This window comes from Erinaceus europaeus (genome assembly GCF_950295315.1).
Source record: "Erinaceus europaeus chromosome 6 unlocalized genomic scaffold, mEriEur2.1 SUPER_6_unloc_58, whole genome shotgun sequence".
Lineage (NCBI taxonomy): Eukaryota > Metazoa > Chordata > Mammalia > Eulipotyphla > Erinaceidae > Erinaceus > Erinaceus europaeus.
The window spans coordinates 226411-298499 of NW_026647167.1; the positions used below are offsets into that span (position 1 = coordinate 226411).

Sequence of the window (72089 nt, forward strand, 5' to 3'; positions counted from 1 at the left end):
TTTGATAGAGATGACTGGTAACAATGGAGAGAGGGAATTATTTGATGTCTAGGCCCATCATGTCTGTTTGAGAATCTCAGGACTCCCCGAATAGGGCCCCAGCTGATGGGGTGGCCTGATAGTGACTAAAGAGTCATCATTAACGTAAGTCAGTCTCTTGCCCTTTTTCAGGTTTGCAGTCCTTGCTTTGTTAAGGTTAGCTTTGGAGTGAGTAAGAGAACTGTAATAGGAAGGAGGTGAGGAGGGTATCTAAGTCTAATTAGATACTATTTCATTAGGAACTTTATACTGACTCACTGCAGACTGTTGTGTACTTATGCTTTCAGGTATACATTTTGCCCTAGTTTATGGATGGTGTGAACATATGCTCTATCTCATGGGACTTGGTCTATATCTAGGTTTTGGGACTTTGTTGGGAGTGAACCTCCTGGGATGGAATTAGAGAATACTATGGAAGGAAAGGTCTCACCCAAGTAATGAAGCTGAAAGTTGTCATTCCACACCTGAAGTCTCTTGACACAGTCTGAAGTGAAGCATGCTGAGGTGGTACTCATAACATTGATTAGGTTGGGACTGGCAAATGCAATATTATCATTATTGTTGTTAGTAGTATTGTTGTTGGATAGGACAGCCAGAAATGGAGAGAGGAGGGGAAGATAGAGGGGGAGAACAAGATAGACACTTGCAGACCTGTTTTACCATCTGTGAAGTGACCCCCTGTAGGGGCGCAAACCCAGATCCTTATGCTGGTCCTTGCACTTCAGGTCATGTGCACTTAACTGGCTGTGCTGCTGCTCAGCACCCAGCATCCTTTCTTTATCCTTACTTCTTTTCATTGTAACTACGATGTGTCATGGTGTCTTCAGGTTTGGGTTTATCCTGTTTGGGACTCTCCTGGCCTCTGAAATCTTAATGTCCTTTCTGTTGTTGAGAGCTGGGAAGTTTTTCTCTCTTAATTCCTCTAGGATATTTTCTTCCCCTTCCTCTCTTTTTTCCTCTGGTAGGCCAATTATGAAGTGTTACTCTTTTTGAGATCATCCCATATGTCTCTGTTATTGTTTTCAGTGTCTCTCAATCTCTTTTTTAGCTCTTTTACATCCTTCTTTTATTTCTCTAGCTCATCCTCTCTGTCTAGTAATTCTTCTGCTTCTGTTAATCTTCGTTCCCTTCCTTTACCTTCCTTCTTCAGCTCAGTAACTTGTTCTGCTAGTTGGCCTTTTAGCTCAGCTATGTCAGCTTTCAGTTCTCTAATTACCTTGAGGTAGCTGGTATTTTCCTTGAGGGTCTCCTCTGTTGTTTCCCTATTTCTGATTGTCCTTTCCTCCATAGTTGTCTTCATTTCTGTGATCATCAGGTCTATTAGTGTTTGCATACCTTTCTAATCTAGAATTACTTATGATTTATCTGGACTCTGTTCTGGGGTCTTGTCCTGATTCATTGTGCTAGCAGTTTTATTTGCTCTCAATTTTACCTTCTTTATTTTTTCATTGACGTGGTTTGTAGTTTTCTGTCCTGTCATTCTTAAGTTGTTGTTGTGTGTATGTGAGTATAAGGGCACACTAGAGTCTTTTCTCAGATGAAGTCACAAACCCCAGAGTGTATAATAGCAGCTGAAGCAGAGATTGATGCAGTTCAATCAAAACCAGTTAGCCAGACAACACCACCACTGTAAAAACAACAACAGACATTATGAAAAGAAGAGAAATGAAAAATGGAAAGGCAAGAATAGACAATTACAAAAATAAGCCATCAACTATAAATTCTGAGATAGTGGGAAGGGAGAGTGAAGGAAGGGGAAAGAGGCACAGGGAGAGAGATAGAATCATAGAGAGAGTCCACTCCGCTACTGCTATAAGCTCACCCATCTCTGACTCGTTTCAGGAGTCAGATCCTGGCATCTGCTTTGAAGGATTCTGAGCAATGAGTCAATCCTATTTCTGAATTATGCCATTTCCCAGAATAACCATAATAATTCTTTGTTGTGATAGAGATAGATGATACATAGGTAGATTGATAGATAGATAGATAGATAGATAGATAGATAGATAGATAGATAGATAGATTACAGCACTAAAGCTTGCTTCAGTGAAGTGGGGGCAGGGTTCAAACCTGCATTAGACACATGGAAAAGCCAATGCACTATTCAAGTGAGCTATTTCACCTGCCTAGCAAAATCTTTGTTTCTTAGTCTTTTTAAAAGTTTTTTTTTAATATTTATTTATGGGAGTTGGCAGTACTGCAGTGGGTTAATTGCATGTGGGACAAAGCACTAGGACCAGCATAAAGATATCGGTTTGAGCCCCTGGCTCCTCACCTGTAGGGGAGTCACTTCACAGGTGGTAAAGCAGGTCTGCAGGTGTCTTTCTCTCCCCATCTGTCTTCCCATCCTCTTTCCATTTCTCTCTGCCCTATCTAACAATGCTGGTGTCAATAACAACAATAATAAGTACACAAACAATAAAAAACAACAAGGGCAACAGAAGGGGAAATAAATAAAAATCTAAAAAAAAATATTTATTTACTTTCTTCTTTGTAGAGACAGAGAGAAATTGAAAATGAAAGGGGATATAGGGAGAAATATACCTGCTACACTGCTTCTCCTCTCATGAAACCTCCCCCCAGAGGTGGGGACCTGGGCCTTGAACCCAGGTCACTGTACATGGTAACCTGTGTGCTCAACTGGCTGCACCACCCACCATGCTCTGCTCCATATAATATTTAAATATCTTTGCTAGGGGCTGAGAGAGGTCGGATGCATACCTAGTAGGGTGCTCCTGGCCCAGATGAACCCTGGTACCACATAGGAGTACCATAGAACCAGGGGCTGGGCAGAGGTACACCCAGTAGAGTGTATATGTTACCATGTGCAAGGACCCTAGTTCAAGCCCTCAGCCCCTACCTGCAGGGGTTAAAGCTTTAGGAGTGGTGAAGCAGTGCTATAGGTGTGTTTCTGTCTCTCCCCTCTCTATTTCTCCTTCCTTCTTAATTTCTCTCTGTGCTATTAAATCAAATACATTTATTAAAAAATGAGAGTCACAGCACCAAGGGGGAGTGCCTGTCTCTCTGAGTGAAATTGGGGGGACTACTTAGTAGTTCATGCAGAAGACTTTAGTGCTTGAGGCACCAGAGATTCCAGATTCAGTCTCCAACAGCATAAGCCAGAGTTAAGCAGTGGTAAGCTAAAGAAGGAAAAGGAAGGGAAGGGAAATACAGAAAAGGAGAGGAAGGAGAAGGAGAGATATATGGAGTACAGTGGTGCTTTTGTATGACCATTATGCTATCTCCTCAGTCTTTTTTTTTCAGTTTTTTTTTTTTTTACCACTTATAGACCAAATTAGAAAAAACCACAAATCCCCATTCATCCACCCTCCAAATATAAACAATAATCGTACTCTGTCTCTCACAGTTTGTCTGTTCTTTCCTACTCCTATTTTTTTTGAAAAAAAAACATTTTCTCTGTTGTTGTTATTGTTGTTGGATAGGACAGAGAGAAATGCATAGAGGAGGGGATGGCAGAGAGGGGGATAGAAAGATAGACAACTGTTAACCTGCTTCACTGCCTGTGAAGCGACCCCCCCTGCAGGTAGGGAGTTAGGGGCTTGGACCAGGATCCTTATGCTGGTACTTGTGCTTTGTGCCATGTGTGCTTAACCCACTGTGCTACCGCTGACTCCCCAGATGTCTTTTCTTAACATAATGGCGTTACCACTATAATCGATTTTACTTTTTTTTCTTCTTAATATTGTGTTCAGGATCTTTGCCAGTTAATAACATCTAAACTTGGAGGCTTGGGAGATAACTTAAAGTTTACATAGAAAGCTTTCATGCTTCAGCTTCCAAGGCTTCAGGTTGAATCCCCAGCTCTCCAGCATAAGTCTGAGCTGAGCAGTGCTGTGCTTTCACTCTGATACACACACACACACACACACACACACACACACACACACACACACACACACACACACACTTATGTATTAAGTATTTATTTTTTTACCAGAGCCTTGCTCAGCTCTGCATCATGGTGAGGCAGAACCCTAGAGCTTCCAGTATGAGTCTCTTTCCATCAGCATTATGTTATTTAACCCTGCCCATTCTCACACTTTTTGTATCATTCCATTTCTCTAGCTTTCATTACTAAACATAACAATAAAATAAAATGTGATAAAGTAGTAAATAAATAAGTAGGGCTTGGGCAGAAGTGACTGCCTAGTTATCATCTTTCTGTCTTTATACCTATCTCTCATTAGTAAAGAGATATTTAAGAAAGTAATGGAAAATAAAAATATTTTTCAAAGAAGCCCTTCGACTGGGAGAGCATTGACATCTTTCTCTCTCCCCATAACTAAATATAATAATACAATAAAATACAACTATTTAAAATAAAAGAGAGTGGGGGTAGAGAGCATAGTGGTTATGCAAAAATACTTTCATGCCTGAAGTTCCAAGGTCCCATTTTCAATCCCTAAGACTACCATAGTCCAGAGCTGATCAGTGTCCTGGTTAAAAAGAAGAAGAAGGAGGAGGAGGAGGAGGAGGGGGAGGGGGAGGAGGAGGAGGAGGAGGAGGAGGAGGAGGAGGAGGAGAAGCAACATACCTTGTGTGACCCATATTTGAATGTGGTATAAAACTTTGTGAGTTCTTTAAATAAAATAAAATAAGAAGAACTTGTGCTTAGGAGTTCTGCTGAAGCCTGTCATACCTGTGGCTTTAAGAGCCCAGTTTCAGTTCCCCGCACCCCTTGAGCTTGAGCTGACAGTGTTCTGGTGTTTCTCTGTATGTTTTTCTCCCTGGATCTGTGTCTGGAAAAGAAAGTGAAGAGAAATTTGGGAGAAATATGGGAGCCCTTTGGTTGGCTGTAAGGTGCATTCTGCTCTGTGACCACAAGGTGGCAACATAACACAGCAGGGCCCCTCCTGGGCTGGCCTTGATCTCATTGCACTGCCCCTTGGTCTGGAATAGTTGTTACTTTGGACAGGGTGTTTGCAGTCTGTTCCCAGGATCTGTTCCTGGGAGCTTCCTTCCCAGGAGCTAGAGAGAGGTAAAAGACGTTTCACTGGGCATGGCACCAGGTTTACGAGGCTGAGGCGCCAAGTTCCCTGTCCTGGTGAGGTGGCCACAGAGACAGAAGGGTCCTGGAGCTCTGCCTTTGCTCCCCCTGTGTTTGTGTCATGGGTGTATCCCCTTCCATTTCTTGCACTGCTCCAACCCCTTCCTGGAAAAATGATCTGAACACCTGTGCTGGGCTGCTGGGCTGTGAGGAACCTGCTGGAGTTCCCAGACTTCCCTGCACAAGGACCAGGGTTGGAGGCCTGGTGGTTCCCCACCTGCATGGGGAGGAGAGGTGAGGCAGGTCTGTGGGTGTCTCTTTCTCTCCACATCTCTATCTCTCCCCTTCCTCTCAATTTCTCAGTAGACTTTAAATTCAGAGAGAAAGAACAAATGGGATGTTGTTAGGTGGCAGGAGTGGGGTGAGCCATCAGCATCCCTGGGTTCCTAGTGTTGGAAATGATGTCCAATTAAAAATAGTTGTCAAGGCAAAAAATAGGAATTGAAGCAAGGCATTTATTTATTCTTTTGCAAAAGGGCGTGCCACCCACAGTGGCCTACAGGCAGCAGCATGTCCCCCTCAGCCTTCTCCCATCTTTTATATCTGAAGCAGAACTGTCTCCCCACCCCTGGGCTGGGCTTCAGAGCTCACAATCTCTCCATTGTCTAAAGGAGGAAAGGAGGAAGGGAGTATGAGGGTCTCTGCTGGAGGATTGGGAGGCACTGCAGGGAGCTGACCTAAAGAATACAAAACTACTGGCCACAGGTGGTCACAGATAACAATTTATAAAAAGAATGTTTGTACTAAACAGTTGTTCTATTCGTGTTCTTTTGAAGAGAAGACCTAACCATCTCTCACAGTCGATTGACTTTTTCTCTGCATGTTCTTTCTTTGATAACCACAGGAAGGCTCCCTTAACCTCCATGAAAATAAAGAGGGAAAAAATGTAGATGGGAAAGAGCTGCAGTTCAAGTCACAGCAATTCTGCTGATCCTCAGATTCCTTAGAATAAAGCAGAAGTGTCTAAACTTCTAGTTCAAAAATGTATCAGAAGTACAAGACATAAAGTTTCTGAAATATGTTTCCCTAGTAGATAAATAACGACATAGTATTGCTTTAACGTTCCCTATTTCTACATGTCTCTATCTATACATACAAATGCAGTTATTTCTCTACCTCTCTGCCCATTTGTGTACTACAAGAGAGAAATTGAGTAATGAACATCAAGGTAGGAAGCAAACTCTCACAAGAATATACTAAAAAGTTACGTGTCACACTGTTTATTTGGAGTTATTCATGAATTTAATCATAAAAGAGGACTGGAAAAAAAAGCAATGGATGGGACTTGGGTGGTATAGTGTAGTGGGTTAAGTACAGGTGGCATGAAGCATGAGGACCTGCGTAAGGATCCTGCTTTGACCACCACCGCCTGCCGGGTTCCCCACCTGCAGGGGAGTCCCTTCACAAGCTTTGAAGCAGGTCTGCAGGTGTGTATCTTTCTCTGCCACTCTCTGTCTTCCACTCCTCTCTCCATTTCTATCTTATCCAACAATGACAACATCAATAACAACAACAACTAGAACAAGGGCAATAAAAAGGGAAAATAAATAAAAAGGGAAAATATAAAATAAACATAAATAAATTTTAAAAATTGAAGAAAAAAAAGAAAAAAGCACTTGATACCAGGTCTCATTATTAGATATTTTCACTATTAGGCCAGATTTCACTATTAAACATCCATGATCAATGTTGGTAAGTTTGCTTGATAACCCAGTGGACCAGAAGTCATTCTGCTTGTGTTCCTACATTAATGACTGGAAACAACACTTTTCATTGTTTCCAGTAAAAAAAAGATTCATTTAATTCTACAGAACTTTCAAGAATGATTAATACCTATTCCCATAACTTCTTATTTAGTGATCTGTTATTGGCTATTTGCTTTCCTGTTTGGCTACTGTAAGCAGTGCAGCTGAGAACATGGGGCTCAGATACCTTTTTTTTTATGTGTTTGCCTCCAGGGTTATCTGTGGGGCTGGGTGCCTGCACTACAAATCCACTGCTCCTGGAGTACATTTTTCCAACTTTGATGCCATTGTTGCATTGCTGTTGTTGGAAAGGACAAAGAGAAATTGAGAGAGGAGGGGGAAGAGAGAGTGGAGAGAGAAAGACAGACACCAGCAGACCAGCTTCACCCCCAGTGAAGCGACCCTTCCCTGCATGTGTGGAGCAGGGGGCCTGGGGCTCAAGCCAGGATCCTTGTGCTTCCATGTGCAGTTAACCTGCTGCAATACCACCTGGCCCCCGGGCTCAGATATCTTTGAGAACCAGTGCTTCCATGTCTTTGGATAGAAGCCTAGGGATGGTATTGCTGGATCTTAAGGCACTGCCCTTTTTGTTTGTTTGAGGACTCTCCCTGCAGCTTTCCAAAGGGGCTGCACCAGTTTGCATTCCCAACAGCAGTGTCACTTCTCAGGGCTCCCTTTGCCCATACTTTCCCAGACCCCAGATCTTAAAGGTATGTTGATGTGTGAGCTGGAGTCTCACTGTGATCCCAATCTGCATTGCCAATGTCCCTGTAATGGGTTGGCCAGTCAGCAGAATTGTTGTGCAAATGACTTGAAAGCCTGGGGCTCTGAGATCCCAAATCCTGTTTCAGCACCAGAATCAGCCAGAGCTGAGCAGGGAGTGAGCAGCTGAGAAAAAAAAAATCAAAGGCCCCTGTAACCTCTGAGGTCATGACCTTGGTGTCTTCCTGGCCCTTGACTTGGGCCAGTGCTGGTTGGGGACCTGGGTCTCCCCTTCACAGGAGCTCTTGGGGGAGCTGCTGGGCTTTGACACAAGACCTGCCCCTGCTTGCAGCAGCCCCTCAGTCTTCCCTGTGATGGTGGCCAGGAGGACACAGTCCAGGTCACCTGAGTGAAGTGACACTGCTGGGCCTTTATTGGGGATCCCAACACTGACTCACAGCCCCTCCATCCCACACAATTGTTAAAGAGATAATGTGGGGGGGCATCTGCCCCCATTCTGAAAGTGCCTCACGCCAATCTCAACAATGAACTAAAAAGAGAGCATGATTATCCAAGTAAACTAAACTGTAGAGAAAACGAAACATGTTAGTGTACAAGAGAGGGAGAGGAATGAACTCACTCACTTTCTCCTTGATCACATGGTATTCCCCAGAAAGAGAGCAAGCCCCACAAGGTTCACCACTTTTAAAGCCAAAGGCCCCACCTACAGCTGTAACCACTCCCATCTCTGGGTTGTGCCTTCTCTCCCTCAACACCATGACTCATCCAGGAAAGACTCACCCCTGCTCTCTCTATGCCCTGAGCCTCTGCCTCCTGCTCCTGCTCCCACTCCTGCTCCTGCCTGATTTCATGGTTCCACATGGGTCTGCACTTCTGCTCTGAGAGGAGGCACCGGGACCCGGGTTGGAGACCACACCCCAAGTCCACCAGGAGTCACAGTGCACAGGGGGATCCCGTCCTGCTGGATGGTAAGAAGGGGTGCACTCAGTGATGTGGGTCTGAGACCTCAGCCACATGCTATGACCTTGACGTCACTGCTTCCCACCTGGAGCTTCCAGAAGCTTCTTCAAAGGCGCTTCTGCTTACTGAGGGTAGGAGACCGGGTGTCTCCATAGGTTACAGAGACAGTGATTGGGATTGTGCCCTTATGTCAACTCTCCCATAAACCTGGAGGCCCCCATTAAGATGATGGCAAAAGGAAAACAGACAAACAGCAAAAGCTAGAAGGAAGGCAACAGTGAGGTGAACACTGAACCTTTGAAAGTTCACGGAAATGTTTAGTGTGAGATGGCCTTTACTCTGTGCTTCATTTTGTCCCTCCAGGGCTGGGACTCCACACCTGCCCAACTCCACCATTCCTAGAGGCCGTTCTTTATCTTCTTCTTTTCCCATTTTTCATTCGATGGAGCACCCAGATGGATGGGGGAAACAGTGTCACACACTATAGAGCTCAGCTAAGATAATGTACAAGGACCCAGGTTTAAGCCTCCGGTCCTCACCCGGGGGGAAAGGAGGCTTCACAGAGCAGTTAAGCAGAGCAGCAGGTGTCTCTCCCTTTCTATAATCTCTCTTTCCACTTTCAGTTTCTCTCTCTATTCAAAATAAAGAGAGGAGATGATCGCATGCAGCACTGCTCACCTGCTCCTGAGTTCTTACCCCTTCAAGAGGAACCAGGGACTTGAACCCAGGTCCTCTACTATGGTATCATGTGCTCTCTACCAGATGAGCTAGCACCTGAGCCATGGCTTTTGCCCTGAGCCCTCTCATCACACAAGCCAGGGGTAGTGAAGTGTGGATGTAGACACACACATACGCACACACAGAGCCCAAACCTTTTGATTCCTACTGAGTTAGCTTCTGATGTTGGAGTCCTACAGGCCTTACCTATGAACATGACACAGCATAGCCAGGACTGAACACGTTAGGGAAATAACTGAACAGTCTGGGGCCTGGGATTCAGCATCCAAGATACACACAGATGCACTTGCATTTTCCCAGCAGCTGTTAGAAGTTCTCTTCCTTCAGAATGAACTGCATATTAGAATTTAAACATACTTCTGAAGGAAGCTCAGAGTTACTATTATTGAGGTGAGGGAGCAGAGATTAGTGCAGAGCACAGCGTTCTTAGCACATCAGTGTGCAGAGATGAAGCCTGGCTGCAGGTGGGCACCATCTGAGGAGTTTTTAGACGCCAGAGATTCTGTTCTGTCACAGGATGGACTTCCTCTGGGGGGCCGAGCTCAGTGCTGAATAGCTCCAGGTGAAACTCCCTGTGCTTCACATTTATTTGGAGGGACAGCCTCGGGGCTTCAGGGACATTGACATCAACTTAGAGAAGTAGGGTCAGTTAGTCCTGTGAGTGCCCACACACATCTGGTTTGATAAGAGCATGTTCAGTGAATATGAAGATAAGATTAAGACAGAGCATTGCCTGTGGTGGTGGCCAGGCTGGTGAGGAAGCCGAGATGTGGAGATCGGCACCACAGTAACAGTGTGTGGATTGTTGTTCTGGGGACCCTTCTGAGCAGCTCATGTTCTTTGGAAGCACATGTCAGGCTGTTCTGTAACTTAGAGTCTTTCCATTTTTCCTTTAAAAACAGAACCTGATGTGACTGACTTGAACCATGTCTAAATGAAGGAGTGGGGCTTGTCTCACTGACACTGTGGACATAAACATGTTCATGTCTGGGTCCAGGACGTAACACCAATTTTAGCTAAAAATATCAGTGAGAAGTGTAATTTTCCCCCTCAATTTTATATCGTTCCTGCAGTTATTCACAGTGGCATTTTAGATGAATTCAAAGTGTGTTTACATTTTGGTGACTGGAGATAGCTCATCTCTTAGAGTGCATGCCTCCCATGTTTGAATCCCTGCATTTGAGCATCAGCACCATACATGGCCTCAGTCTCGTCATGGGTGGTGACAGGTGCTGTGATGATTCTGTCTCTCTTTCTCCAACTGCTCTCTCTCTCTCTCTCTCTAAAAAATTATTTTAAATATTATACAGTTGGGCATTAGGGCCATTCAGTGGCACTGTGCAGATGGCAGGGCCAGGATTATTCCCTGCAGTGATTAAAATAAATCAAGAGCCAGGGAGAGAGCATAATGGCTATGCAAATGACATTTATGTCAGAAGCTTCAGGGTCCCAGGTTAAAACCCTGCTACCACCATAAGCCAGATCTGAGCAGAGCTCTGAAAAAAAAAAGAAATTAAATTCAAATAAGTCTCCTTTCAAATGAGCTCTTCCAAGGAGCCTTCCTTGTTTGTCCTCTCCACAGTGTCAGTCAGGTTTCATCTTTCACCTTTACTCCCTCACTTCCCTCTTTGTTTTTTTCTGGGTAATATTTCCAGGAGTCTAGAATCACATTGTGATTGGTAGTCTCTTCTGTTGAATTTCTGTCTTCCCCATTCAAAAGTTGGTTGCATGAGAATTGGGCCTTTTTTCTTTTCTTTTCTTTTCTTTTCTTTTTTTTTTTTAGTTCTTACTATAGGACACTATTTCATTTCCTCAGGAAAATAACTTAAATATGTAGGCCAATCTGTAGATGCAGATAAGAATTCATTAGTAGCCACTTGTGATGGACGGTCATTAGCACCTAGGGTTCCGGGACCTGGACAGTGTTGGAAACTTCCCCTGGAAGCTGCATGGACATGTCTGAAACATATAGTCTTGCAAACCAAGGTCTCATCCAAAACTGTGAATGATGCCTGGCAGAGGCATAATGTTGAGGTGGTTGTGTGTCTAGTGGTAAATAAAAGACAGGCGTCCATCAAGCTTCCTGAACAACTAGAAAAACCACAGCCCACATTTCTCCAGTTTAGGACCTATATAGCCCCCATTTGGAAGCAACCCAAATGCCCTTTGACAGATGACTGGATAAAAAAGTTATGGGACTGGGGTCGGGCGGTGGCGCAGTGGGTTAAGCACAGGTGGCACAAAGCGCAGGAACCGGCGCAAGGATCCCAGTTTGAGCCCCCGGCTCCCCACCTGCAGGGGAGTCCCTTCACAGGTGGTGAAGCAGGTCTGCAGGTGTCTATCTTTCTCTCCCCTTCTCTGTCTTCCCCTCCTCTCTCCATTTCTCTCTGTCCTATCCAACAACGAATTGTGTCAACAAGGGCAATAATAATAACCACAACGAAGCTACAACAAGGGCAACAAAAGGGGGAAAAAATGGCCTCCAGGAGCGGTGGATTCATGGTGCAGGCACCGAGCCCAGCAATAACCCTGGAGGAGGGGAAAAAAAAGTTATGGGACATATACTCAATGAAGTATCCCCTAGGAAAGTAAAGATGATGTTGTATCCTTTGGGATAAATAGGATTATGCTTGGTGGATAAGTAAAGAGGTAAGTGACAGCTACAGAATGGTTTTTGGCACTGGGTAGAAACAACTCAGCAACATAAATCTCAGGTCTGGTCTGTGGCACTGCATACGCTTGTGTCATGTGTCATTCTATCTCTTGTCTCTCTCATCAATCAACAAATGGAGCTTTGAAGTAGGCTACCTGGTGATCTATTCCTCTCATCCTAAATAAATACTTGAAAGAAACTCTAAATAAATTTATTTATTTCATTCTTTTATGAAAAAGCTATTGAAATCTTTTTTTCAATCATGTGTTCTTTTCTGTGAAGGCCTGAAATAATTTAGAAGGCCCGAATTAAAAAGTTCATCATTTCTACTAATGTATGAGGTTTAGTAATGTAGTATATACATTAAGTGTAACAAAGTATAAATATCAGAAATTCAGCAACAGGAAAGGAACGCTCAGCATTCTCTGAATGGCATTTGTGAACCCAGAAGTGAAGAGTGCAGCCACACTTGAGCCTCAGCTCTGAGGGCAGGACCTTCCTGCCTGTGGTGTGTTGTCTCCAGGGTCAGTCAGCACACACACTGCTCAGGCCCCTCTCCCCACCCTTGCTGAGCTGCCAGATGAGGACAGAGCTGCAGAAGCTCATGGGTTGGGCTAAGAGCAGAGGGGAGAATGACAGAGTGCTTCTCTCTGTCTCTCCAAGTTTGAAAGGAGCTTCAGGATCAAGCACTCAGTGTCCCTGCTTAGCCTGTGGGTGTCTGCCTACTTGCAAAGATCCAGGAGAGCCACCAGCAGAGACAAGAAGTCACTGGTTCTAGGCTGGCCCAGGAACAGCTTCGTGGTTACTTTCTCCTAAGACCTCCATCTTGGTTTTCCATGTGGTCATGACTTTTACATTTAAAACCTTTTCATCTACTTGTCTGTAAAGCCAATGGCTCAAGCATGAAGCTTTAGTCTTTGTTATTCTCTCTCGTTCTCTTCTGAACATTAAAAGGGAAAAACAAAAGAAAACACGGGTCATCTGGCACAGTGTAATCATGCACAGGAGGCCCACAGATAAAAAAAGGAAATATGGACATCAGTATTTTGTGGAGTTGAACTTATTTCTTCCCAATTTCTTGCACTGCAGGTCTGTGCAGCAAAAACAAGAGTGGCATTCCTGTCTGGAGAGGGTGGAGAGGAAGAGAGTCAGACACCTATAGCACCGCGTCATAGCCCATGAAGCTTCTCCAGAGCAGGTGGAAGCAGGGAAAGGAACCCAGGTCCTTGCTCTTGATAACATTTGTACTCTAATGGGTATACCACCTGCATGCTGTGCAGTTGGTTTACTAGGGAAACTATAGATATTTATGTTTATGGGAAACTGTAAAGGCATAGGAAGCAAAAGGAATTCTTAGTGGCTCTACAGCCTAAATATAGAAATAATGTTGCTTATTAAATTCCATAATGTTGATCAGGCTCTTCCTGATGTCAGTCATCATACTCCTTGTAAGGAAGTGAGTTTGAGGGCCAGGTGGCCATGTCCTGAAAAAGCACACACATTACAGTGCACAAGCACACAGGTTCAAGCCCCTGTTGAAGCTTCTGGAATAGTGAAGCAGGCCTGCAAATGTCTCTGGCTCTCTCCTTCTCTGTATCCCCTCCTCTCTCAATTTATCTCTGTCTCTATCCAATGATACATATTTTTTTTAAAAAAGGGAGTGATGTTTACTAACTGGAAATTCCTACAAGAATCAAAGAAATTTTCTAAAAGCAGGGGAGAGGCCCAAAGCCCTGTGTTCAAGGGAGATAGCATATGGCTCAGGGTGAGAGTTTCTACACGTAGTTTAGGGAGATATGAATGTGAACCCATCAGATGACTACAGTCTTGCAAAACATCATTCCTGGGGGCCAAGAGGTAGCACAGCAGGTTAAGCGCACATGGTAAGAAGTGCAAGGACCAGGTTAAGGATCCAGGTTCTAGTTGCAGGCTCCCCACCTGCAGGGGCCACGCTTCACAGGCAGTGAAGCAGGTCTGCAGGTGTCTGTCTTTCTTTCTCTCCCCCTCTGTCTTCCCCTCCTCTCTCGATTTCTCTATGTCCTATCCAACAACAGCAACTATAACAACTACAACAATGGGAAAATGGCCTCTAGGAACAATGGATTCATAGTGCAGGCACCAAGCCCCAGCAACAGCCCTTGGGGGAAAAATAAAAAGTTCCTCAGCATAAACAAATAACAGTTTCCCTCAGTTAATTGTCATCCTTACAAATGGTGTTTTCACAGGTCCCTGTCCCTTATGATTTACTGAGGTAACCTAGAAAAAAATGGTAAATGTAAAAGGATCATTCAGAATCCCCTCAGGTACTGTATCTGGACTCACCATTTCATGGTCTTTTCCCACCCTTAAGGAACCCTTCCATCTGGAGCAGATGACTTCAGAGACCCCAGGGCAGCAGGTCTGCAAGGCCAGGCAGTAGAGAAGGAGCCAGCAGGGGAGAGGTGAGCCCCAGCCTTCCCAAAGTGCCTCCTCTGGGATGTCTCCATTTCTGAAGCAGGATCATGACACAGGACCATTCGCATGTGGGGGGTGCGGGGGTTCAGGGAAGGTTACAGGCAGGGACCCAATTCTCATCCCAAGTCATTTCTAGAAAGGTATTTTATTTTGGGAATTGCTCTAGGTCAGTGTGGCCAACCCTTTTTCTGCCAGGGGTGACATGGATATTTAAGAGATAATTTACAGGCCCTACAATTATCAGCTTGAACATGAGCATTGGATGCTATGTGCTGACTTTGATTCCCAGATGAAATGACTCCCTGGGTCTCGTGTTGTCCACAGGCTAGAGGTGGCTTTTATTCCAGATGCCCAGATCCTGTCCTCCATGGGCTGCTCTGTAGGTGCATTTTTCTGTCATTAGAGCAGGACCTTTAGGGCCTGGGAAGACACCTTCCCCACCCCAGTGTGTGTCCAGTATCCTGGCCACCCTGGGAGCAGATGCACTGCCAGGCCTGTCAATCCATACTTGTAGTGGGGAACTCCCATGCACAGAGAGTATTGGGGGGGGTGAAATGGACTGAGCACAGCCTGGGATGAAGTGGCCTTGACTCAGCTAGAATGTGGCTCTGACCTCACTCCACTGACTTACTTCTCACATATTGACTGGATGTTGATTGTCAGGACTATTTGTTTTTAATTCAACAGCTTCATATTCCCCCATGATTCCATGTTATGCTTCTAATATTCCTACTACAGAAAAAAAAAAAAAAGATTTGATAAGCTTTTGCATCAGTGGAAGGGCAAAAGGCTCTCTTAGATAAAGCACTACCTTGCTTTAGTATGACAAAGCCTCAAGCCTAGACCCTCCATGTTGAAAAAAGCTTTGGCACCATCTCTCTCTCTGTCTCTCTGTCTGTCTATTTGTCTGTCTCTTCGCCCCTCTGTTTTTCTGTCTCTATCTTGAGAAAAAAGATCTTACACCAAGAATGAAAATCGTATAACATACCTTTTATTAAGATGACTCTTACTTTATTAACATATAGTTCAGCTTTTTGTTCTTGTTGTTGTCAATAACATTCTTACTTCACTGAAACCTGAGGAAACTGTACTTGAATCTTGCCTTAACAGATGATGAAGGATGAAGTTGCATTAAATTAACTTGTTTAATCATCTCCATTTGCCCTGCCCCCGCAAAAATAAAATAGACCATCTATTGTCATCAGTCACAGAAAATCAGAGTCTACACCAGGGCATGTCTATCTGTAATTAACAATACAGCTGAGCCTGACAGTCCTTCTCGGGATGAGACTCCTTTTCTGACTGTCTGTGTTCTGGAGTCACTATTGTAAGATTGCACAAAGGCTCTGTTCCATCAAGGAATAGAGCGTTCTTGCCGAAAGCCTTTGTAAGGGACTATATTTGGGTTCCATTTTAGAAGTCTTGGGTCTCAGGTAGGAAAACCAGGATGTGTGTATCAACTCATCTATAAACAAATATTCCCATGATGATGTAGGAGAATCCCCTGATGTATTAAATAGGAGTTTGCTGTCCCCTCCTGTCTGTCCTACTGAGCCTCAGTAGGAAGTGGACCTGCCCCAGGCCCCATATTTAGCTGTCCTCCATTCTCTCCAAGCCTCTACTGAGCAGACAGGAACCTCCTCCTCTGCTCCTCCCAGAGCTCAGTGTCTTGTTCACAGGTGTCCTTGCTGATGGGCGAGTCCCCTGGTTGGGATTCCATGGCATTACCAGGAACTCCCAGGCCCTGGGAACCCTGTTGGATGAGCAGAACTTCTCCCCTTGTATCAGCAAGAAGCCACCTGACAGCAATCCCTGTTCATGCAGATGCGCATGGCCCTGGTGATACTGCAGTGCCCGTCCATGCTGGCCCTGGGTGCAGCTCAGTGTCCCCCATCCGTGCGGGTCTGTAGTAGCCTGGGTGCCGCAGTGCACCACAGTACAGCGGGATGGCCCTGCATCGCCCCAGTTACATCTTCATTGCGGTGACTGGCCTCATAATATGTGTCAGTATCCCCTAGAGATGCCCGCTAGCCATATGCTGCTGGGCATTTCAGTGTATCTTTTCCCATTTTTTTTTTTATATTTTCCCTTTGGTTGCCCTTTTTTATTGTTGTTGTAGTTATTAGTATTGATGTCGTCATTGTTACACAGGACAGAGAGAAATAGAGGAGGGGAACAAACGGGGAAAGACACCTGGAGATCTGCTTCACCGCCTGTGAAGCGACTCCCCTACAGGCAGGGAGCTGGGGGCTCGAACTGGGATCCTTCAGCAGGTCCTTGCATTTTGCGCCACATTGGTATAGATTGCGCTGCATCCTGCATGAATAAAGAGATACTGCATACAGCTCAACCATGAGTCCCTTGTCATCTGTTACAAATCCACTGCTCCTGGAAGCTGTATTTCACATTTCATTGCCCTTGTTGTTGTTGTTGTTGTTGTTGTTATAGCTGTTGTTGTTGGATTAGACAAGAGAATCTTAAAGAGGACAGGAAGCAGAAAGGGGGAGAGAAAGACACCTGCAGACCTGCTTCACTGTTTGTGAAGTGACCTCCCACATACTCAGGTTGTTGTTTTCGAAGGGCTGGCTTCACGGGCGGGTAACAGATGACAAGGGACTCATGGTTGAGCTGTATGCAGTATCTCTTTATTCATGCAGGATGCAGCGCAATCTATACCAAGCTAAGCTAAACTAACACAACTACCAACTCACAACTCACTAAAACGAACAATGTTGTCTTTATATACTTTCCAAGTAGGGTGTAAACAAGATGTGACATACAGAGGGTGGAGAGAAAAGTGACTGGTGAAAATCAGGGTATGACAAGGAGAGGGGGCGGAGCAGGCAAGAATTCTACCACTGAACCACCAATGCCCTGGAGGGAGGTTGGTGCATGTTAACAGAGGTTATGTAAATAGAATACAGTGTTATGTAAATAGAATGCAGTGTTAAGCAGGGGGTATTTAAACCAAATGAAACAGAAAAGATTTTTAGAAGTAGAATTAGAAACATACCAACAACAGGTGTGGTTCTGGGGCCTCAAACTGGGATCTTTATGCCAGTCCTTGTGCTTTGAGCCATATGTGTTTTACCTACTGTGTACCACCAGCCCCCAGTATTTGCCTTTAATGACTTTGGTGTACCTTACTAATAATGAGACTATTTCTCATATAGACTCAGATTAATAATTTGATCAGTTTTTTCAGAAATGCATTTCTTTAGATCATGCTCAGAGCTATATTTATCTTTTAAAATATTTTTTTATGAGATGCCTGATTTTATATATATGGAGACAGAGGCAAAGGCAAGGATAGAGAAACAGAGAGACGGCATACCCAGCACCCATCTGGCTGGAATGATTCCCTAAACTCTCTCCCCTCTCTCCAACCAAGGAGATGTCCTCATCCCTACTCCCTGCCTGTCCTGGGACCCTCTGCCTAGTAATTACCACCTCAGTTTTTTGCCTAGTTAACATGAATTCTAGATCATTTGAGACATGGTCTCTACTCTTGAAAGTTGCTCACACTTTCAAGGCATTTACTCCTCGCCCCTACAATAAGGAGCACTTTGACTGCTATGTGGATACAATATATTTCCTTGCAAGAAAATATTTTAAACTATGATCCATATTTAAACTTGATTTGCAAAGAGCTGAATTTGCTAGAATATATATCTCTCATTTACAAGGAAACAGTCACACTGCAAGAAGAAATACAAGTGTTGACATTAGTCTTTTAAACATATATTGTTCTTATGCATTCAGTTAAAGAGTTACTGAAATCAGCAATGTTTACTCTCCAACCATAGTGAAGTCTGTGGAGCTAAAAGAATTTATATTTTTAGTTGATTCATTCTTTGTGAACCTTAGGGAAGCTAAAAACAAGTTTTCTTCAAGTAGATCTTGTGAAAGGTGGGTTGTAACTCCAGTTTTTTTTTTTTTTTAATTCAAGGTTCCTGCACAGCATTAGATGTGTCTGACTTCTAAGGAAAATGAGACTCCAGACACATTGATGGGTAAGTGTCAAGATATTCTAAGTTAGGATGGTTAGATTTAAAATAGCAGTTCAAAACTCTCTCAATAGCTGCTGTTTAGTATTAAGCTTTATTGTCTTCACACATTTCATCCATCCTGACCAGCCCTTACTGTGGCACAAAAGTCAAACCTGACTTCCTAAAAGTTTTCTTTAATACACTGAAGAATATACCAATTTGTAAATCTTGGGAACAATATAGTTGTTGGGTCTTTCTATTCATTTTGTCATCACAGTGTAATTTGTTTTAGGTAAAATGCTTTATTAAAATAATGAAAATAGAAAACAGGCATTGTACAATGTAAAGGCATCAATACCCCTGTCCCAAATTCACCTGTTCCCAGTGTCTTTTTCATCCCCTTTCCACATTTTCGGCTACATGTTCTCAGGAAAAAACAAAACAAAAAAAAAAAACCTCAGACCTGCACCTCTGCACCTCTAGCCATGCTTGATGGTTGCTAGCCAGAGAGGTGAAGTCTTCTCTCTATTTTTTTTCACCAAGAAGTGCTGTCTTGAAAAAATGTTTTGAGAGAGAGGCTGGGTGGTGGCACACCCATTAGAGAGCACATGTTACAATGCTAAAGGACTCAGGTTCAAGCCCCTGTTCCCCACCTACAGGGGGAAAGCTTCATGAGTGGTGAAGCTGTGCTGCAGGTGTCTTCCTGCATATCACCCCTTTCCCTCTCAATTTTGGCTGTCTTTATCCCATCAATAAATAAATAAAGATAGTAAAAATTTAAAAAACATATATGTTGAGGGGGCTGGCGCTGTACCCTGTTAAGCACACATAGTAGTCAGCACAAGGACCTATGCAAGAATCAAGGTTTATCCCACTCCCCACCTCAGGGGGGTTGCTTCACAATAGTGGAAGCTGGTCTGCAGTTGTGTCCATCTTTCTCCCTCTCTCTCCACTCTCAATTTCTGTATTATCCAATAAAATTAAAAAATAGGCCGCCAGAAAATGTGGATTCTTATTAAGCCCAAGGAATAAATAACCCTGGAGGCAAAAAAAAAAAACAGGAAAAGAAAAAAAATGTTAATTGATTTATTCATTTACTTCACTAATCATGTCTTTCTTTCTTGATGTTTAAAGAAATACAGATTACACTCTCTATTCCTCACAGCTTTTTATTTTCAGTATGAGATTCCGCTAGTCTATTTATTTATTTATTCCTTTTGGTTGCCCTTGCTAGTATATTTCTTTACAAAAAAGGCCCTTGTATTTCTGAGACTCCTTTCAAATGAGGTCACACCTCTGAGTCTACACAGAAGTATTTCTTGAACCCCGGTTCCATGGCAAATTGTCCTCAGCATTTGAACATAGCGAGAGGCTAGTGTCCAGGCTCAGGTGTTCATGTGCTGAACACCTACACTTGGTGTTTCTCAGACTGAGTTCCCAGCCCTCTTAGTGATGTGCATTTACAGTCCAAGTTAAATTCTCAAGAAGATCAGAGTTGAAAGATACTTTCCTCTCTATACCTCAGAAATGAGCTCCATTTCCCAGACTGCAAGCTAGAGCAATGTCAGAGGACTGTGAGCTGCTTAGTGCAGCATCCTCAGTGCCCATCTGCCAGGAGCCATTTCTCTGCTTAATAGATGATAAGCTTTGAGACAATGGAATCCCTGGAGACAAGTGTTAATTCCCCCATGGGCAGGCCATTTTCCCTCAGGTAAACCATTTATCAGTAATCAAGTGAGTCAACACACAGTTTGGTTTCTGCCATTTGTTGCAAGGAACATTCTGCTTTGAAGTTTGCTCCCCCTCCCCCTCCTCCAGCATTCCCTCTCCTTCCCTAAAGCCTTATAATGCCTGTGAACACAATCAAATTTTGCAGCTTGATCAGAAACCTGTCTTGCTTCGTTGTTCGTGTCTTGTGTCCCTTTCATTGCAGGTTTTTTTAGGTTCCTAGCCCCTGTTCACCGCCCTGCTGGTCGGGGCACCCATCCAGAATGATGTTCTGCAACTTTCTTTCCTTCTCCTCCTCCTCCTTTCTCTACTCTCTCTCTTTCTCTCTTTAAGAAATGAACCGTCCCACCTACAAAGGAGTCACTTCACAGGTAGTGAAGCAGGTCTGCAGGTGTCTGTCCTTCTCTCCCCCTCTCTGTCTTCCCCTCCTCTCTCCATTTCTCTATCCTATCCAACAATGACAACATCAACAATAATAACTACTACAACAATAAAAACAACAAGGGCAAGAAAAGGAAATAAATAAATAAATAATTTAAAATGTCTTTAAGAAAACATTTTAGGAAAAAAAAAAGAAAAAGAAATGTACCACATTTTTAAAACTCAAATCCACACCACAGCAAACTGTCTTTCTCTAATTTGGGAAGGGCAAGGGAAAGCAATCCTGAGCATGAAGTACTAGCCACTGTTTTTATGCACAGTTACTCCCTGTGTCAGCTCTGGCTTTGTACTTGGCTTCTGGGTTTTCAGTCCCCTGTGTTCTCTCTTTGGTGACTTCATGGGCTGGGAGGAGCAGTGGGATGGGAGCATAGAGCAAGGTGCCTGCTGTTCTTTTGTAGCCCTGACAAGGAGAAGGACACTCTAGGACTGGCACAGAGCTCCCACAGCAAAGTTCATTTTATTGTGTAGGTAGCCCCAGGTTCACACCCTAGGTGCACATCAGATCAGCTCAAACAGCACAGAGGGGAGACTCCATGATCAGTGGAGGCTTGCAGTGAGCCTGGATCTCTTATCTCAAAACCTCTGTCTCTCTCTCTCTTTCTCTGCCTCCAGGGCTATTGCTGGGGCTCTGTGCTCTGCACTATGAATCCACTGCTCCTAGAGGCTATTTTCCTCTTTTGTTGCTCTTGTTCTTTATTGTTATTATAATAGTTTTTGTTATTACTATCATTGTTGTTAGACAGGACAGAGAGAAATCTAGTGAGGAGAGGAAGAGAGAGAGGGCAGAGAAAGACATACACCTTCAGACCCGCTTCTCCACGTATGGGCCAGGGGCTCGAACCGGGATCCTTAGGCCAGTCCTAGAGCTTCACACCATGTGCACTTAACCTGCTGCACTAGCGCCCGGCCACCTTGTCTCTTTTTAAAGGATTCAAAAGAAAAGATCTTCTGGAATAGTGGGTCACAAGACATAGCAGTTAAGTAAATAATAAAAGAAAAGAAACATTTAAAGTCTCTTAGACTGACCTCATGTGTCAGTATAGTGAGCAGAGCAATTCCACACAATGCATTGCAGTTATTTAATCACAGCAGCCATCAGTGTTCCTACCTTCATTTGTTTGACTTCATAACAGATCTCTGTAAAGGAACAGTTTAGAAGGGCAATGTAAGTTTACAGGCAGTGGCATATCTGGTAGAGCGCACAGATTACAGTGCACAAGCATCCAGGTTCAAGTCCCTAGCCCCCACCTGCAACAGGGAACCTTGATGGACAGTGAAACAGAACTACAGGCTCCAGTCTATCTCTCTACCCCCCTATCTCTCCTCTCAATATCTCTTATCTTTATTCACAAGAAATAATAAATCAAATCTTTTCTAAAGAAGGACACATTTAGTGTCAGAACTGACAATAATCTGCCATAGATATAAAGCTCTCAATGGTATTGGGCATGGATGAGCAGGAGTGTTCTCAGGCACGATCCTATCAGAAGTTACTAATGGGCCCAGGAGAAGAGCCCTCTTACTGCACAGTCACCTGCTTTTCCTGTGCCAGATCCAGGTTCAAGCTTAATCCTCATCACATCATGGAAATAATTGTCAGTGTTGTGTTGCTGCTTTTCTCTCTCTCCCTCTCCCTCTCCCTATCTTTATCTTTCTCCCTCTCTCTCTCTGCTATCCTGTAACTCAGTGGAGCTGGTTACTGGCACCATGAATTCACTGGTCTTGTCAGTCATTTTCCTTTTTTTTTTTTGTCTATTTTATTGAATAAAGATATATTGGAGGGGAAAAAAGAGAATAGAGAATGATAGACACCTGCAGCGTGTTTCATCTCTAAGCATGTTGGGAACTTGGACTCAAACCCAGATCCTTGCACATGGTCATGTGTGCACTCAGCCTGGTGCCCCACCTCCCAGCCTCTTGTTGTTATTTTTGATCTATCTCCCTCCTCTACTGGAAGAAAGACAAACCCAGTGCAATGTCACCCCAGATATCACGTAATATAAAGTTCCTATTGCACCCTGTACCAAGGGATGTCTGCATTCTAAGCAAGGGAACCTGGGAAGCCTGCTCCCATGGACTCAGCAATTTCTATGCCTGGGCACCTGCTTTCTGTAGGGTTTCCCTGGCTGAGTGCAGTGATCCTCCCACAGACACAGTGGCTCCATCCTGAGGCCCAGTGGGAGGACCTAAGGCACCATGTGGGCACTAGCTTAAGGTGAGTTGGCCTGATTGGTACCATTCTTCAGCCTGAGTCTGCATGTTGACTGTTCTCGCTGTAGGGCATCAACAAGACTGTGGATAGGAAATGAGTGAGCTGCCAACTATTGAGCTGCTGAGCCGGAGACCACAAGACTCCACTTCTGTCCCCATCATCGCAGAGCCCTGCCATCTGGAGCAGACCTCTGAGGAGAACTCAGGTCAGTGTGTCCTCAGGCCCAGACACTGAGTAGGAACCAGCAGGGAGCACTGGTGAACCCCAGCCATTCTGCAAGTGTCCCCTCTGGGCCCATGACTGCCATCCTGATGTGGCTCCTGACATTGAAAGCCACCTGTAGGGGTGAGGGGGTGGTACAGGCAGGGACCAAGACCCACCCACAGTCCAACTTGGGGACACTTCCTGTTGTGAAATCAGACCCAGCTCACTGCTAGGGAGGGTGTTTATTTTTCAGTGGCTGTAGGTAGATAGTGGCTCCTCCTCTTTGTCTCTGGAGCCTCTCTCACACAGGACTCTGTCTCTGTGCACTGTGTCTCTTACCAGACCAGAGTGCAAGAAAGTGAAATGTATACATATCATAAATCCTCGCATTTCCCCTTGTAAAGGGCCCAGGGATTTGTACTCAGTCTTCATGCTGGGGAACATGTACTCTCTGTTATCCCAGATTCACCCTGGTCCCTTTTGGAATTTCTGAAAGCAGCAAGGTGTTCATCACCTCCTGTTCGTGAAAGGCTCAGGCTGTAGCTAGAGGACCGACAAGTCCAGGCTCCCACAGTGGATTAAGTTCAGACATCACAGAATATTAAGGGAGCCATTGTGTTAAAACCTTGGCTGTTCAACTTCAGTTGAGAAGTCACCATAAACAACCTGTCTGCATTGCCTGTCCTGACCAGTCTGAACACTTGCTAGAGTCTGCTGGTGACTGGTAACTTTGCAATAGTTACTCAACTCACACAAGGTAGCAAAGGGTATTGATGAGGTGCTTTCTGGTCATAAATACATGTGGCAGTATACAAATATATATATAGAGAGAGAGAGAGAGGAAGAGAAAGAGGGAGAGGGAGAGAGACATGAAGGAGGGAAGAGAAGGAAAGTATAAAAAAACAAAAGAAATGAGAACTAAGGAACAATCTGGCCCATTTGATGTCAAAGAGAGGAATCTGACTGATCCCCACTAAAGAGAGACCAGGTGGTAGTGCTGGCCTTGTGATTGCAGACAGATAGACACTGTGTCACACAGGGACTGTGGGCCCTTTCCCACATTGGAAGCCCAGAGCGGGCCAGTCAGAGTCAATGTTACATTAGAAGCATTTGAATGAAATGTTGGTGTCAGGTAAGTTGAGACAGCAATGCCTTCTAGCTGTGGGAAATACACATACACAGACACACACACACACACACGCGCGCGCACGAGCACGCGCCCATCTTAGGCACACACAGAAAGGAAATAAGCAGAGGAATTAAAAAACTGCCATGCAAAAGGAGACAAATAGGTCTCCAAAGTGATGAGTGCACAGGTGGGTCCAAATCCGGGAGCAACCCCGAAGGTTAACAGAGGGGAGTGTTTTAAATGCTTGTGGTCCATATATACAAGGGAAGTCTACTCACCCATTGAAGATGGAGAAGTCATCCTCTTGCGTCCTGCTGTATGGAACTTCAGGTGGCCATGTTTAGTACCATTTGTTGGAAGGAGAAAGATGAGTATTTGGCAATCTCACTTATAGATGGAACTTAAGAAATAAGGAAGAGTTTCAAGGCCCTGGCTCCCCACCTGCAGGGGAGTCTCTTCACAGTCAGTGAAGCAATTCTGCCAGTGTCTATCTTTCTCTCCCCCTCTCTGTCTTCCCCTCCTCTCTCCATTTCTCTCTGTTGTATCCCACAACAACATCAACATTAACTACAACAATAAAACAAAAAGGGCAACAAAAGGGAATAAACCAATAATTATATTTTTTAAATGCCCTTTCCCTTCATTTAAAAAAAAATTAGCAAGAAAAAAGCCAGATACATGGCAGAATTTAGACTGGGCTTGGCCTGTTGCAACAAGACCAGGCCTTGTGCTGTAACAGGAAGAGGAAGAGTGGGTGCTGGAGATACCCACTCTGCCCAAGGGTGGCAGAAAGGCTAAGATGGCTGTGGAGTCAGTGTGCAGGTGACTGTCAGAGACGGGGAGAAATTGTGCCCACTTGATAACTACTATTTTTAAATCATTCTTTCTCAAGTAGAAAAAAAAAAAACTGAAAGGAATTTTGAAGATTAACAATAGGCTGTTTTGAGTTGAGGTAGATTAATAAACCAGTGTTTCAGAAATTGATATCTTCCCTTTTTCAAAATGTGTTGCAACACCTTGTCTTCCACCAGAGTCCACTGAACTCCCTGCACCCCATCTGCAGACTCTGGGGACTAAGCACTAAACTCTAGTTTTCCACACAAAGAACTTCTACTGTCCTTAATTTAAACTAGATTTTATGGACAGATGTTACTTTCCTAATTCAGGTGGCTCACTTATGTATTGTTAGGATTAAACTGAAGTTATGTAGAATACAGTTTTTAGATCAGTATATAGTGCATAGTAATAGCCTCTCAGTCATTTATTTTTATTTCCCTAAATGTATTGTTCTTAATTTTACAAATACCTCATGTGTTTTAGATTTTGCCCATTTGGCTTTGGCTGGAATTCAATTACTCTGCCGGTCCTTGTCTCATCATCTAGTGGGTAACAACCTTTTCCAAAATGGGCCAGGGAGTGAGTTACTGTTGTTTCCTTTCTCTTAAAGTTAATAATACCGGGTGGGGGAGAGAGCATAATGGTTATGCAAACAGAATCTCATGCCTGAGGCTCCTAAGTCCCAGGTTCAATCCCCCATGCCACCATAAGCCAGAACTGAGCAGTGCTCTGGTGTTTCTCTGTGTGTGTGTGTGTGTCTCTCTCTCTGCATTGCTCTCAAAAAATAAATAAAATTAATTTAAAAAAAAAGATTAGAATACCATTCCAGGCACACATGAGAAAACTCCATTTATTCTGGACTATGAATGCCCTAACACAGTAAGGATTAATACTCTTCTGAAATCGCTTCTAGAAAGGTTTTGCAGTACATCTGGTGTCTCTGCTAGAATTATTTTATCTCCAAGAATTTAAAGTATTAACTTAGTGCTATTAGTCATAGGAAATATTCAAAGGCTGTAGCAATACAAAAACCATCCTTGATTAGGTAGCATCATGAATGAATCTCAGCTTGTAAGGAAGTGTGTATCTGTATATATACACATACACATAGTTGTATGAGAAGTTTTTGCTAAGGAACTAAGTGTTCTAAGAAACATTTAAGATTGTTTTATGTACTGCATAATCCTGAAGTGTGAGGGCTTTATTTACATTTATGGTTTTTCATTCCATCAGTGGATGTCCCTCTCTAGTTAAGTGGAATTGTACTGCATTTATACTTCAAGCATTATTAACCTTGTGGATCTAGGACCTCCTGTATGCTTGATTTCACCACTTCTAGGCTGCTTTTTTCATTCAGACAGAGGGACAAGAGAGGTGAAGAGAGACAGATGGTGTACTGACTACATTCAAACTTCTCCTGGTCCATTCTCTTCCCATGTAGGGCCAGGGCCCAATTCTGGGCAGCCTGCTCTACTTGGTGAACTATGTGTGTTAAAGGGTTCATTTTCCACATTATTTTAAACTGTTTTTCACAGGTAGCATTTGCAAAACAGTGTCTTGGAATGAGGATAGGTTGACTTTAGATGCCAGTTATAGGCATAGCTGCTCTTTACAAATTAGTGAAAATTCAGTTTTCTACATCATGGATATTACTTTTCTTTATTATAAATTCCCTTTTCTTTATTATTCCTCACTCCTTCTCTCTGTCTCTCTGTATTATTTGTTTGTTTGTTTGTTTTACCAGAGCACTGCTCAACTCTGGCTCATTTTATGATGGTATGAGCTGCTGAGCCTGGGACTTTGGAGTGTCAGGTGTGAGAGTATTTTTGCAGAACCAATGTGCTCTCTACACCTGCTGGAACAGTGACTTCTTTGTGTCAAATTCTTCTCAAGAGAACATACCAGAGCATCATTCTGGCACATTCAGTGCTGGAACCAAATTCAGGATCCTCTGCTTGCAGGTCCTGCTTTCTGACTTCTGAGCTCCCACCTGGGTCACAGTAATTCTGCTTTTAAAAACAACCAGAGCACCTCTGAGCTTTGCTTGTGGTCATGCCAGAGGTTCCACTGGGACTCCAGAGCCTCAGGCATGAAAACCTTTTGTATAACCACTATGATGCCTCCCAGTCGCTGCAGTTGTGTTTGCAAAATGGACTTGTAGCACCAAGGTTTGGTGCAGGGACCTGAAGGAGCAAGGAGCAGCCCTGAGTGCTGCCATGTAGCTGTTGTGAGCTGAAGCTGGGTTTGGAGGTTAGTTTACCATGTCAGGAAAGCTTCATGGAACTCATTGAGACACCTGTGCTTTTCCTCCCTTTATTATGCTTTCATCAAAGTCTAAGTGTCCTTTAAAGGAGGCTTGGTACTCTTCTCTTTTCAGACCCACTAGAATTCCTTTCGTCATGGTACTCTCAGCATCATGACTGCCATTGGTTTGAAGCTCATCAGTAACTCTTTAGAATCACTGCTGCTTGAATGTTGCTAACATTATGCTTGTTTACACTTGAATTGTGGCTTCTGGTGGGCAGAAGATGTGTGCTTTCTTTCCTCTCTCAGAGGAAAAAGTCGTGTCTGATACTACGCAGTTGTAAAATCACTAGTAGCCACAAACAACTTTTCATGCTTCTCTTTTCTGTTTTCATATTAGTATAAGTAGAGATTGTTCTGGCTCTGTGCATGTCTTTTTTCCTTCCCAAGGTATTTTCTGATTGAGTATGATATGTAGTTATTTTCTGTTGTTTTCATTTTTATAACTTACAGGTTTAAATTTTTTCTGCTTTGCAATGGCACTTAGTCTTCCTGAGTTAAAACTGCAAAAACTGTTTTAAAAAGACCAGAGGCATAAAGGAGGAAAATGATAGTTATAACTAAATATATTTTTTAACATTTGTATTAGGGATTTAGTAATGCTTTATAAGATTATAAGATGCACAGCCATGATGTGACACCAGACCTATTGCCAAAGTTCTGTACTGCTGTCCACAAGAGGAACAACCATAGTTTTCACAAAATCTTAGAAGTTAGCTTGGCTGCTGCTGTTTCTTTCACTTTTTTCCAAGTTCATTTGTTTCAGTTTTCTATATTCCTTGTCCAAAAGGACATGGTGCTATCTCTTTTTTTAAATTAGAAAATATTTTTCTATTAACTATATACCTGAAATTATTATTATTATTTATTATCACCAAGTTTATCAGTGGTGTGGTAGAATGAGTAATGGTCATTATTTTTCTGTTTTATGGGTTAGAACAGAGAGAAATTTAAGAGGTGATTGGGAAGAAAAAAAGGAAGGGGACAGGTGTAGTGGGTTAAGAGCCCATGGTAGGAAGTTCATGGACCAGTTTAGGAATCTACATTGGTGCCACCCACTCCCAACCTACAGAAGGGTCACTTTACATGGGGATGAAGCAGGTCTGCATGTGTCTGTGTTTCTCTCCCCCTCTCTGCTCCTCTCAATTTCTCTTTGTCCTGTCCAAAAACAATGACAGAAATAACAATAATATTAACTACAACAAAGATAAACAACAAGGGCAACAAAAGGAAAAAATAGCCTCCAGGAACAGTGGATTTGTAGTACAGGCACTGAGCCCCAGCAATTATCTTGGGGGGTAATTAAATAAAAAGAGAAAAAAGAGAGAGATGGACTTTTAAACGTACTTCACCACTCATTAAACATTCTTCTTGCTGGTGGGGAGCAGGGGCTTAAACCCAGGTTCCTGTGTATGGTAAGAGCAGTGTCAGCTGTGTGCACCACCAGCCATGCCCCATTCTAACATAGTTATCTAGTTGTCTGTTTTAGGTTGGTTCCATATTTTGACTTACCAACTATATAGCTATATAAGCATAGCTGTGTGTCTTGAGATTAGCATACAATTTAATATTAGAAATTAAAGTGCATATATATGTTTTTAACAGACTATTTACTTATTATTGGACAGGGCAGAGAGAAATCTAGAGGGGTGGGGGAGATGGAGAAGGCGAGAGACAGAGAGGCACCTGCAGCCCCGCTTCACTGCTCTTGAAGCTTTCCCCACCTCAGGCAGAGACCAGAGGCTTGCACCTGGGTCATTGTGCACTGTAACATATGCGCTCAACCAGGTGTGCCACTGCCTGCACCCTAAAAATATAAATATGTAATTTATATTTTTAATGAGAGAGAAAGAAAAAGAAAAAACAGAGCACTGCTCAGCTCCAGGTTATGGTGGAGCTGATAATTGAACCAGGGACTTCAGAGCCTCAGGCATGAAAGCCTGTGACATGCAGAACCATTATGCTGGCTCCCCAGCAGGGACAGTGAAAGATAAGGAAGTCAGATGAGTGACATGCCTGGAGACAATCTGAGTATTCAAGACTATGGGAAGTTCTTAAAAATTGAGAAAAGTGGGCAGTTTGTGTATCACCCAGTAGAGCACTTAAGTTGCCATGTTGGTAACTTTGGTTCCAACCCCAGTCTCCACCCGTGAGGCGGGGAGGGGGGAAAGTTTTATAAATAGTAGAACAGTTCTGCACCTCGGTTCTTCATCTTTGTCTCTACATACATTCAAAATGAATAAATAAAGTAAAGACAGCTGATTATGATGTTAGAGTCCTGTAGCTAATAAAAAATGACATAAATGATATATAAATTATATATGAATAAAATAAATAAAATTAAATGAAGACAGCTGATAATGATGATAGAGTCCTATAGCTAATGAGCAGAAGCCATAGCATTAACGACAACAATGAAACATCAAGAAGAAAATGACACATTGGCCTCTAGAGGATTTCAAATATTATGAATAGGGTACAGAAAAAGTACAGGTAGTCAATAAATACATAAAAATATTACACTTGTTCATTTACTATCTAGGAGGTGCAAAAGAAACTCTAATGTTGATTGTATTTATAAGTAGCATAAAAATGTGCGTCACTATTGAAAAATATTTAAAAAAAACTCCCATGCTCAGTGATTTGGGACTGAAATAATTGTTTCCATCTTTTTTTAAAGAAGATTTTTTAAGGTGCATTTAAAAATTTTTTATTTATTTTCCCTTTTGTTGCCTTTGTTGTGTTTATTTTTGTAGTTATTATTGTTGTTGTCCTTGTTAGATAGGTTAGAGAGAAATGGACAGAGAAGGTGAAGACAGAGAGGGGGACAGAAAGACACCTGCAGACTTGCTTCACCGCCTGTGAAGTGATTCCCCTGCAGGTGGGGAGCTGGGGTCTAGAACCCAGATCATTACGCCACTCCTTGCATTTCAGCCACATGCCCTTAACCCACTGCTCTACTACCCGTCTCCCTGTTTCTATCTTTTTTATTGCCTTTCTGAGCTTTTTAACTTTTTATTTATTTATTCTTTTGTGCCCATGTTTGGTTGTAGTTGGTATTCTTGTTGATGTTGGATAGGACAGAGAGAAATGGAGAGAAGAGGGGAAGACAGAGATGAGGAGGGAAAGATAGACATCTGCAGACCTGCTTCACCACTTGTGAATAGACTCCACTGCACGTGGGGAGCTGGGATCCTTACACTCGTCCTTCTGCTTTGTGCCACCTGTGCTTTACCCACTGTGCTACCGCCCGACTCCCGACCTTAAACTTGTATAATTTTCAGGTGTGGTAGTAGTGTACACAGGTTTTCATTTTTTAACTATGATAAAAGCATATTCTGACATTTTAGAAATTTTGTACTTTTTATTTTGGAAAATGTGCACTTGCTTGTTTAAAAATGTCACTTCTCTTTGAAAGACCATTCATTGAATGTTATATTTTCTGAAGTTCTTAGTAGACAGTGTAGCACTAAATCATCCTAAAAAGAGAAAGGGCAGTCAGGTTGAACAGTGACCTTCATTTCCCCAGGAGGCCAGTTTTGACCTGTGACCTTCAGACGTGCACATGTTGCACAGATACCAGTGTCAGCATAATGAGTGGCTATTCCATGACCATTTGTCCCCACACTTGGCATCTGTCTGGGAAGTGCTGGGCTAAGGAGTAAAAGGCTAGTAGCTGAGGTCCTATGGTAGTAGAGGTGTCACCTTGAATTTTGCAGTGAAATGTGCTGATCACAGTAATAGCCATCCAGAAATCGGAAATGCGCCATCTTTAGTCTCTGCTACTGTCTCCTCCTGGGCTGACAGCAGACTCAGCCATGTCCTTGCTCTGGCCCATGGAACATGGACAAGTGGGAAGGAGGTAGAGACCTCAGTGGCTGTCTGGCTGTGGGAACTCTTCTTCCAGCATTGAAGAAGCTCAGTGCCACCCTGTAGAGGCTTGGGGAACAGGCAACACACAGAAAGTAGATCCAGTTGAGCTGTTAGCTGCCTGCAGACACATGGGACCTCAGCTAATGTAGAGCTGCCCAGAGGAGGCCACCAAGGTTTCATGTGAGCCCTGAGCAAAGAGAGGGGTCATATAAGGCACAGAGTCAGGGATTGATATTTATTATAGCAATACAATCAACAAGAAGATACATTAAAAGATTCTATAACTACATACATACAGTGAAAGGAATAAGAGAGAGATTTCTGTGAAAAGACTCTCAAACTAGGATGTAAGAAGGCATCAGGGAAGATGACTCAAATGAAATGAGCTGGATGTGGAATGTTGACATTTTTCATATTGACCCCACTAGACAAAAAGTTTAAAAGAACTGCCTAGTCAGAGGGCTTCATGTCTTCCACCAGGAAGTTTACACAGATGCCAAGACTGAGAACTAAGTCAAAATCCTGCAAAGGATTAGGAAAATAATTGTTGTCAGTTGGATATCATAAACTGACAGGGAAAAGAAAGGGTCATTTCTTCAAAGGGAAGGCTGGCTGTAGGCATTCCAGCAGACACCCAGGTGGCCTCACTGATTGCAGACTTCCCAGGGGAGCCCCCAGCAAGGTGCTGAGAGGAGCCCTGAGCCCTTATCAGCTGAGCAGGGTGTAGACAGGGGGCTGTCTGGATCCTGCTCAGAGAGGCCTGAGATGGTCCATCAGTGAGCCTTTCTGTAGGGGGCACTCTCCTGGCTTGGAATTAGGAGGCTGTCTTCTTTTCATGCCTGAAATGAAACACAGAGAACTGTTTTAGTCAAATCAGAATCTCATATACTAGCTAACTCTTGATTCCTGAAGAAGTAAGCCAAAGAGTGAATTTCTCCAAGGAGATAAATACATGAAGGGTCTAAGTGGTGCCCACCTGGTGAGCACACATGCCACAGTGAGCAAGGACATGGGTTCTCGCCCCAGTTCCCACCTCCAAGGGGGAGGCTTCAGGAGCTGAAAAGCAGAGCTGTAGGTGTCTCTCCCCCTCTGTCTCTCCCTCCTGTCTTAATTTCTGTGTCTAGCAATTAGGTAAATTGAATTATTATGAAAAGAATTGAATATATTAAAGCCTAGTCAGCATATAGTAGAAACCTTTCCTCTCTATACAGCAAAAATCTGCAGCCTCCACCCAGACTGTGCTGCCACCAGGAGAATGAGTAAAGTCCTGCCATTGTTGGGATGGGATTCTCTTCTCCTGTTTTAATCAGCCAGAACACCTTGTGTCTCACACAGACTAGTTGCTCAAATTAATCTCACATGGCCTAGGTTCATCCAGACTCATGGTGTAGATGAGGTGTGTCCAGGAGCCTGGTCACCTTTTAACCACTGGCATCAGTCAGGAAGGAGGCACCTACATCTAGCAGGAAGGGGACCAGGATGGAGGGCCTCACTTCTCCGTGTCTTCCTTGTTAAGCTCTTTGTGGTTGCCAGTACAAAGCACGGACATGATGCAGGAGAACTGAGTGGATGATGGGGTGGCTCAGGGCATAGTTGTAGAGTGACAGCTTGTGGGTGGCCCTGTCCCCACAACCCATCAAGTATTCAATTATGAGCTCAGAGGCAGTGAGGTCCAGCAAAGGTGGCCATGAGGGGACCCCGTGCAGATAATTGAACACGGAGCTCTGCCTGATGCTTTCCACATCATGGAGGGTGGAGACAGTGTCATCCCTCTGGTCCACAGCCACCAAGATGCTCTTGTGGTGGCCTCTGTCAACAGAGATGCCCAGGGTCCTGGTAGAGTCACCCCCAGTGCAGAGACCTGTGAACATAGTAGTGGGATTAGCAATGGACAAAGGAGGGGCCCTAGGCAGCTGAGTCAGTGAGAGGATGAAGGACATAGAGAACCAAGGGGCGGAGGGTCTACTTCCTAACTGAAACCTTTGTAGAGGGACGGATGAAGAAAGCAAATCGAGTCTTTAGTGTAGGAGATGATTCCGCATATCAGCAGGAAAATCTTTGAGGATTTGAGAAAGGAGACCTGGACTCCCTACTTTTTATTGATTTGAAGGTGTGTTAACTGGCCTTGTCTTTTTTTTTTTTTTTTTTTTTGGAGAAATAAGATGTTTCTAGAAACTTGGAAGTAGAATTTATGCTAGGTCACTATTCTGATGTATATTCTGGTCCCATTTCCCCACTGAGGCTGGTTTTCAGTGTCATGAGCTTGTTTTCAGGAGGGGAGAAATTTCCAGAGAGGTGGCACTTGCAGCAAAGTGTTCAATTTCCCTCTCCTTTGCTGGTCCTGACCTGGGATCTGGGCTTGAGGAGGAACTAACCTGGGGTGTCTTCAAATAGCTGCTCCAACAGGAAGGACTCCTGGCAGCTGGAATCCAAGCCAGAGACTTCCTGTTCCTTTGACTGGTCCTCAGTTACAGGCAGTGTAGCCATTCCATTGTCATGGTGGTATTCACCATCTGTATGGAGAGAAATCCAAGCATATGTTTAGGCTGAGGTGGTTGGGATGAGCCCATCATGACCACAGGATTTAGCTAGAGTATGGCAAGGAAGCAGTGTCTTCCGGGGAGACATGCATGGCTTTCTCTGGGGCTACTGGGTCCTTGCCAATCCTGCCCCCCACTCCCTCCTTGAGATTGATTTTCAGTGTCATGAGCTTGTTTCATGAAGGAGATATGACATGGCAGGAGGCATATGCAGGAACCCAGCAGGTCCCCTCTCCCCTGCTGGTCTCCACATTCGAGGCTGCAGGAGTCATGTGCTTCTAATGGAAGCCCCTCCGTGGCTGGCATTTGGCCCACTTCGTGTTCATTCAGATGTTTGCCACCTACATGGAGAGAAACTGAATCTAGGTCCAGGATGACCATGAAGAGACTCACCTCACTGTAGAAGATGACAGAAGGGCCATCTTTGGACCATCTGTGCAAAGAAGGCTGTGTTTCTGTGTCCATGAATCTGACAAGAGACCCTGCCCTAGCATGTGCCCAAGAGAAGAGTTGACAAAGTAAAGAGGAAGATTCTCTTATACATTCCTATGCCTAGAATGCAATGAATTCCTCATCAGGAAGACCTCTATAGAGCAGCCCTGTCTGCCACAGAGAAGTAAAGAAGCAAGGGCTGTCATTAGAGCCTGTTACAGAGCAGTGAGTTGGTCAGTGTCTGCTGAATGCATGGAGGCCTATTGCCTGCACTTTTCCCTGTCAGAAGGTATTGAAGCTAAGCTGGAAACCATTTTCCCTGAGCCTTTGCAGTTAATGTCTCACTCCAGTCAGCCTCTTTGTAGATTGCCCTGACACTCACCTGCAGGTGGCTCTGTGGTTTCTTCCATCCTGGAACTCACAGACCCCTGATCAGGTTCCTCAAACTCCTGGGAGAGAAAGAAGTCAGGGTCACAATAAGCCTATGGAGTGAGCAGTGGAACAACATATTTCCCAGCAGCTCTGTTTCCCTAGAGAGAGATAGAGCCCTGTGTCCAGTAACAAAGCTACTTGACCCCTGGGAGTGACTTGGTTTTGAGTCAACACTGTAGATTTTAGTGAATCCTTGGATTTTCAGTGCATGTTTAGAAGTGTGTTGACAAGGATATGTGGATTTCTTCCTGCTTGCTTTCTAGACTCGGGATATACACACAGGTAACTCCCAGCTGATTAAATACTTTTTAATTTAAAATGTCAACTATCTAATCAAATGCTTTGAACTGCCCCCTCCACGTGAGAAGCATTGGCTGGTGTATGAAGAAGCAGGAAAATGGCATCAATGCTGCAGAGTGAAGGCCAACCCTGATATGATGCAGTTTTCAAATTATGCAAAAGAAGAAATAAAAAAAAGAGGGTTAGGCAGTTGTGCTGCTAGTTCGGCACACACCTTACCAAGTTCAGAAGCCAGGATTGGGTGCCACTGCCCTGCCAGAAAGCCTTATTGACATACTAAGCTGTTAATGAAGATGAGAAATTAAGGAGGAATTGGTTTGTGATAGATCATTAAAAATGATCCCATCCTAATGCAATAAAGAATTGTAAAAAGAGCACACAGTATCCAAGGGACATGCAGACAGAATCCATAGGTGTAGTATATCTGTAAGTGGGATCTCATGAGAATAACATAGTGGGACCTCTTAGCATAATGTTTTTGCAAAGAGACTGTCATGCCTGAGGCTCCAAAGTCCCTGGTTCAATCCCCCAGACCACTATAAGCCATAAGTCAAAGCTGATCAGTGCTCTGGAAAAAAGAAAGAAAGAGAGAAAGGAAGAAAGAACCCTCCTCAGGGCCAGGCAAGGCAGTATACCTAATTAAGCACACACATTACCATGGACAAGGACCCACATTCAACACTTAGGCCCCACCTGTAAGGGGAATACTTCATGAGTAGTTAAGCAGTGCTCTAGGTGATTCTGTGTCTTTCCTTTTCTATCTCCCCATCCCACTCAATTTCTTTCTGTATTTATCAATAGTAAAACAAACAAAAGAACTCCAAGGGAAGAAGATGGTGTCCATACCTGAAAATGGGGAAAGATTTAAGATGGGAAAGAAAAAATATCCAAGGTCACATGACTGAAAGATTCTAACTTAATGAAAGAAGTACATTTACAAATTGGAGATGATGAGTATGGAACTCTACCCCTATAGTTGTATAAGCTTATTAACCATTATTCAGTCACTACTGAAATTGTGGGTAAGAGAATGTCTTAGTTCCCCATAGTAAATATCTTAGCTATTGTACTGCAATTCCAGAAAACAAATGATACTCAATGTACTTTCTTTTGCCACTGGGCTTGGTGGCTGCATCATGACTCCACAGCTCCTGGCTGTCATTGTCTTCTTTTTTCATATTATTTGATAAAGAGGAAGCAGAAGGGGGAGAAAGGGGCATAGACGTAGAGAGACACCTGCAGTACTGCCTCACCACTCATGAACCTCCCCCTGCCACAAGTAGGACTCAGAGACTTGAACCCAGGTCATCTTGCATGGTAACATGTGCACTCTACCAGATACACCACTGCCTGGTCCCTCCTAGCTTTCTTTTGATCCAGTAGCATAAAGAAAACTGAGCTTGTTATTTTCTCTTTAATTAGTAGAGTCACCCATTCCAGGGGGAAATAATCCACAGGGAGCAATGCAAACCACTCTGTATATGCAAGAGAATGTTGCATACAGTTTTGACTCCCTTTTTTTGTGTCTATAGAGATGTCTGTAAGTAGGAAAACACATCTTTCTGGATGATAAGTGTTGGATTCTTCCGTCATCTCTAGAGCACTTTCTATGTAAAGCAGGAACATGGGATGTGAGTTCTAGTGTTAGAAACACTCACACAGTTGCCTTCTGCCTCCTCTAGGATGGTGTCCAGGTAGTCGATAACGGCAGTGCAAATTTTTCTAATGGATTCCACAGTGACCCAAAAGAGAGAAGGAAAAATGATCTGTTAAACTATTTTCAAATGAACTTGTGTTTGGCTAATCATTTCAGCATTTTTCAATGCTTTTTCAACATAGCAACTTTTTGAAGATATATGCAAGATCTAATGAGAGAAACAGTATGCAAATGTATTTCCAGAGAATGAGACAGATCCAAGAAAACATGTCTATGGTGTCAGGTCTCTGAGACCAGGGCTGCAGATCCCATCCTCCTGGCAGCTTTCCTGCCTGGAGTCCAGGCCAGAACCTCCCTGGGCTGTAGGGCTGGCAGGTATATTTCCTTTAAGTACCAGCCCATGAAGAAATCTGCCCTTAAGTCAGGGCCATTTAATACATGGTGCAGGGTGATGTTAGCTCCCATCACAGCGTGGAGAGAAGGGGGACAAGAGCGATGGGCATTGACTGCTAGGACTCTGCATTCTGAGAACTTGAAGATTTGAAATACATGAAATAAGGACATACTCATAAAGCTTGTTGTACCATTGCTCCATCTTCTCAACTGACCTGAAATCAAAGAGAAGGGGAGAAAAAAAGTTAAAATGCACAAAATTCAAACAAACATATTATAATGCCGGCCAATATAAACAGCATCATTGATTGTTATCGGTGGGACTGTGTGATCCAGGATGCCTGTCCTGGTCACTGGGTGCTGAGGGGTCCTGCTCTTTAACAGTTTGCTGGGATGACGAGGAAATCTTCTAAATGGAGGAGAAATTGGGTTTGGGATCAGTTGGTGGTGCAGATGGTTAACTGCACATGCTACCATGCACAAGGACCTGGTTTAAATCCCCGGGTCCCTACTTGCAGAGATCTTAGCAGCTACATGTGTTTGCCTGAATCAGAGCCATTGGAGGACAATGGAGAGCACAGAGCTGTCCTTGTGGGGGTCAGAGCACATGTGGCTAATAGACCCCCAGATGGAGCTGTGCTCCCCCTAAGAGTCATGAGGAGACAGGCAGGGCCTGGCTGCAGTCTTACTGAAAAGAGACCACGAAGCTGCGCTCAGCCCAGCCCAGGACCAGTGATGTGTGGGCTCTCGCGGCTTTCTTCATGCTGGTTCCACCCTCATGTCCATCAGGGGCACCAAGTACTTGATTCTGAAGTGACTCTTGTACCTGGAGAGGGAATAGAGCACAGCACTGTAAGCTTCTATCCCAGCGATCTGCGAGCATCTGGGTTTCTCCTAAGGAGATGGTGGGTGTATTTCTTGCTTTTAGTCATTTTTTATTGGGGGATTAATGCTGTATAGTCAACAGTAACTACAATAGTTTGTACATATATAATATTTCTCAGTTTTCCCTGAGAGTTCCCCATAATAATACAACCCCCACTAGGTCCTCTGCCATCCTTTTCCAGGACCTGTATTCCCCCCCCACTCCTCCACCCCAGAGTTTTTTACTTTGGTGCATTACACCAACTTCAGGTTGAGCAGGTACATACTTTGTGTTGGAGATGAGCAAAACCTTGGAATATAAGATCAGTTGCCTTTTCTGCCACCTCCGACCCTTCTGGAATTTGCCAGAGCCGAAGAACTGGATATGGCCATGAGGCAACACTAGGTTCTTCTCTTCTGGACTACCCTCCTCCACAGAAGAGCTGCAACACAGCAGACCCACAAGGCAGTTTGTCACTGGCAGGTGGAACACAGGGGCTCCTGCTGATGTCAGCACTCACAGAGCATTACAGAGGAGTCTAGTTCCCCAGAAGGGCTCAGCAACCCAATTCAGGAGTCTTGAGCTATACAGAGCTCCTGTGAGAGTTGAGGTCACTCAGGGCTTGGTGGTAATGGAGGGAAGCTTAAAGGACAGGGCACAGGGCCTGTCATTTCAGTGTCAGGGGACAAGGAAGTAGCAGAGTCTCAGGACCTGGTAAAAAGGAGACACTGAGAGGGAGTGAGGGGGAGTGAGGGTATAGGGGCCCTGGTGCTTGGTGCTGGGAGAGGACCTGAGTGGGGGTGAGAGTGTTGTGCAGACACCCCATGTCAGCAAATCACACTGTAGTGAATTAACACTGACCCCAAAATATAAGGATAAAAAAATGTAAGGGGACACTAAGAGGTCAAAGGAGAGAGGATGAGAAATGTTTCAAAGAACCAATTCAGGGACACAGGGCCAAGGCCTGAAGGCAGCACAGTGTCTAGAGTGTTGTGGAGCATAATCAACCCCAAGTATCATTTGCAGTTTTTGCCTCAGTGACTCTGCCTCTCTCCCTACCCATTCCTCTCCCCCTTTTCATTTCTCTCTGCTTCTTTTTTCTTATTTTTTGTTCTCTCTCTATTCCTTTCTAATAAAAATAATTTTAAACAGATCTATGTGTGACCTATAGGGGTCAGATTGCATAGATCCAAGAGTGTGAAGAAGTCATTCCATTGTGGTCTCAGGTTAACATACACACTTAGATAACAGGATTCTGGAAAACTGACTCTAATCTTCTTTAAGTCAGTCATCACTTTGGGGTTGAGGGGGGCAGGAATCCATGATCAGCCGAGAATAAACCAAACATTCAAATGTTTCTCAACTCAAGGAAGTACTAAGCTATTCCTTGGCTGTGCCCATAGTAAGCCCACAGGACTCAGATGCTAACAGTTCAAGCCTGCTCTCTGGCATCAGCAGAAGGGAATCTCATGAGCACAATTAACTGTTGATAACTATGGCTGAAGCTGAGTATTCTGTCTGTGGGCATCACACAGAGCACGTCCTGGGACCTCCCTCCTCCTCCTCTGCTGGTCACACAGGCCATGTGAACAGACTATACCTTAAGCAGGGCAGCCAGCCCAGACACCCTGAAAGCCTCGAAGACTTTCTGATAGACACAGACATCCTCTACTCTTCACTCCTTGATGTGAAAGAGAAAGCTGGGCACAGCACTGTGCGCACTGTTCAGCTCAGTCTCCGAGACTGAAGATTCCGCTGTAGCCAAGGAACCTGGGCTGTGATGTCAGTGGTCAAAGGTCAGTGTCATAACTGAGAGTTGACAGAGTTACCCTCTGAAGCCAGTTGCACCTACAGCTTTGAGTCTTTTAATCTTTTTCTTTAGAGATGACTATAGACTTCCAGGCTGTTATTGGAAATAATAGAGATTGCACAAGCCTTGCCCCTATGTCATGCAGTGGTCATCGTCATCTAATTATATAATTCTAAACAGTAAATATCACTGTAGGATATCCACCTGGATGCTGTCACAGACACACTATTTCCAGGAGCATAAGTGTGTGTGTGTGTGTGTGTGTGTCTGTGTGTACATACACAAAGGCAATGTTATCCTCATAAAACCATTTTTGAAAGAATGAATCCATTGGCAAATGAGTTGTGGACATTCTTTGATGACCTGTGTGCTGAGAGGAGGTGGAGAGCCAGGAGGCCACCTGGCCCACTTTCTAGTTGAGAGCATTATAGAAGGAGAAAAGGAAGAAAGCCCAACCAGTCTTAAGTCCAGGAGGAGAATGATGTACCTCACCATAGAAATGTTTCCTTTACATACAGTCCTACATCAAGGATGCCTCTATGAGCAAAGACAGAAAGCAGAGAGGGCACTGAGTCTTGTCACATACTGTCTGTCAGACTTCTGCCTTTTAATGGACAGTATTTGTTTTAAGAGTCACCAGGGGCCTGGCATTGGTGCACCTGGTAGCACACACAAGGAGCCAGGGGCAGGACCTTGTTTTAAGTCCCTGGACCCTATTCCTGGGTGGGGAAGGGAGTGGAGAACACCTCCCAAGTGGTGGAGCAGTGCTGCTGATGTCTGCCTTTATCCTTCTCTCCCCATGTCTATATCTCTCTGGCGTGGCAAATTAGAAAAGGAAAAAGTGACTGCGGAGAGCAATGGAATCATAGTGCAGGCATGAGCCCCAGCAATAACACTGGTGGTTAAAAAATAAAAAAGTCAGAATAATAAAATTATTTAACTAGACATCCTAGTCTGGTCATACTACATAGCAAGCTAATACAGTTTCTCAATATATAATTATTGATGGGAGAGTATTAGAATGGTATGGAGAAAATGGCTACTAAGAAATTAAAAAAAAAAAAAGAAACTGGTCAAAAACATCCCTGTCGGGAGTCGGGCGGTGGCGCAGTGGGTTAAGCGCAGGTGGCGCAAAGCGCAGGGACCGGCGTAAGGATCCCGGTTCGAGCCCCTGGCTCCCCACCTGCAGGGGAGTCGCTTCACAGGCGGTGAAGCAGGTCTGCAGGTGTCTATCTTTCTCTCCCCTTCTCCGTCTTTCCCTCCTCTCTCCATTTCTCTCTGTCCTATCCAACAACAAATTGCGTCAACAAGGGCAATAATAATAGCTACAACAAGGGCAACAAAAGGGGGAAAAAATAAATGGCCTCCAGGAGCGGTGGATTCATGCTGCAGGCACCGAGCCCAGCAATAACCCAGGAGGAGGGAAAAAAATCCCTGTCTTCTTTCAAAATAACCTGGTTCTGAAGCAGGTATTCATGGTTAGGCACTGTGGGATGAAACAGAGAGTTTCTTTCAAATGGGAATTTGAATCCTACCTCATCCCAGTCTCAGAATAGAGTCCATGCCTAATACATACACTTACTGCATCACTTCCTGGATTGCCTGAGACAATAGAGAAATCTAAAAACATCCCCGATCCATCCAGCAACATATCCAGCATCATTGTACACAGTTTGAGTCTTCTTTTAAGGTCAGTCTTCCAGCATTTTCTCTCCTTTTTCTTACCACTCTCTTTTTCCTTCCCTTAGGCTCTCAGTCTTCCTCAATATATTCTAAGACAGTAATAATAGAAGTGAATGAAAACAGATGTACAAAAATTTACAGATCTACTTATATCCCTCTATATAACACACTTGTGCTTGTACTGCATGAACAATCTCTATACATTTAGAAATAAGTAATATTATAAGTCATTATCAAGACAATATATTAGATTCACTAAAACGGGTTATTTCAGTTTTTCTAGGAAGGAAAGGTATCTCAGGTATATTATCTTTTTGTTTATCTGGTACTATTATTTAAATTCTAGACACCGCTTTTTTTGTGTGTGCATTAAGTATCTGAGTGTCAAAGGAACTGAAAGGACTAGTTTATACCCCTTTGCCTTCATTATTTCTTTCTTCTCTTTCCTTTCAAAGAAATATTTTCCTTTAAGCAAAATGTACTCTTGGTTATCACAAATATAGTAATGAGAAAATGAATACATAGTATCTGGACAGAAAAGTCAATATTTTTATGCATGGTGTGTGTGTGTGTGTGTGTGTGTGTGTGTGTGTGGTGTAATAGAGAGAGGGAGAGAAACATGGAGAAGGCCTGTGAGTTTCCTGAGTCATAATCAGCTCTAATAATGATGCCTGATGACCCTGTCCCCAGAGAGGTTGCAAACCTGGCTCTAGACTAGCCAAGTTGGATTCATGTCTTGCTGTCCTGGTGTCAGACCAGTTCCTCTATAGGCCTCCAGCTTTATAAAGGCAAAGCCCTTCACAGAGATTGAACCCATTGTTCCAGGCCCTGGCAAATATGAAGAGGGCTGCACCCTAGTGTTTGAATTAAAACACCAGCCTTAATCCTGTTTCCCAAATCCAGAGGCCAGAATCTCATAGTAGGTCTTCTGTGGCGGCTCACCCTTGCTTCTGAACACTGAGACCAACAGGCCAACAACTTTCAATCCCACAGACAGTTCTGTCCTAGTTATTTTCTGGCTCAGATATGTTCCTTGTAGAAGGAATGGTAACTGGAGCTTCAGAGGCATGTGGCCATCAGTCCCCCTGGGCATTGCTGGGCTCCTACCTCTCCTCCCATGGGTGTTATGCCTGGACATTTCAGGACCCAGTGGGAGGTTGTCTGAGGACAGAGTTGTCCAGCAGCAGGGAAGGAGAGGAAAGAGCAGAACATGCTCAGTGTGGCCATGTCTGAGGTTTCTCAAGTGGTCCTTGTTACAGTGCACACAGGCAGAGACATCATGAGCAATGAGGCTGCAGGTCTGTGGGCTGCATCAAGGGTGCCATCACGGCCACCCATCCCGGAGCCCAGCCCCTCCCTGGGCCATGTCCCCCATGACAGTAGAGTTGTGCTGTAGGTCTGTGGATTGAACTAGAGTGAGGTTGCTGAGGAACACTATTAATAATCAAGATAACTGAAGTCGAGGTGGGTGGAGGAGGAAAGGAGCCTTTTATTTATGCTTGAACCAGGGTCTCAGGTCTTTCTCATAAGTCTGGCACAAGACAAAGGGGCGGTACAGCCTTATATCAGGGCACAGGCTGGAGAACAAAAGGAGTCATCCCAGAAGCAGAGGCTGCAAGGTTAAGGGGTGGGACTTGGACCCACTGCTCAAGGTCTGTTTGCCTTAGTTATTATTGTCTTTCAGCAGAGCTGTGCCTGGGAAAAAAAAGTTTAGCCTCCACAAGAGAGAACCCACTGGTGGTGGGGGAGGGTGTCTAGTTGGGCAGGAGTTAGTGGGGTTATTGAAGCCTCTTCTTAGCAAACATTCAGTCTGTGTCCCCATCCCCACACCCATAGATAAACCACTAGAGTGCTCACACAGTCTTAGAAATAGGTTTACAGTTTGTTTTTTCCCCACACATTTAGACTCAATATCCCATGTATGAGTGAAACCATTCTGTAGTTGTCCTTACTCCTAACTTGCTTCACTGAGCATCATCTTCTCCAGTTTCAGCCACTTTATCCCAAGGGACACAAGGATATCCTTTTTGATTACTGCATGATACTCTTTTTTTAATCTAGGCATCTGTCAAAAGGACATTTTGGTTGTTTCCAGGTCTTTGCTATTGTGACTAAAGCAGCTGTGAACATGGGGGTGCACATATCCCTCTGAACCAGTGCTTTTCTGTCTTTGGGGTATATACCTAAGAGTGGAATTGCTGTGTCATGTGGTATTTCCTTTTTTATTTGTTTAAGGATTCTCCATACTTAGTTCACCAGTTTGCATCCCACAGGCAGTGCAGTAGAGTTCCCCTCTCTCCACATCCTCTCTAACACTTACCTTCTGTTGTTTTACTTATGGAGTCCATATCAAAGGTGTGATGGGGTATCTCAAAGTGGTTTTGATTTGCACATTTCTGATGATGAGTGAACTGGAGCATTTCTGCCTATGTCTGTGGGCCAGGGGTATCTCTAGAGAGTCACCTACTTGTATATTCTGACCACATTTTATTGTGTTCTTTTTGTTGAGTTTTCATCTCACCTTTCTCAATTTCTCTCTATATATATCAAAAATAAAACAAAAATGACCACTAGTAGGGCAACAAAATTGAAAATAAATAAGTAAATATAAATTTTTTAAAATAAGACCACTAGCAGCTGTGGATTCATCGTTCATGAAGTTACCAAGTCCTAGTGGTAATCCTGGTGTCAAAATAAATAAATGCCTTTAGAGAAAATCCTGGAGTCCTTGCACTTAAACATCATTATTCCTACTATGCAGGAAGAGCGCACCTAATAAAATTCAGGGCGCTGGGTGGAGATGGGCCCTTCTCCATGTGAGGGTAATGGAGAACTGCAGCCCCTGTCCCTGTCCTGCCCCTTGGGCTCAGAGCAGATTCGCCACTGCCCTTGGCGTGGGTCACACTCCCAGCTCATGCTCATCCTCACCCAGAGACAACTTTTCCCTCAATCCACAGCCCGCAGTGACCATGTTCAGCAGGGCCTCGAGACAGAAGTGCATCCTTAGCCAGGCCAGCTCAGCGCTGGGGAGAAGCAAGCCCAGAGAAGATTCTGCAGACAAGGTAGGCAGACAAGCTTCTCCCTGCCTGGTAGAGACAACCTGGCTTTGTCCAGTTTGCAGATGTGGTGGTGCTCATTCATGCACTTGAAATGCTGTCTCCTAAGTATTCGTTCCAGTGACTGGCGAGGTCAGTGAACCTGCCAGAACCCTGCAGGGACTGTTGTTTTCCCAGATTTGACCCCTTGAAAGCAGGACCTTAGTCTGCTAGGGGAGGAAACCGCTCAGCCGTGTGGCAGATGTGCACTGAGGTGTTGTGAAAAGTAGAAAGCTTACACCTTGAGGAGAGAAGCTGCTGGCAGTGGGTTCCTTTTTGGCGACAAGAACACTGAGGTGGATGGTTGAGGACTGAGGTGGATTTGGGCATTTGGGCAAGAGCTATCCCTCAGAAGTCATAGGCAGCAAATGCAGAGGCAGCAAGGCATGCAACTGGATGGTGTGAGAAGAGACAACTGACATCCTGAGGACAGTGTGAAGGGGTCAGCTGAAAGGGGGTTATGGTGGGGTTGTCCTTGTGCCTTGGCAGTAACTCAGCAAGAAGAGCCTCAGGCTTGCCTTTGTGACACTGAACTTGGATGTGTGAGGTCTTCTAATCCAGCACTGCTTGTGTGAGAGATGAGTTGCTTTGCCAGAGGATGTCTTTCTCCTTAAGTAAGTGCTTAAAACTGGAAAACAGAGTTTTTTAAATGAACTGTAATTCAGGGAGCCTATGGCCATTGGAAGGTGTGTAAGATAAGAAGGATGTTGTAGCTGTGAATCTCAATGTTATGTGTATTTTTCTCCCTTTTAAAATGATTTAATTATGAAGGTCAAGTCCATTGGATAAGAGGGGTACAATTCCACACACAATTCCCAACACCAGATATCTCCAAACTACCCCCTCTCTTGGAAGTTTTCCTATTCTTTATTCCTCTTGGAGTATGGGCCCAGGATCATTTTGGGGTGCAGAAGGTGGAACGTCTGGCTTCTGTAATTGCTTCTCTGCTGGACATGGGCATTGACAGGTGGATCCATACTCCCAGCCTGTCTCTCTCTTTCCCTGGTGGAACATGGATATGGGGATTTGGGGCTCCAGGACACATTGGTAGAGTTGTCTGCCCAGGGAAGTGAGGGTTGGCATCATGGTGTGTGTATTTTTTTTTAATGAAATGATACATATAGTAGTGCCTGTGTATAGTAAGTTTTATCTTTACACCTCCATGTGGATGGGTTTAGCACTGTATCAGATCACTCTGAGTGTTGAACCTAGTTATTTTAAGCATCTAAACAGAGGCTGTGGTAGAAAAGCCAACCATAACAGAATTCATTCAGAAATATCCAGAAGATAATTGCAAAAGAATAGAGAGTGTGTCAGGCTGGAGAGAGAGATGGAACTAGAATTAAAGCTCCAGACTTTCAGTCCCAAGATACATAAGGCACTTAATTCCATGGTGAATGGGTGAAGAGCCCCACAGCCCTGGCACAGTAGTTAGTGCTCAGACTACCTCTGGGCCTCTTACTCCTTTCTCACCAAGGCACATCCACAGTGGGGATTTGTGGTGCAGGCACTGAATCCCAGCAGTAAACGTGTCATTTATGACAAAGAGATGATACAGACACATGGGAAAGCTCCTTTTCCCTAAACACAGATTCCCTCCCCCATTTTATTTAATAGGAGTGAGAAAAATTGAGAGGTTAGGGGATATAGAAAGGGAGAAAGATTGACACCTGTAGACCTGCCTTGCCACTTGTGAAGCATTCCCCCCTGCAGGTGGAGAGTGGGGGCTAGAAACTGGATTCTTTAATTTAGTTTAATTAATTTATTTATTCCCTTTTGTTGCCCTTGTTGTTTTATTTTTGTAGTTATTATTCTTGTCATTCTTGTTGGATAGGACAGAGAGAAATGGAGAGAGGAGGGGAAGACAGAGGGGGAGAGAGAGAGATACCTGCAGACCTGTTTTACTGCCTTGAAGTGACTCCCCTGAAGGTAGGGAACTGGGGGCTTGAGCTGGAATCCTTATGCAGGTCCTTGGGCTTTGCACCACCTGCGTTTAACCGACTGTGCTACAGCCCGACTGCCAGGACATTGATTCTTGCGTGGGCCTTGTGCTTAGTAATATGTGCGCTAAACTAGGTGCACCACCGCCAAATCCTGACTTTTTTTTACTGTCAACTTAATACTTATTTACAAAATTGTATGATAATAGAGGTATAATTCCATACTGTTTCAACCACCAGAGGTCTGTGTCCCATTCCCTGCACTGAAAACTGCAGTCTCCCAAAGTTACCGATATGGGCTGATTCTACTACTTACCATCTGCCTGTCTGTCTGTCTATCTAAGATCTATCTTTATCTATGTATATATATTTTTCTCCATTATTTTTGTGGTCCTACCTTCACTTCCTTTCTAGGTCAGCCCTACACCTATTACCACTTAGAAGGTCTCTCCTTGTCACACCCTGATCTTCCACCAGTCACTTTTCACTCCACCCTCTCTATGTCATATCCTGTTTCCACCCTACTTGGAGAGTATAAAAACAGCTGCTCTTCTGATTAAAGACACTTGGAAATTGTTTTCCGGCTCCGAGATTTCCAGAGTGTATCTCCTGCGAAGTTAGTGTGGCAAGATTTCCTGATCCCTCTCCCACGCAGCAGCCTAGATCGGCTCCAGTTGAGATCTCTCCAAGCCAGAGAGCAATAGCTCCGGTAGAAGCACCCTCAGGCTATCTCGGCAGGTGTTGGTCGGTCAGTCTCTACCCCTGGACTGTTCTAGTAGAGTAGGGCTCTGGAGAGGTGAAGTTCTGGGAAGCATTGGTGAGATCATCTTCCCAGGGAAGTCAGGATGGAATCACAGTAGCACCTGCAATTTGGTGGCTGAAAGGCAGTAAGATGGAAAACAGGACAAAATGTTTAGTTAACAGGAACCATAAAGTAAGTATAATGCAGATGAAAGTACAGAGCTTAGGATAGAAGGGAGCTAGGAAGTCTATTTTAGGAGTGTTCCTAGGAACTTATGTCTTAGTAATCTTTGCTTGAGCTTATTAGCTAACATGGAGGTGGACTAACAATATTGTCTGAAAAGATGGTGTCAGAGTTGAGAGTAGTACTAGAAATCACGATTAGGGTAGAGAGTTGCTTGCAAATTTAACAAAAAATATATAAATGCAATTAACTGTTTACCTCAGTGAGCTAACCTGGGGCTCATATCTATTCATGTTTAGCACTAGAGGCTCTGCAACCTCCAAGTCCCTGTCAGGCTTAGCTCACAGTTGATAATCACATCTGAGAACATTCTAGGATACACTCACTTCAGAATCAGTCTTCTTTGAGTGGCAGAATAGGATAATCCAGCCTCCCTTTGGAGAGTAGTTCATAGTGAAGGTATGGTCCTGAGAAGCCCACAGAAGGGCTTATGATGTTGTTCCTAATAGATATGACCAGTGATAATAGAGAGAGGTCTAGGGGAGAATCTATGGGGTATTCAAGGATTCCCTGTCTAGGACTCCAGGTGATGATAACATGGCCTAATGGTGGCCAAAAAGGTCATAGATAAGTGAGCTAGTCTCTTGCCCTTATTTGTAGTCCCTTTATCTGATAAGATTAGACTTTCTCCCCATGTTGAGTGTAATTTGTTGTATCCAAACCAGTATTGGATTTATGGAATAGGGCCTCATGTTGGGGAGGAAATAGACCTAGGATTTTAGTGAGGTCTTAGTTAGCCTCAAGTTTTTCTTCAGTTACTTGATTAATGATTTTTTTTTTAATACCAGAGCAGTGCTCAGTTTTGGCTTATGGTGGTATGGGGGGTTGATCTTTGGTCATTGGAGCCTCAGGCATAGAGTCTGATTATGTAACCATTATGCTATCTCCCCCTCGTTTTTTAATGATTCTAATAATGGTTGTCATAGGGACAGTACTTGTCCTTTACTTGATGTGTAATTTTTGCCTGTATATCTCTTGGCCAGTTGTATAGTGTCTCTTCTAAAATTAACCTAAGGGTAACAATAATGCTGATGCTCTGTCAGAAGAGATTTAAAAAGATGGAAGACTATATCGTACTTAAATTCTTTTTGAGTTATTTGATACTCAACTACATAAAGTGATTGAGAGAAGTGAAGTAAGGGGTAGGAGAGGATGGTGTATAAGCCTAAATAATAAATATGTGATTGGAGAATTTATGATGCCTTCTTTAGGACATTCTACTAGAATACCAGGCTTATGCTATCTAAGTCTAATCATAAAGGGCTATTTATTAAGCACTTTTACTTTGAGGTATATAATTGTCCCTTGCTTATACTAGGTACATGTAGGCCCTTGCCTGTATTTAATATCTGTAATTTTGTTAGAATATGTGCCATCTGGAAACGAACTAGGTAGTCCCATGCAAACACAGACTTTCAAAGTTTTACTTTGCTTATTAAATGCAAGAAGCAATGGCTACTACTCAGATGGAGAACCTTAGCCATATGCCAGGACCCTGAGTTCCCACCCATACAAATAGCTAGCCTGAGGAAGTCTGGAGGGATGTTCCCAGATACCTCGAGATGGGAGACTATCCAGTGTATCACTGATCAGAACTCCAGCAAAGATTTTATGGATAAAACCACATGTAAAGGAACAAGAAGATCAAAGATGTTTTTAGTTGAACATACATCAGGAACAATTGTCAAGGTACAAATTACTTTCAAGGTAGGAGAGACACCAAGAATGTGTTGGCCTTACTTATGATAGTCTTCTCTTACTATGCACTTTTTTGATGCTCCAAGAAATATTTGTTTATTCTTAGGTCATTTTCTGCACAAACCCCAAAGCCCTCATGGAAGGAGTCAAACATCAGAGTTACAGATAGTTAATATTTTTTTTAAAAAATTTAAAAATGCATTTATTTATTAATAGTGAATTTTCCTTCCTTTTATTTTATTTCTTTAATGTAATTTTTACCAGAGCATTATTCAGCTCTTGCTTACAGTGGGGCTGGGGATTGAACTTGGGTCATTGGAGCCTCAGGCATGAGAGTGATTGCATAGCCCTTATGCTATCTACCCTTTGCCCTTTTAATCTTTATTTATTGGGTAGAGACAACCAGAAGTCAAGAGGGAAGGGGGTGATAGAGAGGGAGAGAGACAGAGAGACACCTGCAGCACTGCTTCACCACTCCCAAAGCTCTCCCCCTGCAGGTGGGGACTGGGGGCTCAAACTGGGTCCTTTCACATTGTAATACATGTGCCCAACCAGGTGCACCACCACCTGGCCTCGTGACAAAGAAAAGAAAGCTTCATGGAACTCATTGTGACACCTGTGTCAGTACCCCCAGCCATTGGTACTGACCAGGAGTGGGAATATTACCTGCTCAGAGGATTCCAATGCACTGACATCATTGTTTCTTAACCAGGAGGAACAGGGGCTCCCACAGCACCCATTCCACCAACTGAGAAAGAGACCACAGGCACAGAAGAGGGCACCACAGCAGGACAGTCCAATCAGGGCTCTAGGACCACTTGACCAGGCTCTCCAGGCAGTGCCAATGGCTCCACTGTGTCTGGATCATCTGTGGCAGGGCAACACACCAAGGCTCCATCATCCCAGGGCTCTGGCACCACTGGACCAGCACCTAATGACTCTGGAAAAACAGGGCCACCTGAAGAAAGCTCTGGGACCTCAGGCAAGCCTCAGTAAGGATGTCAGTCCACAAGCTCATCTGTCCATCGACCTGGCACCTCTCAACCAGCTGCAGTGCAGACTAGAACCACTGGGCTATCTGTCATGGAGGCAGGAACCACAGGGTAATCCGTGCAAGACTCCAGGACCACCCAGCCTGGCTCAGCAGGCAGTAGCAGTGGATCCACTGGGGCTGGAACAGCAGGAGCAGGGCGCCAGACCACGGCTCCATCATCCCAGGGCTCTGGCACCACTGGACCATCTTCTGTTGTCTCTCAGACTTCAAGCCAGTCTAAGGAAGGATCTGAATCCACAGACTCATCTGTCATAGGATCTGATTCCACTTCAACCTCCTTGGTGTACCCATGGGCACCACTGGATTCTCTTCTACCCTGCTGGGCACTACTGCTTCCTCGGTGGGCATTGTCACAACCACAAGAGTTTTTCCTCAGGGATCCTCTGCTGACACAGCTCCAGCAGGTAAGCCTACACACAGTATATACAAACGTCTTTTTTCCCTTTACATTCTCTCTTAGGTATTTTCAGGCCATTTTGAGCTGTTAATGGCTTCCTGAGTCTTCTTAAAATAATGAAGCTTTCATATTCTAAGTCAGGTCATCATATATTCATCATTTATACATCATGTTCTGTTTAGTCTTTTTTTTAATTTCATTATTAGAAACAGAAAGAAATTGAGATGGGAGAGGGCCATAGAGGAGAGAGACAGACACCTGCAGTTCTACTTCACCACTCCTGAAGCTTCCCTACTGCAGGTATGGACTAAAGGTTTGAACCTGGGTCTTGGAGCACTGTAATATGTGTGCTCAACCAGGTGCACCACGACCTGGCTCATCAGGTTCTGGTCTTTTAATTTATCAATATATTATTTAGAATTGTGCTAGTTGTTCTTATTTAACCCAACATTACAATGAAATTATTTTAAATGCTTGCAGATAATTTATCTACATAACAAGATTATTTTTACCCTAACCCTTGTGATACATGCTCTTTAGTTTCCCCCCTCTTTCAAATGGAATTCTCGAGAAATAATATTTTTAGGTTTAATGAGGACTGAAGCTTAGGCTGTCTAGTCTCCAGTCCTGTTCTCAGCCCCTACCCTCCTCACTCCAGTGGCTATAGGAACAATCTGTGTATAGCACATACATCCAACCACACTCTGCCTCTGGAACTTGCAGTGCAAAAGCAATGATTATTAAATGTGACTCAGTTATTCTTCCATAAGTAGAATGTACTATCCACTCTGTTTTATGCTTAATAATAATAAGATGTAGCACAGACCTCACTTAGTAGCTTGGTTCACTGTGTTATCAATACTGCAGGCTTTATTTCCCCTTTTCATTTGTGATTAATGGTGGTTACAATCTATTAAGATTACAATATGTAGGTCCATGACATACTCCTTATCACTGTTTTTTTTTTTTTCACCTATTTCAAACAATTAATCACTTCTGGCCTTTCCACTGCTACTCAGTGATGGTGGAGTATAGCCAAGTTTGTTACCTACATGAGTGTAGATTTGGCACACATAAACTCAACCAAGAATTAGAAATTTCAAGCTTTTTAAAAAAAATATTTATATTTTTATTCCCTTTTATTGCCCTTGTTGTTTTATTGTTGTATTTTTTATTGATGTAATTATTGTTGGATAGGACAGAGAGAAATGGGGAGAGGAGGGGAAGACAGAGAGGGGGGGAGAGAGACACCTGCAGACCTGCTTCACTGCTTGTGAAGTGACTCCCGTGCAGATGGGGAACCGAGACTGGAACTGGGATCCTTACGCTGGACCTTGCACTTGGCGTCACGTGTCCTTAACCCACTGTGCTACTGCCCAACTCCTGAAATTTCAAGCTTTATTCAGGAAAATTGAGAACAGACATTTTAGAGTACATGTGTGGAGAGAAAGAGAGAGAGAGAGAAAGAAAGAGAGAGAGAGAGATCGAGAAATGAGTGTGGGAGTAAGTTACTGATATGTTGAGGGCCCCATGTTAGCAGAGCTAGAAAGGGCCTGTAACAGAGCCTTATCAACTCCCAAGCCCTGCCTCCACCCTCTTTCTAAGCCATGCCCATACCTGTTGCCACTCCCATTTCCTGTGCATTCTTTATTTTTTTAACAATTTTATTTATTCATTTATTTTCCCTTTGTTGTCCTTGTTTTTTATTGTTGTAGTTACTATTGTTGTTGATATCATCGTTGTTAGATAGGACAGAGAGAAATGGAGAGAGGAGGGGAAGACAGAGGGGGAGGGAAAGATAGACTCCTGCAGACCTGCTTCACCTCCTGGGAAGGGACACCCCAGCAGGTGGGGAGCTGGGGGCTGGAACAGGGATCCTGACACTAATCCTTGAGCTTTGTACCACCTGTGCTTAACCTGCTGCACTACTGCCAGACTCCCCCATTCTTTCCTTTCTTCTCCACTGGCTTGGGAAACATGTTCTGGCAGTGGTGCTCCAGGGAGTGTCTATACTCCCCAGGTTCTCCCTATCCATTCTCTGACCTGAGCAGCTCTAAGGGGCAGCACACCTGAAGACACAAAGTCTGTTAATGCCCCTCCCAGAAAGTGAGAGTATCAAGGATGTAACACGGGAAGCCTCTCCTTAAAACAGGGCTGTGGTCCAGGAGTGGGCGTGGTAGGTGGAGCATCTCACCTGTGGACCTGAGGTCCTAGTTTATTCCTGCCATCTCGGGTGCTACAGGGATACTGTGCCCTCTGTATCTGTCCCTTGAGGTCCCCTTCATTAATACATATGTCACTGTAACCACAGGACTGCCATCTATACTTAAGACTCAGTTACCATTGCTATTAGAGCTGCTTCTGACCTCTGTATACTCCAGGAATCTGAGCTGTGGATGCTAGGATAGAGAGTCAGTATTCAGGGGCTGGGTGATGGTGCCTGTGGTAGAGTGCATATGTTGCTATGAACAAGGACCCCACCTGCAGGGGAAGCTTCACGAGTGGTGAAGCAGGTCTGCAGGTGACTCTTGGTCTGTCTCACTCTCTATCTCCCCATCTCTCTCAATTTCTCCTTATCTATCTGCTAGCAGAGGAAATATATATATATATTATATTTATATAATATATATATATATTATATTTATATAATATATATATATATTATATATATATATATATATATATATATATATATATATATATATATATATATATATATATATATATATGTCCTACAGCAAGGGCAACAAAAGGAAATAAATAATTTTTTTTAATTTCGAAAAAAAAGGTGTAAAAAAAGAAAAAGTGGACAGGGGTAGATGGCATAATGGCTATACCAAGAGACTCATGCTTGAGGCTCACAGGTCCCAGGTTCAATCCCCCACACCACCATCAGCCAGAGCTGAGCAGGGTTATCTATAGTCCTATGTTTTCTAGTCAGACAAAAGAAGTGGGTTTCATGACTTGAGTGAAAATACAGCTTAACTACTGCTTCATGAAATCAGATGCTATCGACAAAAATCTTGAAAAAAAATCTCAGTGATATATATATATATTTTTTTCCTCCTCCAGGGTTATTGCTGGGCTCGGTGCCTGCACCATGAATCCACCACTCCTGGAGGCCATTTTTTTCCCGCCTTTTGTTGCCCTTGTTGTAGCTTCGTTGTGGTTATTATTATTGCCCTTGTTGATGCAATTCGTTGTTGGATAGGACAGAGAGAAATGGAGAGAGGAGGGGAAGACAGAGAAGGGGAGAGAAAGATAGACACCTGCAGACCTGCTTCACCGCCTGTGAAGCGACTCCCCTGCAGGTGGGGAGCCGGGGGCTCGAACCGGGATCCTTACGCCGGTCCCTGCGCATTGCGCCACATGCGCTTAACCCGCTGCGCCACCGCCCGACCCCCAGTGATATTTTTAAAACTAGGTAACTTATTCCCCCCCCCCTTTTTAAGCCCTGAATTGTAGCAAGACACATTTGTATGGTCAGAATTTAGTTAGAAAAGACAGACACCTGCAGCCCTGCTTTACCATTCACAAAGCTTTTCCCTGCAGGTGGAGACCAGGGCCTTGAACCCAGGTCCTTGCACACAGTAGTGTGTGTGCTTAACCAGGTGGACCACTGCCTGGCCCCCTAAAGAGGACAGTTTCAACATAAGTGTTTAAAATTCACTGCTTGCCCAGAATTTGAAAACTGAGAAAGCCCTTGGAACTGATCCTTAAGAAGTCTTGGGTGACCTGTAGGTTTACAGAGGCAGAATTTGGATTGTAAAACAGTAAAAAGTGGTAGCTAGAAGATCTAGTGACCACTCCCAGAAGCAACCAAGAATTACCCTTTACTTAAAATTATAGAATAAGACATGGGGGCCAGGCAGTGGTGCGCCTGGTTAAACACACATTACAGTGCACAATGATCTGGCTCCAAGCCCCTGGTCCCCACCTGCAGGGGGGAAGCTTCACAAGTGGTGAAGCAGGGCTGCAGGTGTCTCTCTGTCTCTGTCTCTCTCTATCTCCCTCCCTCTCCCTTCTCATTTTTTCTCTGTCCAATAGTAAATAAATAAATAAAGTGGAAAAAAAGGAAGTATAAAAATAAGACATGAGGGGCCAGGTGTTGGTGCACCTGGTTAAGCACACACATTATAATTTACATGGATCTGGTCCCCACCTGCATGGGGAAAGCTTTGCCAGTGCTGCAGGTGCCTCTCTATCTCTCTCTCCCTTTTTATCTCTCCCTCCCCTCAATTTCTCTGTCTCTATTCAATAATAAAAATATTTTTAAAACTGATTTTTAAAAAGATAAAGGAAAATAATAAAGGGGCCTGGGCAGTAGTACACCTGGTTAAGTGCACATAGTACTAAGTATAAGAACCCAGTGAAGGATCTGGGATTTAACCCCTGGCTCCCCACTTGCAGGGGGAAGCTTCACAAGCAGTGAGGCAGGTCTGCTGGTCTCTTCCTCTCCTCTCAGTCTCTCTGTTCTTTTTTTTATTTTTTATTTATTTAAGAAAGGAGACATTAACAAAACCATAGAATAAGAGGGGTACAATTCCCATAACCTAATCTCCACATCCCACCCCCTCCCCTGATAGCCTTCCCACTCTCTATCTCTCTGGGAGTATGGATCCAGGGTCCTTGTGGGTTGCAGAGGGTGGAAGGTCTGGCTTCTGTAATTGCTTCCCCGCTGAACATGGGCCTTGACATGGGTTGATCCATACTCCCAGTCTCTCTGTTCTATCAAATAAAAATGGCCACTAGGAGCAGTGGATTTGTAGTGCAGGCAGAGAGCCCTAGCAATAACCCTGGAGGTAAAAATAAAAAGAAAATTAATTAAAATAAGACATGTGCTCATGCATGCTGACTAGGATGGTTTCTTCCTGGTAGATGGGTGTCATTTATGCACCTGTGGGAGCACATACTCAGGGACTCTGAAAGCCAAGGCCATTGGCCACTATCGCTGCCTGATCATTATCCACAAATAACCTGTTGCATGTTGCCAGATGTAACCTCCATTTTATTAACTTCATATTAACAGTGTGCCGTGGTCCACTGGGAGAAGAAAAAGTGGTGAGTATCCCATTTCTCTTTGCTTGAGTCCACACTTGCTGTCACCCCTCACTTGAATAACATGTGTCCACCTGACATGACCCATAGCCTGGAGACACATGGACGGCCAACTGCCACCAGTGCACCTGCATGGCTGCCAGGTCTGTGGACTGCAGACCCCAGGAGTGCCCCGCCCCACCCACATGTGGAGCCGGAGAGAAGGTGGTCACCTTCTCATCTAGTGATACATACCTGCTGTGACATTGGACACTATGGTGAGTCATACCAGCATGTTTAAAAAATATTAATAAAAACTTCAGAGGGTCATATAGCATAATGGTTCAGCAAAAAGACTTATTCCTGAGGCTCCTAAGTCCCAGGTTCAAAACCCCACACCAACATAAGCCAGAACTGAACAGTTCTTTGGTAAAACAGAAAAAGGAGGGGGCTGGTGGTGACACACTTGGTTGAGCGCACATGTTACAAGGTGCAAGGATGTGGCTCAAGTCCCCATCCCCCACCTGCAGGGGGAAAGCTTTGTGTCTCTGTCTCTTTCCCTCTCTACCTCTCCTTACCCTCTCGACTTCTAGCTGCCTCTATCCAATAAATAAAAGTAATAAAAAATTAGAAATATTAAACCAGCATGTTTGAACTGAAGGGCCTAGTTTACTTTTGCATACCTAGGAGATATTTATTGAGCTACTTGTACGCGGTGCTTATGTGACGTTTACCATCCTAAGAGATGCTAATAGATGCTCTGTTTACTGGGCTCAAGACCCTGTTCCCACCTGCACAAGTGGTGGAGCTGTGCTGCTGGTGTCTCTTTCTCTCTCCCTCTCTTCTTCTGTGGCTCACCTCAAAGGGCACCAGTAGGGTTGGTCACTAAGTACCGGGCATGGAGGTTATGAGCCAGTGTCCCAAAAAGACATGCTTTATGACATTCAGATCTGTGAGCTGGAAATCTGTGGTTGTGACTAGAGGAAATAGGTGGCCCAATTCTCAGAGATCAGAGAAGAAAACCCAGAGAGACCAGAACCTCATGTTATGTAAATAACAGCACAACATCTTCAGGATTGGATTCTGACAACTGATTTGTCATCTTGGAAAGTTGTTTCATGTTTTTTTTTTTGCAGTTAAAATCAGATTCCTTTATTGTATCAAAGTATAATCTGAGTTTTACAAAGTATTTTCCATATATATATATATTTTTTCTTTCTTCCCATTTTTTTTTACCAGAGCACTGCTCAGTTCTGGATGATACTGCTGCAGGAGATTTAACCTGGTACTTTAGTGTCTCAGACATGAGAGTCTCTTTACATAACCATTAAGCCATCTACCCCACCTGTATTTTACATTTCTTAGAGGAGAAATATAATTTAACATGTTGTATAAAGGTAATATAATCTTCTAATTAATTAATTAATATTGAAAGCATATAGTTATGAGGGAAAACATTTAATTTTTTAAGGACCACTATCAAGCAATCCTAAAAAACAGATGATTCTCAAGTTGATACCACTATAGTTTAACTCTTGATACTATCAAAACATCTAAAAGATATGTGGTGGAGCTGGGAAGACAGTTAAGTGGTTTTGCTAAAAGACTTTCACTCCTGAGGCTCCAAAGTTCCAGGTTCAGTTCCCAGCAGCAGTATCAGCGAGAACTAAACAGTATTCTAGTAATCAACAAACAAATTAAATGAAAAATAATAGCATATAAAGAAAAAAAAAGAGTGGGTGTCGGGCGGTAGCGCAGTGGGTTAAGCACACGTGGCCCAAAGTGCAAGGACTGGCAGAAGGATTCCTGTTCCAGCCTCCGGCTCCCCACCTACAGGAGAGTCGCTTCACAGGCGGTGAAGCAGGTCTGCAGGTGTCTCTCTTTCTGTCCCCCTCTCTGTCTTCCCTCCTCTCTCCATTTCTCTCTGTCCTATCCAACAATGACGAGATCATCAACAACAACAATAATAACTACAACAACAGTAAAACAAGGACAAAAAATGGGAAAATCAATAATAAAAAATAAAAATGGAAAATGGAAAAAATAGCCACCAGGAGCAGTGGATATGTAGTGCCAGCACCCAGCCTGGAGGCAAAAAAAAATTTTTTTAACTGTGAAAAAAAAAACATTAAGAATGGGGAGTCGGGCAGTAGCACAGTGAGTGAAGCGGAAGCGGAGCAAAACCCAAGGACCAGCTTAAGGATCCTGGTTTGTGCCCCCAGCTCCCCACCTGCAGGGGAGTCGCTCCACAGGCAATGAAGCAGATCTGTAGGTGTCTATCTTTCTCTCCCCCTCTCTGTCTTCCCCTCCTCTCTCCCTTTCTCTCTGTCCTATCCAACAACTATGACATCAATAACAACAACAATAATAATAACAACAAAAAACAAGGGCAGCAAAAGAGAATACATAAATAAATATTTTAAAAAATTAAAAATATAACCCCTTGGATTTTAAATTGACAACTTATCTATCACACTGAAATTGTCATCTACCCTTCCTAATTTTTAGTTTCCAAAGGTGATCTGACTGGAGAATAGATGAGTTTGGTTTTTTATAAAATCTTTTTAATATATATATTTATTTTCCATTTGTTGCCCTTTTTTTGTAGTTATTTGTTGTTATTGATGTCATTGTTGTTGGATAGGACAGAGAGAAATGGAGAGAGGAGGGAAAGACAGAGTGAGGAGAGAAAGATAGACACCTGCAGAACCTGCTTCACTGCCTGTGAAGCATCCCCACTACAGGTGGGGAACCACGGGCTCCAACTTGGATCCTTATGCCACTCTTGTGCTTTGCGCTGCCTGTGTTTAAACCACTGTGTAACAGCTAGACTCTCTGCTTTATTTTTTTTAACATAAACCTATGGTGATGTTTAGAAACTATGGAAACAGTAGGAGGTGGCTTGCAACACTGCATAGAACTTGCTGGCAGGAAACTTGATCCTAGATGCCATGTATGCCAGAGTGATGACCTGCTTCTTACTCTCACTAATAAATATAGAAGTGCATCTACTAAAAAAGAAAATGTTTTACCTCAAGTCATTTATATGAAAAAAAAAGTTCAGATAAATAAATGTCAGTTTATTAGTCATCTTATGGTTTGAGACCCAGAAATAAATACAACTTTGATTTTCAAACAAAAATGAATAATAGGGGTCAGGTGCTGGTTCACCCAGTGAAGTGCATAGTACTGTGTGCAAGGACCCGGGTTTGAGCCCCTGCTCTGTGGCCCTGCTCCCCACTTGCAGGGGGGAAGTTTCACAAGCAGTGAAGCAGGTCTGCAGGTACCTTTCTGTCTCTCTCCCTCTCTGTCTCTCCCTCCTCGCTCTATTTCTCTCTGTCCTACTAAATAAAAAGTAGAAAAGAAAAAGCAAACAAACAAAAAATTAGGAAGCACTCTGGGGAGCTTGAAAGGGCACACAAGGAAGAAGAAAATTTGTGGATCTTGCCTTTTGTTCTCATCTGATGAGCCAGTTATTCTGTGCCATGTTACCCTTATTATTTGTTATCCTTAAATTTATACCGTGGTGGCCAGGTGGTGGAGTGCCTGGTTGAGTGCTCACATTATAGTGCATAGGGACCCGGTTCAAGCTCCCAGTCCCCACCTTCAGGGGGAAAGCTTTGTGAGTGGTGAAGCAGTCTGCAGGTGTCTCTGTCTCTCTGCCTCTCTATCTCCCCCTCCCTTCTCAGTTTCTGTGTCTCTATCCAATAATAACAACAACAACAATTCAGAGTGTGGTGGTGACTGGCTGCCTGCTTACCATAAAATAACTTTCCTTGAAACCCTGGTATAGTAGAGTAACATTGTGATAAAAATAAAGATAATAATAGAAAATTAATTTACATGATAGAAGTCTACATCAAATTGGCAGTTGAAATAAGAAAGCTCTTTTTTGAGGTCCCCTGTTACGGAGCACATGAGTGGAAACAAACTGCTTCTGGAAAGCTTTGTTTTCAGTAGCTTAACTTTTTCCTTTCTTAATTTCCTTTTCTTTTTAAACTATCTCTGTGCATTGTTGTGTGTTTAACCAAGTATACCACTGCCTGACTCCCCCTTTTTTTTATCCTGGCTTTTCTTTCTTTGCTTATTTTTCCTTTCTTTCCTTTTTTGCTTTTGGGCTTCTCACCAGGTTTCAGGGCCAGCACTATGATTCCACTGGCCCTGGCAGCCATATATTTATTGATTCATTTATTTATTTATTTTGGCTAAGACAGAGAGAAACTGAGAGGGGAGGGGGTATATAGAGAGGGATAGAGACCTGTTTCTCTGCTTGTGAAGTGTCCCTCTGCAGGTGAGGAGCCAGGGCCTCCAACCAAGATCCTTGCATGGGTCTTTGTGCTTTTATACTATGTGCACTACACCCAGTGCACCCCCACCTACCCCACCCTCCCATTTGCATTCCTTTAGAGGTGAGAGGAAATACAAAATAAGAGGCAAAATCTTCACCCAGCACTTTGTATATGCCAGAAGAAGCTCTGCAAATGTCCCCCCTCAACTTAGAGGGAGAGGGGAGTTTCTCTGCATGTGATGCCTCTTTTTTTTAAAATTATCTATGTCTGGATTGACTGATTGATTAGATAGAAACAGAGAAATTGATAAGGGAGGAGCATATCGAAAGGGAAAGAGATGGAGACACCTATAGCTACATTTCACCACTTGTGAAGTTTTCCCTCTGCTGGTGGGGGTCCAGGGGCTTGAACCCAGGTCCTTGTGCACTATGATGTATGCACTTAACCAGGTGCACCACCACCTGCCCCCCTGTTTTTTTGCTTTTAAAGAAGCTCCCACTGATTTTTTTTGTATACAACTCTCTATATATGCTATTCTCTTTTAAAGTTTTATTTATAAAAAGGAAACATTGACAAGGCCATAGGATAAGAGGGGTACAGTTCCCACCACCAGAACTCCACATGCCATCCCCTCCCAATGGCTTTCCTATTCTTTATCCCTCTGGGAGTATGGACTCAGGGACATTATGGTGTGCAGAATATAGGTCTGGATTCCGTAACTGCTTACATGCTGAATATGGTTGTTTACAAGTGGATCCATACTCTCAGCCTGTCTTTCTCTTTCTCTAGTGGGGCAGAGCTCTGGGGAAGTGGGCTCCAGGACACATTGGTGGAGTCGTCTGTCCAGGGAAGTCCAGTAGGCATCTTGGTAGCATCTGAAACCTGGTGGCTGAAAGAAGAGCCAAACAAATTGTTGACCAATCATGAACCTAAAGGCTGGAATATTGCAGATGAAGATTTGGGTTCTCCATTTTGAAGATAGCTAGTAGGCCTATTTTAGTTCTATTCCAAAGGGTTATATATTCCAGTGGGATATTATATTCCAAAGGGATATTATATTCCTACTGCTTTGTCCTCCTCTCAGGCAGTCTCATCATGCAGGTAGCAAGGGTGGGTCTGGGAAAAGCCCTATTTCTTTTTCTGGCTCTGAGATTTTGAACTTTACATCCTGTCTCTAGATTTTATTCAAACTTAAGTCTGTCTCGAAACCCTAACACCATCAACACAAAATGAGTTGAGTTAGATTCTTAAAATTTATTTTGGATTTGAGTCCCCACCACACCTGCAGAGGAAAAGCTTTGTGTATGGTGAAGCAGTGCTGCAGGTCTCTCTCTCTCTCTCTTCTCCCTCTTTACTTCCCCTTTCCCTTTTGATTTCTGCTGTTACTATCCAATAAATAAAGATAATAAAATATTTTAAAATTATTTTTTAATTTTTAAAATATTTATTCTCCCTTTTGTTGTCCTTATTATTTTATTGTTATAGTTATTATTGTTCTTATTGATGTCCTTGTACTTGGATAGGACAGAGAGAAATGGAGAGAGGAGGAGAAAACAGAGAGGGGGAGAGAAAGACACCTGCAGACCTGCTTCACTGCCTGGGAAGCAAACCCTCTGCAGTTTGAGAGCCAGTGTACTTAACCCACTGTGCTACCTCCTGACTTTGCTTAGATTATTTTTAAGGAATTTGTATTTACAATTAAATTTTGATTTGATAGAACAAGGAAATTCATACAAGGAAGGGAGATAATGGAGAGAGAGAAAGACACATACAGCTCTGCTTGCTTGTCAAGCTTAACCCCACCCCCTAGCAGGTAGGCACTGGGGCCTTGAACCTGGGTCATTAGTCATGGTTATGTGCATGCTCAACTGAGGTCACCACCACCTGTGCCTATTTTAAAATTATTAAACAATTTTTTAAGAATCCCCTCAACTCATCATCTGCACGATTCCAGCTTAGGTCCATGATTGGTCAATGATTTGTTTGGCTTTGAGTATTAACTCTTTTCAACCACCAGGTTGCAGGTGCTAGCATGATGCTGACCAAACTTCCCAGGACAGACAACACCACCAGTGTGTCCTGGAGCTCTGCTTCCCCAGAGCCCTTCCCCACTAGGGAAAGATAGAGACAAGCTGGGAGTATGGATCAACCAGTCAACGGCCATGTTCAGCGAGGAAGCAATTGCAGAGGCCAGACCTTCCATCTTCTGCATCCCACAATGACCTTGGGTCCATACTCCCAGGGTTAAAGAATAAGAAAGCTATCAGGGGAGGGATGGGATACAGAGTCTGGTGGTGGGAATCGTGTGGAGTTGTGCCCCTGTGCTTTACTCAATGTTTCCTTTTTATAAATAAAAAATTTAAAAAAGGGAGTTCGGAGGTAGTGCAGCGGGTTTAGCGCAAGTGGTACAGCATAAGGATCCTGGTTCCAGTCCCCAGCTCCCCACCTGCAGGGGTCTGGCTTCACAGTCAGTGAAGCAGGTCTGCAAGTGTCTTTCTCTCCTGGTCTTCCCTTCTTCTCTTCTTCCCTTTGTCCCAGCTGCGTCCAGCGCGGCACCATGGAGCCCAGCGGCCTGCGCCCTAATGCCTCCTTGCCCCCACGCTGCATTGCATTGCATCGCACCCATAGGCCCCAGCGCTGGGGCTCGACCCCGTGCCCTGAGCACCTGGCCACGACTGTGCGGAGGCCCCCCGCGTGGAAGTACTGCTGAGGACTCGGGACAGTGCTGTGCCGGACAGCCTCGGCCAGGTCCATCTTGCTGGAGCCCATCTACTGGGATTCCTCCAATGCCAAGTAAGTGGCCCCAGGGGCCCTGTGCCCTCAATGGCTTGGGTATTGTGCCTGCCTGGGAAGGTGCTGGGTGGGGGGAGGGGCGAAGTCAGGGTGCAGCCACTGAGGGGCCAGAGTCCCCGGGACCCTGTCCCCAGGCAGGGACACCCTAGAAGGGTGGCTATGCACCCCCAGATCCAGCTGCTTTTGGCTTCTGGGAGCAGGAGCGCAGGGACCCCGCCCGAGAGTCTGGGAGGCTGGCCTTCCCTTTCCTTCCTGCCGGGAGAGGGGTCCTTGGGTCCCTGGGCTTCCCCAGCATGTCCATGCCAGCAGCTCCCAGCACCCCGAGGGTGAGGACCCTCCTGCGCAGGAGGATTCCGGACAGTGTGCCTCCCGCCCACCCCAACCGCCCGGGCAGGAGGGGACCCAGGAACCCACCAGCCTGCTGTGGCTTCAGGAGCGGCCAAGCCCAGAGAACTTCTGTGCGTCCCCCCCACCCGAAATGTGTGCCGGCTGTCCTTCCTCTCAGTGTGGTCCACGATGAGGTCCTCTGGGAAGATGGTTTGGAATCTTGAACTTCGAGTTTGGCCTGGGGCAACATGGCGAGCCAAGCTCCCAGACTAAGGTGAAGGCTGGGGCTCGGGGTGTGGGTCCAGGTTGGGGGTCTCCTGGCATTTCTAGAAGTGGAGTGTTTTCTCTACCTCTGTCTCTGTCGGAAGAGACATGCATTTCAGAGAAGTGCCCCATGCCTGCTGGCGTGAACCCATGTGGAGCTTTGCTGGGCTGTGAATTGAGTCTGGGCTGAGGGTCTGGCACTTTGCAACCTGCTGGTCCAGGGAGGACCCTACCCCCCCACCCCTTCCGGAAGGTTTGGGCCTGGCTGGGCTCCATGTGCGGTGGGGGTGGGTGGGGGGCGCCTGGGGCTCTTGTGTCTGCTGGGACAGTCCTGGGGGGACTGCGGTCCGCCTGTGCACAATGAGATGGCCAGTGCGCTGGCAAGTGGGAGCTGCACTAGGAGCTGGGCAGAGCCAGGCAGGAGCCAATCTTGGAGCTGGGTTGGAACCGGGCAGAAACCGCGGTTTTAAAACAAAGGAAGTTAAAAAGGAAAAAAAATGCTACTTATTAATACAAAAAAGAGAAGCAGATCATGACTATGGCACATGCAATGCTGTGGACTGAATTCAGGACTTAATGCCGACAGATCCATTGCCGTAGCTATTCTGCAATTCTAGAGTATAAATAGGTTATTTTATTTTTTTGTTGTTGTTTTTACCAAGGTCTCATTGTCTCCCTTTCTTTTTTGTTCTTTTCTATTCTTTTCCACTCTTTCTTTATTTTTATTTATTTTTCCTTTCTGTTGCCCTTGTTGCTTAACATTGTTGTGGTTATTAATGTCGTTGTTGTTGGATAGGACAGAGAGAAATGGAGAGAGGAAGGGAAGACATAGAGGGGGAGAGAAAGACAGACACCTGCAGACCTGCTTCACCACCTGTGAAGGGACTCCCGGGCAGGTAGGGAGCCAGGGACTCGAACCAGGATCTTTCCGCTAGTCCTTGAGCTTTGCGCCATGTGTGCTTAACCGGCTGTGCCACTGCCCAACTCCAACTGTCTCCATCTCTTAACACTTTTTAAATAAGATTATAATATAGTACTAGCTGCAGATGATATAAAATTTAAGATTATAATATAGTACTGGCTGCAGATTGGCTTTTTTGAAAAAAATCATGGTAATATTTTTCTCTTAACTGTACATCTTTTAAGTAATACAAAGACTTTTTAAAAATTTTTCTCAAATATTGTGCCTGGGGATCAATCCCACCCAGAACCTTGCACCTGCATGGGACAGCTAGAAGCCTCCCCGCCAGTCACCATTCTGTATCCTTTAAGAGAGGGAGATGGGAGTCGGGCTGTAGCGCAGCAGGTTAAGCGCAGGTGGCGCAAAGCACAAGGACCGGCATAAGGATCCCGGTTCGAACCCCGGCTCCCCACCTGCAGGGGAGTCGCTTCACAGGTGGTGAAGCAGGTCTGCAGGTGTCTATCTTTCTCTCCTCCTCTCTGTTTTCCCCTCCTCTCTCCATTTCTCTCTGTCCTATCCAACAACGACAACAACAATAATAACTACAACAATAAAACAACAAGGGCAACAAAAGGGAATAAATAAATAAAATAAATATTAAAAAAAAAAGAGAGGGAGACATGCAAAGCACTGCTCCTCTATGCACGGAGTCCCTCCCATTGCCTGCCTGTGGTGTGTACTTGCAGTGTCGAGGATCAGACCCCCAGCCACATACTATATAAAGCATGTGCTTTACCCCCTGAGCTGCCTTCAGATCCTGAGTTTGATCCCTGGCATTGCATGTACCAGAATGATGCTCTCATTCTCTCTCATGAATAAAAAGTTATGTTATGTTATATTATGTTTTTAAGAAACGTATGTTATGTTGTGTTTTCTGTTTAAGAAACAGACAACCTGCACCTATATTTAGGCTGGTAACTGGACTCAACAGTAGTCCAGGCCTACTTAAAATCCAGAATCAACAAATTTAGAACCAAGGCAAAGGAGAGAACAGTTATACAATCTTTTTTTGAAGACACTGAGTAGCTTCTTTTCATTGGTCTACATGTACTACAGAAGGGGGTAGAGGGGCACAGAAGCAGCACTCTAGCATATGCAGTGCTTGGGATTGGACTCAGGAACTACAATTTAGAAGCTCTGAGTTCTTCCATTGTGCAACTTACCCATCTTCAGAGATAGTTTTCCTTTGTTTTGTTCTAAAGACCTTATTTATTCATTAAGGAGAGAGATACGAGCAGGAAGGATCACTGGGGATTGAACTTGGGACCTCATGCCTGAGAATCCTGTACTTTATCCACTCTACCTCCTCCTCCCAGACCACTGATAATTTGGCTTTTATTGGAATTTGAACTACTGAAGAAACACTCTTGGGGTCCAGTTGGTAGCGCAGCAGGTTAGAAACACATGGCATGAAGCGCACGGATGGGTATTGGGATCCCGGTTTGAGCTCCCCACCTGCAGGAATGTCACTTCAGAAGAGGTGAAGCAGGCCTACAAGTGTGTATATCTTTCTCTCCCTATCTCTGTCTTCCCCTCCTCTCTCCATTTCTCTGAACTATCCAACAACAATAACAACAATGATAAACAACAAGGGCAACAAAAGGGAAAAAATAGCCTTCAGGAGAAGTGGATTCATAGTGTAGGCACTGCGCTCAGCAATAACCCTGGAGACAAAAAAACAAAAAAAAAAGATTCTGCCCTGTGTGTGTCCTGCACTGGCAGCTCTTTTCTTGACATATTGGTTGTGTATGCATGTAGCTATGTCAAGTATAAACATCTTAAGGGCATACACAATAGAATGATCTCACTCTTAGTCTGTAAACTGCTCTATATCAGACTTGTTATCTCCATTTTAGTGATTATATCAGATTCTCTGTTTACTTTTCAAATTCTGACCTTATGCCAATGATGTAGGCATAATTCAGGGCTATCAAATAAGACAGGCTTACTTTTAGCCAAAAGGGCCCTGTTGACCGCTATCTGAGTTTACTCTGATGTGGCCAAAACACTGAAGAAGCTGGAAACAGAACTACAAAGATGACAAAGAATTTCTAACATAACTGCTTTTAGTACATAGCTGCCAGTAAGAAAGAAATGGATCACATAAGTGATCAGACATTATAAGTTTCAGGGTCCCCAACAAGCTGGCTCTTCCCTGAGACAGGTGCATTCTTATGAAGAATATTGTTTGCATTATCTATTTATTTATTGTGCTGAGCTGAGGAATTAACCAAGGGCCTTACACATGTACAATACTACAGTGCACTCCACCCACCTTATTATTTTCCACTCTGTATCCTGATTGAATAAATACAGAGATAAATAGAGAAGGAAAAACAATGGGAAAACACGAGGATATCATTCCTCCAGCCCGAGAGCCCCTTGGTGCTCCTAGTGAAGTTTAGATCTTCCCACCAACTGCCTACTAGCCTATTCTTTATACTCACTTACCTATCTACATACTTCTGTGTGGCTTAGGGGTCTCACACCTGTATGATCTCACCACTCAGCAACCCTCTCCTAGTCAATTTTCTTATTCTGTTGATTCTTGGGGGGCACAGAGGGAAAAGCAGAAAGATTAAAGAGACCACAGTACCACTCTACCATCCAAGGAGCTCCTCCCTTGTCCCCAGTGCTCCTCATAGCACTGTGGGATCACTCTATTTATATTAAAAGCCAGTACACTGAGAGTCCCACTTTAGTGACTCTGCTATATTGGGTAACCACATTAATAGCAATCCTTTTTTGATATGAACTCATGTCTTGAAAGAACCAAAATAAGTATACACTTAACTCTCTTCTTGATTTCTCCTTTACTCCCAGCAATTGTATTTGTGTCATAATTCTCTTTTATTCTAGGATTTTTTTATGTGGGGAGAAGTGCCTGGATCAACCAATTCAGAAGCTGCTCCAATCAGCAGATGAAGAAGCCATTACTGCATTTTTGGAAGAAAACTTTAAATCTCCCAAATGAATGATGACTCATTATTGACATTATGGTAACGTTTATGTTATCTATCCAATATGTGAAATGGATCTTTTTTAAGAAGCAGACCGAGGGATCAGGGAAATGGCTCGGCACCTCATATTCAGGAACAATCCTCTGGAACCTTGTTCTGGTTTCTCTCTTAAAGCAAAATAAATCTAAAAAGTAAAAAAGAATAGATTGGCACATGGAAATACTCTGCTATTTATTTTGCTTTTTTTTTTTAGAGCGAGGGGGTTTGTTTGTTTGTTTTGGAGGTAGTTTTGGGCAAAGCATGCTCTCTATACTGAGCTCTGTTCCAGGACCAGAATTGTCTTGTGATGTTATGGAAATCTTTGAAAGCTTTTGAAACATAACTTAAAATACACAGCCATCAGGGTTATCACTTGGAGCTCAGTGTCTATATGACTCCACTGCTCCCAGCACTTTTTGTTGTTGTTTGTTTTCTTTCTTTTTGATAGAGGGTGAGAGAGAGAGTGAAATAGAAAGTAAGAGAGTAGTAGCACTGCTCTAGAAGCTTCCACCCTGCAGGCACTCATATGGTGGCTGAAGTTTCAAACCTGGCTCCTTACTTTTGGTAACCTGGATGCTCACTGGATGAGTCACCTACCAGCTCAGAGTTCTTCACCACAAGAAGCTGGAATACGCATTCTTTTCAAATCCACACGGCGCATCCTCCAGGATAGACCACATGTTAGGCTACAAAGACAGTATCAACAAATTCAAGAGCACTAAAATCATCCCAAGCATCTTCTCAGACCACAGTGGAGTAAAGCTAACACTCAACAACAAACATAAAATTACTAAAAGTCACAAAATTTATAAGCTCAACAACATACTGCTGAATAACCACCCAGTCAAAGAGGAACTCAAGCAAGAAATTCAAATGTTTCTAGAAACAAATGAAAATGAAGACACAGGCTACCAAGATATTTGGTACACAACTAAAGCAGTACTTAGAGGGAAACTCATAACTATACTAGCACTCATTACACAACAAGAAAAAGCTCAAGTGAAGGACTACACTGCACGCCTTAAAGACTTAGAAGAAGAACAAAGGAACCCTAAGGCATCCAGAGGGACCGAAGTGGCAAAAATTAGAGCTGAACTAAACAACATGGAAAATAAGAGAACCATACAAAAGATCAATGAAGCCAAATGTTGGTTCTTTGAAAAATTAAACAAAGGAGTCGGGCGGTGGTGCAGTGGGTTAAGCGCATGTGGCGCAAAGCACAGGGACCGGCGTAAGGATCCCGGTTCGAGCCCCCGGCTCCCCACCTGCAGGGGAGTCGCTTCACAGGCGGTGAAGCAGGTCTGCAGGTGTCTATCTTTCTCTACCCTCTCTCTCTGTCTTCCCCTCCTCTCTCCATTTCTCTCTGCCTATCCAACAACAAAGCAACGTCAACAATGGCAATAATAACCGCAACGAGGCTGCAACAACTAGGGCAACAAAAAGGGAAAAAAAAAATGGCTTCCAGGAGCGGTGGATTCATGGTGCAGGCACCGAGCCCAGCAATAACCCTGGAGGAAAAAGAAAAAAAAGAAAAATTAAACAAAATTGTCAAACCCTTAGACTCACTAGAAAAAGGGAGATGGGCTTGAAGACAGAAAAGATATAGAATTGTAAATGATAGAGGAGATAGCACAACAGACACCACAGAAATCAAAAAAATTAAGCGAACCTTCTACAAACTACATGCCACTAGCTTAAGAATTTGGAAGCTTCTGTACAGCCAAAGAAACTATCACCCCTCACAGAATGGGAGATCTTCACATGCCATACATCAGACAAGAGACTAATCAGTAAAATATACAAAGAGCTCAGCAAACTTAGCACCAAAAAAGCAAGTGACCCCATCCAAAAATGGGCAGAGGATATGAACAAAACATTCACATCAGAGGAGATCCAAAAGGCTAACAAACATGAAAAACTTCTCCAGGTCGCTGATTGTCAGAGAAATGCAAATCAAGACAACACTGAGATACCACCTCACTCCTGTGAGAATGGCATACATCAAAAAGGACAGCAGCTACAAATGCTGGAGAGGCTGTGGAGACAGAGGAACCATTCTACACTGCTGGTGGGAATGTAAATTGGTCCAGCCTCTGTGTAGACCAGTCTGGAGAACTCTCACAAGCTAGACATGGACCTTCCATAAGACCCAGTAATTCCTCTCCTGGGGATATACTCCAAGGACTCCATAACACCCAACCAAAAAGATATGTGTAAACCTATGTTAATAGCAGCACAATTCGTAATAGCTAAAACCTGGAAGCAACCCAGGTGCCCAGCAACAGATGAATGTCTGAGAAAGCTGTGGTATATATACACAATGGAATACTATGCAGCTACTAAGAACAATGAACCCACCTTCTCTGACCCATCTTGGATGGAGCTAGAAGGACTTAAGTGAACTAAGTCAGAAAGATAAAGATGAGTAGGGGATGATGCACTCATCAACAGAAGTTGAGAAAGAAGAACAGAAAGGGAAACTAAAAGCAGGATCTGACTAAATCTAGGGTAGGGCACCAAAGTAAAAACCCTGTAGTGAGGGGGAGGGTGGACATTCAGCTTCCTGGGGGGTCTGGGGTGGATGGGGGTGGGAGGGAACACAGTCTTTTGGTGGTGAGAATGGTGTCTATGTACATCCCTATTAAATGGTAGTCATATAAATCATTAACTAATATGAGAGGGGAAAAATTGATTGTATGTCTTAAACTTTTTAAAACACAGACTGAGTCTTTATAATACATAGGCTGAGTGTTTGATATGTTGACTCTCTCAAAAGCTAGATGAGGGAGAACAGAAGCAACCTGTGGCACAGCTTTATATAAGATGTTGGTTATTGTACAGCAAATCCTAACAAAGGGACTTTTCAAAGTTAACCCAATGACCAAACAATGTGATGATAACAATAACTATCCATTGTCTTCTTGAACCCTAAGACAGCAGGAACCTCACATTTCCACTATAGAGCCTATATTCCCCCAGTTTTGGAACCCTAGGGTGGGGCGCACTTTCCTGCATGCTTTTCTCAATTCATATCAAATAATATTGCATCCACTGATCACAACCTAACCAACGCAGCGAGTGCCACCTCAGCATGCTTCACTTCATACTGTGTTCAGAGACTTCTGAAATGACAACCCTTCAGCTTCATTACTTGGGTGTGACCGTTCCTTTCATAGTATTCTCTAATTCCTTTCCAGGTGGTTCACTTCCTAACAAAGTCCCAAAACCTAGATATAGACCAGGTCCTCTGAGATAGAGAATATGTTCACACGTATCTATAAACTAGTGCAAAATATATACCTGAAAGCAAAAGTACACAATAGTCTGCAGTGAGTACCCCCCAACTATTCATCTGCACTGTTCTATCCTTTAGGTCCATGATTGTTCAACAATTTGTTTGGCTTTGTATGTTAACTCTCTTTTCAGCCACCAGGTTCCAGATGCCAGCAGGATGCCTACCAGACTTCCCTGGACAGACGAGCCCACTAGTGTGTCCTGGATCTCTGCTTCCCCAGAGACCCACCCCACTAGGGAAAGAGAGAGGCAGGCTGGGAGTATGGATCGACCAGTCAATGCCCATGTTCTGCAGGGAGCAAATCCAGAAGCCAGATCTTCCACCCTCTACAACCCACTATGACCTTGGGTCCATACTCCCAGAGGGAAAAAGAATAGAAAGGGTATCAGGGGACGGGATGAGATATAGAGATCTGGTGGTGGGAGTTGTGTGGAGTTGTACCCCTTCTATCCTACAGTTTTGTTAATGTCTCCTTTTTAAGATAAATAAATCTGGAAGAAGGGCAGAGGGTAGATAGCATAATGGTTATACAGTCTCTCATACCTGAGGCTTTGAAGTCCCAGGTTCAATCCCCCACATCACCATAAGCCAGAGCTGAACAGTGCTCTGGTGAAAAAAATGAATAAATAAAAATAAAAAAAGAATCTGTAAGAAATGGAAAATTCCTAGAAACATACACACTTCCAAAACTGAACTAGGAAGCACTATAAACCTACATGCACCAATCACAGACAAAGAAATGAAAACAGTTATTAATATCTTCCCAACAACAAAAGTCCAGGACCAGATGGCTTTATAAATGAATTCTACAAAACCTTCAGGAAATAGTTAATACCTATACTTTTTATTTATTTATTTTTCCTTTTTTGTTGCCCTTGTTGTTTAACGTTGTGGTTATTAATATCGTTGTTGTTGGATAGGACAGAGAGAAATGGAGAGAGGAGAGGAAGACAGAGAGGAGGAGAGAAAGACAGACACCTGCAGACCTGCTTCACCACTTGTGAAGCGACTCCCCTGCAGGTGGAGAGCCGGGGGCTCAAACTGGGATCCTTACGCAGGTCCTGGCGATTTGCGCCACGTGCGCTTAACCCGCTGCGCCACCACCCGACTCCCATATCTATACTTTTAAAGCTCTTCCAAAAGATTGAAGAAACAGGAACACATCCTTCCACCTTCTGTGAATACAACATCACCCTGCTCCAAAAGTAGACAGGGACACAACAAAAAAAGGAAAGCTCAAGACCAATATCTCTGATGAACATAGATGCTAAATCATTGAACAAGATCCTAGTCAACCTGATACAGCAGTATAACAAAATGGTTGTTCATCACAACCAAGTGGGATTTACTCCTGGAATGCAAGCCTAGTTCAATATGTATAAGTCAATCAACAGCATTCACCACATCAATGAAAGCAAAAACAAAAATCACATGATTATCAGTAGATGAAGAGAAAGCCTTTGACAAAATCCAACACCAATTCATGCTCAAAACTCTACAAAAAATGGGAATAGACGGGATATTTGTCAAGATAGTGGAATCCATATATAGCAAACCTACAGCCAACATCATACTCAATGGACAGAAACTGAAAACATTCCCCTTCAGGTCAGGGACTAGACAGGGCTGCCCATTATCACCATAACTGTTCAACATAGTATTGGAAGTTCTCTCCACAGCAATAAGGCATGAGAAAGGAATCAAAGAAAGGGAAGAAATGCCAAAGGTTCACCACTTTTATAGCCA

The 72089-nt window shown here is 43.9% G+C and overlaps 2 long non-coding RNA genes across 2 annotated transcripts; both read left to right on the forward strand.

The window, feature by feature from the left end:
* Positions 1-14348: 14348 nt before the first annotated feature.
* On the forward strand, positions 14349-44250 carry LOC132536221 (uncharacterized). The gene is made up of 4 exons (XR_009547881.1): positions 14349-14367; positions 18330-18393; positions 22818-22955; positions 44167-44250. It is a non-coding gene; the product is annotated as an uncharacterized LOC132536221 (long non-coding RNA).
* Positions 44251-55600: 11350 nt separating this feature from the next.
* LOC132536222 (uncharacterized) lies at positions 55601-66979 on the forward strand. Its single transcript, XR_009547882.1, has 3 exons — positions 55601-55693; positions 62243-62497; positions 66909-66979. It is a non-coding gene; the product is annotated as an uncharacterized LOC132536222 (long non-coding RNA).
* The last annotated feature ends 5110 nt before the right edge of the window (positions 66980-72089 follow it).